Raw genomic sequence first — 71,562 nt, forward strand, 5'->3', positions numbered from 1 at the left:
AGACTGGTGAGATGCAGAAACTGGTGGCTGTTTGCACCAGTTTTTGGCGTAAACTGCTGGCTACAGGTACCGCCTTTTTGGATATGGTCCGCCAGCTTGCACAAGTCACCACAGTGCACCGCGAACGCTTTTCATACATACCACCGAAAGAACTAACCATAGCATTTTCCATTTGATTACGGACAGAGGAGAACGCATACATCGATCGCCACAAACATGCTGTCTTTGCTAAAGCCCGCTAAAAGAGAAATAAGGCGTGGAAAGCTCACTGGCGACCGAGTGAGTGACACGGTCACGGCAGAAGACACACACGGAACGAAATTAGATCGGTTAACGTCAGTTGCAACCCTGTAACCTGCTGCGTTTACTTGCCCGCAGATGCAAGTGTTGAAATACCAGGTTTAAAGGAATAACTCCGGCCGGTTTCATTTAAGAAAATTTTTCCGGTATTGCGGTTATACACTTCTGCGGCTTTAATGTTACGTAAGGCGTTAACAAGGAATCCCGAATCTTTCGTGACTGCGCGGTGACATTTGAGGACGCACGCACAAACACGGACCATGTCTTCACACGCACACGCTGCAAAAGTGGCGTTCACCGGGTTGCACTAAGTTATCCTTGTTCTGTAGGCACGTAGATTTCCTTCTGCAAAGCTGCTTCTTCTCATAGACTGACAACACACAAACACGAAAATGTAAAGCACTGAAGAAGTGGTACAACTGGCAACACACGAATAGTACGAAAAGTGTGCGATTGTTGATGCCACCCGCGATGCAGCTATCGCTATCATACATCTTACCTGCATTGTTGGCGTGGGCACATTTAAATACAAATAAACATTTTCAGGACCATGTAGACAACCTAAATTAACTATATCATACAACGCCGCAAATTTTGATTTGTGCAAAATGTATAATTGATTCGAAACTGGCTGTTAGCTGTGACCTTCCAGCGCAAGCGCAAGAAAAAATGAAACTGAACACTGTTGGCTTTTGGTTTCGATATCGCAATCGGCGGACCACTATCCTTGCAGGCTTTCAATTTTATATCGGACTTAACTTGTACGTACGACGGTTTATTAGTGGTATTAGTGCGTGCTCTCATCCGATAGGTACCAACACTGGGCAAAATCATCCCTTGTCAGCCTTAACAGCTGGTCTAGCGCGCGCGTTCCGTACTTTTTTTGTGTATGTACTTACTACAGGTTTTTCAGCAGATATTACAATCTAAGTTTGGCTCGAGAGAGAATAATTAACTGCGTGAAAAAATTGTTTTGCTTACGGAATGTTTCTTTGATCGCTAGATGGTGCATATTATGGTGCACGATGGTGCACGATATCGCTGCCATCACCTGCCCTGGAACATTCATGACTGCATTGAACACCTGTACTTCTTAAAAACCCACCCGTTATGTAACACCCCGCAAGGGGTCTTTAAGGAAAATAAAGTGATGAAAGTGATAAAGTGAGTATGCAAGCATTACCAAGAAAAAAACTAGCAAATGAATTTTCAGTGCGCACATATTTATTGACATGACCATTAAATTTAGATATTCAGGCAATTCGCGCATGACCAAAACCATAACATAAAACAATTAAATACCACAATACAAGCAAACGTGCTGCAGTACAGTTACCAATAATACCACTCAAGCAGGAGACATTTCGGACAGTGCTGCTCTTTCTAGGTGCTTAGGCGGGACCAAAGGTTGCTGCTCGCTCCGCTGTCTGTTCACAACAAACTCCCTGATGACGTCGTCTAAACTTAGGAGCGCCATTCTTTCTTTATGCGTATGCAAAATCAAAAGAAGCGATAGCCTCTTTTGAGTTGTTCGGTTGCGCAAATCTGTTTTTATTCTGCGCAGAGCACTAAAAGCGCGTCCCCCAGAAGCGACAGACGCTGGTATGGAAAACAGAAGCTGAACATACCTCTCCACCTGATTCATCAACTGGCGCATGTTTTGCGATTCCCTTTGTAGGATCTCCAAAATGCCCAGAGTTTTAGTGGAATCAGCACCGTTTAGAATAGTTGGTAATAGCGTAAACTGCGCCGAGAGTCTGCGCAAGTCAAAATGAACTGCTTGCACTCCCAAAGCTGCCTCTAGTTCTGCTGTATACCGACTACCTCCAGTGGCGTTGGTTAAGATGTCTTCTAGTTTTACGAGCTACTCCATGCCCGGCTGCTCAAAACGCATGTTTTGTTTCCCTGTTATTCGGTCGGCAGCAGCGCAATACTCCTTGCGCAGCGCGGCCTTAACGTCCAACTGGCTGGACAGGTCTATCACTCGTCTCATACCTCGCAGGAGGTTTTGTCGGCCTTGACATACGTGGTTCCTTCAAGCCTAGGCGCGCTGCTGCTGTGCTCGTGTGCTGCCACAGCTTCTCAAACGCAGTTTCAAAGCACAACTGGGAGATCGCCTCGCAGAGAGCCACTGCTGCCTTTTTTGCACCTGCGGCGCAATATGTTGAGCTCTGGAGAGCCCTTGCTAGTACTTCACAATGCCCAAAGAAGGCTACGGCGATGTGGGTACATAACAAGTTTTTAAATTTCTCCAAAAGCCGATCATAATCTCTAAAAATAGCCTTGCCGCTTTCGGTCACTGAACCTGGTGTTTGCAAGAGCTCCTTGAGTGTCTCTTGGACTCTGGCGCAATTCTCAACGAATCTTTGCATCGACTTGACTCTAACTGTCCATCGCGTCGGGCAAAGCGGCGGTAGTTATTTGGCCTTGATCTACTCTCCACAGCTGACTCGTGTCCTGTAGGAAGTATTATATTTTAGCGCTTAGTAAACTTTTGCCCTTCTTGGAGTCGAAGACTGCGTTGGAAACGTCCTTAACAGTGCTAAGGGCGTCTCCAATTATCTTTAAACTCCTGCTAGCCTCTTGCAGTACCAGATCTAAACAGTGATTACTAATGACCATGGCTCACAGTCACTAAGTCTTTTTTGCACACCCGAAAAACGACCGGACGTATTCACCGCCCCATCAAAGCAGTGGCCACGTACACAGTGAAAGTCTAGGCCGAGGCGCAAAATAATGTCCTTGATGGCCGAGTACAGGGTCTCAGATCTACTGTCAGGCACGTTACCCAGCCAAAAAAGTAATGTGTAGGGAATATCCATATAATATAATGTATAAAGTATCAGATGTCCATATAATAATCGAACAAGTTCATATTATGTCCACAGAATATCCATATGAGCTTCAGTTTGATGACAGTGGACGTTTATATAATGCCCATATTTTGGCCACATATGGTCGCTCTGAGATATTTAAAGGACGCTGAAGAGATATTCATACAATATCTTTGTGGGTTGTGGAGGGAGGTTCCGGGAGTTCTACAATGAATGTAATGATGTTGTGTCAATATAACAAAGCACTGGGCAAGACCACCATTATTGTTATGTATCTTTATTACCTAGTCCGGTACCCCACCACTGTGACAAAGCCAAGGTGCAGGCATAATCCACGCAAAACGAGGAATGGCGGACAACTACTCTGGAGAGGTGCCCACTTGATTTCGAGTGGCCTGTGAATATAATAGAGCACAATACAAAGTATTAAATAGTAGTCATGTAACTAAAAAATGCACTTTGTGGTGAAAAACGTGCATGCTAAAGCAGTTTCTGCTTGGAAAAAATTAGCTCCAGCTAGGAATCAAAACCTTCAATGACGTGCTATTTGTACTAAATCATAGAACTTTTCAGAAAGTGACTGGATTTAGGCGCCATTTATCGCATGCTGTGCGATGTCAGTGCACGTTAAAGAACCCCAGGTGGTAGAAGTTTCCGGAGCCCTTCACTATGGCGTGTCTCATAGCCCGAGTTGCTTTGGGACGTTAAACCCCATAAAACAAACTTCTATTCAAAACAGTCCTTACCATTCCAGCGGAGAGAAAACACAAATTGCGAACGTTTTCTAGGTATGGAAACTGCTAAAAAATTGGAAACAAGATTTTTAAAGTCCAGATTTATGAAATTGTCACCGTAGGCATCTTCAAATCTTTTGAAGACAGATGTGATGTAAGGGCGCATGGGTTCTAAGCAATCAGTGGTTAGGGCGCTCGACTACTAAGCCAGGCAACCCAAGGTTTGATCCCGGCTGTGGAGGCTACACAGGCACCTTGCGTGCCTGTGTAGCAAAGTCAGTGCATGATAAAAAGAACTCAGATTGGTCGAAATTATCCACAGCCCTGCACTACAACGTCCCGCAAGTCGCTTTTTGACGTTGATGTCGACTAAATTGATGTCGAAATTGATTTTTGACGTTGATGTCGACTAAATTGATGTCGACTAAGTATATTTTGCTTGCAAAATCTGCCGGTGATGGCGGTACCAGTGTTTCTTTTCTTGGTCTTCTCTGGATTAAAAGAGCTCCGTTTTCGGTGAGAGTGCATGGTCTCTTTTTGAATTGGAGCGTGGTACACAAAGTTCTATTTGCCCTCTGCGACCCGTCAAGGCTCGGTGCCACCAAAATTACCTTCAGAGTGTAGACCAACTATTGTACAGTCGCCCTGATTTTTAATAATATAGCGCGAGCGTCGACCGAACTGCTAATCACCGCCTTATAACGGCGATAAGCGTGCAACAAGGCGAGAGTTCGCGCAGGCGCACGAAGGCAGAGCGTCGTCTGCTACGCTGTTCCGAGCACGAGGACACGCGCCCTGCCACAACATCAGTTCGCAAGACCCCGCCAAGTCGTTGAGCGCATGCGCATGATTAATTTGTGATACTGCACGAGACATGATTTCTTTCTCTCTCTTGTTTTTTTGCCTATGACGGGAGGCCACCCTGGCGATGCAAAGTTCTGATAAGAAAAAATAAAAGGAAAGAAATATAGCAGCACATTGAAACCATTGCCTGGATCGCGGTGGACTGGGTTCCAACCAGCTCTTTAATCAGCCTTGCAGTGTCTCGACGGTATAAAAAGGCATCGGTTGGAAGCCCGTTTATCGCGATCCAGGCAAATCGTCAGGCTGGCCTGCCGTAATAGGCAAAAAAAAGAGAGAGAGAAAGGAATCACGTCTCATGCAGTCTCACATATTAATCTTGTGCATGCGCTCTACGGTTTGGCGGGATCTTGCGAACTGATATTGTGGCAGGGCGTGTGTCCTCGTGCTCGGAACAGCGTAGCAGACGACGCTCTGCCGTTATGCGCGTGCGCGAACTCTCGCCTTGTTGCCATGCTCCTGAGTCAATTGAGGTATAGTGACTATAACTGAGGTCTACTTCAATTCCCTAGCAAACAAAACCTTCTTGTGCTTCTTAAAGGAGCAGAGACACCAAATTTTTGCTTGGGTGCTTTCTTCTTTCAAATGACGCGTTAGACGGTAGTGTACATGATCAGCCCGTGGCAGCCACCTACGACCGCGAAATTGTAACTACTTGATGCTGTTTCTGTTTCGTTTTCATCAGCTGAACGATAGTGTGACAGTTGGTGTGTAGGTCACGTGAGATATGAAAAAAATAAACAGCAACATACCTACTCATAAGTCGTTTATTGTCATTCCAGCTCTTGATGCAGGTTAGTTTAAGTGTTGTAGTGAATTAGAACTACGTATCAAAACAGTATTTTGTGTTTCCTTTTCTCTATCATGTGACCTACTACGCGTCACAGCCATCGGCCGGTTGATGAAACCGGAACCAAAAAAAGCATAGAGAAGAAAATAAAGTATAAATTTTTAGTGCTTGTAGCTGAATACCACGTGGTAAAATATGCATTTTAATGGCTAACACATCATTTGAAAGAAGAAAATATTCACTTAAAGTTAGTGTCTATGGTTCTTTAAGAGGAGTGTTTGTAGATCTTTACTTCCGTCTCGTCAGGGATCGTCTACAGGCTTTTGTTTGCATAACGTCATTTGGCATTCCACGCACAGTGGTAACTCTTATGAAATTGAAGCTGGCGCTAAGGAAGACCACAGAAAGAGGACGACACAGCAAACAAGAAAGCTGTTCTTTGTAGTCGTTCTTCTTTCGAGATAACAAAGCGTTCTTTTTTGTTGCGTCGTCCTCTATCTGTGGTCTTCCCAATAGCGCTAGATTCAATTAAAAGAAAAAGTGACCAAACAGCCTAGCACCAAGTTCTACTAAAACTCCGATGAGCTAGAGCAAAATGATAGCTTCCGGTTGTTTATGCTGTGCTTGCCCATCTACAAAATGGCTCAGCTCTAAACTTTTCTGAACTGAAAGCTGACTATTCCTTCTGCTTACGTCATTGCCGATGTGTATCGGCTGATACCGCCTGAAACGAATTCCGCACGCGTTTCCTAGAAACTTCTATGAGATTATAATATATGCCTACGGTTCCTTTTCTTTCAGCTCCTTGCCTTACCATTACTACGCCAGATTTCCTTACGACCAACGCGGTATGACCATTTACGTATTTAATTTACGCAAAAGCCTGAAACTCTTCCTTACCGCGCAAGAAATGACCAATTTACTGGCTTTTAAACTTGGGATCTAGCATTCTGTCTTCCACTGACTATTAATAATGAGCACAAAATATTAACCCGTAGTACTGAACATTTGAAACGCCGCAATATGACTATGACTATGTTTCAAACACAGCAATTTTCTCGGCTGCTGACCCGAAAGACGCGGGTTCGATCCCGGTCGCGGCGGTTGAATTTCTTTGGAGGAGAAATTCTAGATGCCCGTGTACTGTGCGATGTCAGTGCACGTTAAAGAACCCCAGGTGGTCGAAATTTCCGGAGCCCTCCACTACGGCGTCTCTCATAGCCTTAGTCGCTTTGGGACGTTAAACCCCATAAACCAAACCAAACCTAAACCAATTTATATTCAAAAATTCACTTATGCTTTCTAAAATAAGCATGAAAAAATATAGCCATTATTCCAAAGACTAAGCGTCTCCTTTTTTAAATTAAATTGTTTTTTTTGGGGGGAAAGGAAATGACGCAGTATGTGTCTCAAATATTTCGGTGGACACCTGAATCGCGCCGTAAGGGAAGGGAGGAAGGTGGAAATGAAAGGAGAGAAAGAGGTGCCATAGTAGAGGTCTCCGCAATAATTTTGATCACCTGGGGATCTTTAACGTGCGCTGACTTCGCACAGCACGCGGGCCCATTTTCAGTTTCGCTTGCGTCGAAATGCTGCCGGCGCGGCCGGATTCGAACACGGCTACAGGAGCTCAGTAGCCGAGTGCCTTAACCACTGAGCCACCGTGGCTTGTCGTCTTCTTTTGCATGTTCCATTTTCGGAACATTGGCATTACCCATATACAGGATGCAAATGTACTCTCCAACCTAACGAACTGCGTTTTTTCTGCCAGACACATTGTTACGAGAACCAGCCCATCGATATTTGTACCCCATTCAACGTAAGTGATTCTGTTTCTTTATCGCTAATTCTGACAAGTTTTTCTCCGTAATTCACACCGCAAGAGCCCGGGTCAGCCCGTAGGTATTTAAAATGTGTTTAATTTTTTTCGCATACTTGTCTTGTCGTTTCAGGAGAATGACACAGAGAAAGTGCGCGAACTGATAAACGTAAGTTCTTTGAAAAAAGGCATTGAATTTTGTACGCTAATAATGCAACGAAAATTGAATCTTTGCACGCAGATAATGGAACTTTATTCACAGGTTACGAACATTTATTTCGAACAAGTACGACCTGGGTAAAATAAGAAATTTATCCTCAGTAATTCTTTTTTTTTTCAGTGCACCAACTTCGAGGCAGAGTACAAGGTACTAGCTCTGACGTATCAGTTAAACGATGCCCTGGCATCTACACTTCCTGAAGAGGAGCGAAACAATAGCTTGTGTACGTACATTAGGCAGAGATTTTTACGAATTAATACCTATATATCTTGTGTGTAGTACATTTGCCGGAAGGCTATGCTTAGCCGTTCAGCTAAGGGCTACATCGACTGGCGGAGTCAAATATTGCAGTACTCTCCAAAGTATTCCACGTGACAGTCTCTATATAACGTCATTTATACTAATGACCCGCCGCCCTTAGATCATTTCTTCATACCCTAAATATTCAGTGCAGAAAAGAACGCGAGGCTACGAATCGCACGTAACAGGCAAAAGAGGCATTTGGAACACCGACAATGTTTTTCTAACCAGGGAGCTGTTATCTCAACAAAATACTTGCTAAGCACTCCGAATGCCACCGTACGAACAAATTGCGAATCACACTACTGCAATTGCTATTAGACAAAAAAGAATAAGTGGAATTAAGGCTACAGAAGCTATATCATCAAAATAAAACACACTACAAATAGAGGAGAGAGAGAGAAAACTTTATATACAACAGGAATTCGGGGCACGCCCCAGGGTCCCCGCACGACCCCACTCCACTCAAGTGTTTATGTTCCTGAGGTCCATAACGCTGGCAGCCCGGCCGGTGGCGATGGTCTGCACGGCCGGGTCCTCCGAGCGCAGCAGGGTCTCCCAGTCCTCCCAGGTCTTCAGATTCTCTAAGTCCCGCGGGGAAGGGTCCGCCGGGCAGAGGGAAAGGATGTGGAGGGAAGAAGCGAAGGGTTCTGGGCATAGAGTGCATGCCGGAGTAGGGAAGGAGGGATGATAGTGGGCTAGGGTAAGGGGCGCGGGGAGAGTGTGTGTTTGTAATCCGCGCCAGAGTGTTGCGTGTCTGTTATCTAGGGAGGGGTGGGGCGGAGGGTAGAGCTGGCGTGAGGCTCTGTAGGCCTGGGTCAGCTCACTGAATGAGTGCATGCGCTCCTTCGTGAACCCCGCATCCGAGGCCACGTGAGCCCGGTTTAAAGAACCTCGGGCTAAAAGGTTGGCGGTCTCGTTTCCGGGATTCCCGGAGTGCGCAGGCACCCATATCAGCTCCACTTGGCGGGGCGGGGGAGCATCGGGCGAGTCCAGTATACCAAAAGCAGGGACATGGATTCGGCCTCGAGCAAAATTTAGAATCGTAGTTTTTGAATCACTGAAAATGTACCGGGCTTCTGTGCGGGTGATTGCGAGTGCAATGGCGGCTTCCTCTGCAGCCTCTGGGGAGGTGTTGGGAGGGAGAGGTAGTGTGATGAGGGCAGATAAACAGGAGTCCGCCACAGCTGCTGTCGCTTCATCACCCGTGCAGGCAGCGTCCACCCATACGGCGTCCGGCTCGGAGCCGTACGCTCGATGGAGTGCCTGCGCACGGGCTCTGTGGCGCTGCTCATGGTGGACGGGTGCATGTTCCTCGGGAGCGGCCTGATGAGGAGCTCCCGGTGAAGGGATCGAGGGATGGCGAGGAGGGTTTGTCGTTGGCAGGTATTCTGATTCCGAGGGAGTCCAGGATATACCGACCTGTGGAGGTTTTTGTGAGCTTGATGTATTGGGCCTGTCGGTGGGCCTCCACCAGTTCCCCGATCTTGTTGTGGAGGCCCAAGCATAGTAATTTGTCAGTGGGTGTGTTGAGAGGAAGATGAAGTGCTACTCTGAATGCCTTGCGAATCAAAGCATCCAAAGCGTTTATATCATGTTTGGATAGTTGTAAGTACGGGGTAGTGTACAGCACACGGCTGAGGACAAAGGCATGAATGAGGCGACACAGGTCACGCTCCTTCATGCCTCTATGATGTCCCGAAACCCTGCGGATGAGGTGCGATATCGCGCCTACAACCTGCTCGAGTTTCTTCAGAGTGGTGGTGTTTTTTCCATCGTTCTGGATGTGCAGGCCCAATACACGGAGGGTGCCAACCTAAGGTACCGGTGCACCATTCAGTTCAATGGCAATGGGGGAGCGGGGACAGCGGTTGTTCTTAGGGCGGATGAGAAGCAGTTCGGACTTCTCTTGGGAGCAAGACAGTCCGATGGTCCGTGCGTAATTTTGGGTGAGGGTGGCTGCTTCCTGTAAGGTGTTCTCTATGTCGCCGTCACTGCCGTGGGTGGTCCACAGGGTGATATCGTCGGCATAAAGAGTGTGCTTCAGATGGGGAATAATTGCCAATTTTCGGGCGAGGGAGATGAGGGTAATGTTAAAGAGAAACGGGGAAAGGACGGACCCTTGAAGGGTTCCGATAATCTGAAGCGTGTAGGAGGGGGAAGACAAAGGTCCGAAGTGTATCTCAGCCGTGCTGTCAGTGAGAAATGCTCGAATGTAGGCATACGTGCGCACACCCACATTCAATGGGGATAGGGCAGTTATGATCGCCTGATGTTCAATGCGATCAAAAGCTTTGGAAAGATCCAAAGCTAAGACTGCCTTGGTGTGACCTGGAAAAAGCGGGTCAAAAAGGTCGTGTGTGAGTTGCAGCATGGCGTCCTGTGCGGATAGATGGGGGCGGAATCCCACCATGCTATGCGGGTAAAGATTGTTGTCCGCCATGTGACTTGCGAGTCTCGCTAACACAACATGCTCGAGGAGCTTCCCGAGACATGAGGTTAGCGAAATCGGGCGAAGGTTTTGAATGGTAAGTGGCTTGTTGGGTTTGGGTATGAATATTACCTTCGCGTGGCGCCACGACTGCGGGAGGCTACCCTCCCTCCAGCACTGGTTGAAGTATTTCGTAATCTGGGTGATCGATCGGTCGTCCAGATTACGGAGCATGGAGTTTGTGATTTGGTCTGGACCTGGTGCGGAGTTGGCGCGGAGAATCACGAGGGCCGCTCTGACTTCCGTCTCCGTGATATCGGTGTCGAGTGTGGGATTTGCTTGTCCTGTGTAGTGGGGTAGAGGTGTGGGTGCACCTGGAGAGGTGTACATGGTTTGAAGTGTGTCTAGGAGGGTGTCGGCATCGTCAATGTGTTCGTGTGTGAGGCGTGTAACGTGGTGCTGTGTTGCTGATTTGGTGCGTGTGGGGTCAATGAGGTGTCGAAGGAGTTGCCATGCGCGTTTGCAGCACAGGTTTCCTGCGATGCTGTCACATATCTGTCCCCAGTTGGACCGGCACAGCTCCTCAGAGTGTTGTTGCATTTGTGTCTGCAGCGCGGCCAGCCGCTTTTTAAGTGTCCTGTTAAGTTTGTTGCCTTTCCAGCGTTCCAGGAGGCTGTGATAAGCTTCCCAGAGGTGGGCTAGGCGTGTGTCGAGTGTAGGGGTTTCGGTTGTAGTTTAAATGTGTCGCGTGTTTTGATGAACGTCATGCCTGAGTGATTGCACCCATGCGTCGATGTCCGCGATGGGAGTGTCTGGGAGGGCGGTGCGTACAGCGCGAAAGGCATCCCAGTTAATGAGTTTGTGTGTTGTATTTGCGTGACGGGGTGGTTTGTACGGGACAGTGATTTGTATAATGTAATGATCACTGCCCAGTGTATGTTGTGTTCTGTTCCCGGTAACGCCGCGGATACAGCGGCTCAGCGTCAGGTCCGGACTGGTGTCCATGCTCACACTGTTGCCGATCCGCGTAGGCGTCTGAAACGTGTTGTGCACAGTGAGTTGGAGGTTCTGCAGGAGCAGCCAGAGCCTGCGACCTCGATGTGTCGTGGTTGTGTATCCCCAGTCAGTATGCTGACTGTTGAAGTCCCCGCCGATGAGTAGGGGATGTTTCCCTGCTAGATGATGTAGGTCTCGCAGAAGTGATTCTAGCGAGGCGATCGGCTGGGACGGGGGTGGTATATGTTTGCTATAAATATAGAAGGAAGTGAATGTGTGTGATGTATAAGTTCAGTGATCACGCAGGGTGTCTCAGACGTGATGTGATGAGTTTTGTAGGTGAGGCTGTGGTGGATAAGTGTGGACGCCCTGGGTGTGTTAGTGGTATCTGAATGTGTAGATGTGTAGCTGGGGAGGGTTGCCCGGTGCGCAGTCTCCTGGAGCAGAAGTATGTGGAGGTAAGTGTTGAAAACTGTGAAAAAATGTGCTTTACGGCAGCTTGCGTCTTTTTTCCCCCTGATGCGCTCTAAATGCGCTGAAATAAATGAATTTGAAATGAAAAGCACATATCTGGCTGCCTGAAAGAGTGCAAAGAAAACAAATTACTGAAAGAAAGTCTAGTGAAGCACCGAAGCACGGCTTTCACCTGTGCTGGCAGACCGCCACCGCCCGGAAAGCAATATTTGTTTACGCTCAAGTCAGCTCATTCTCCCATGGCATTCATGTAGTAGGAGGGAATGAGGAGATGGGGAATAAGTGAGCAGGCCCACACAAAAGGCTAAAGTATGGGAATGGTGTCTGCAGCGCGGATACTTAGGCAAGCCCAATAAATCTCGCAAATTATGAAGGACTATGGAGGTTCAGTTACTTTTCGAGGCCGAAGGAGGTCTGCCGGCCTGTGTCGTGGAAGCAACAGATGAGAATGCGGGTAGCTTCGCCTAGCGAGGCTAAACTTAACTTGTAGACAGAAGTTGGTTGGGCAAAGGGACCTGCGGCTTGAAGCTACTTTCCTGACATAATGGGAAAACGTTAGTAAAGTAAGCTAGAAGGAGCTTGATGGCTTCACTGCACACTAGGAAAGCCATGCAAATAAAGATTGTTTTGATTTGGTTCGGTTTATAGGGTTTAACATTCCGAAGCGACTCAGTTTATGAGGAAGGACGGCGTAGTGGAGGGCTCAGGAAATTTCGACCACCTGGGGATCTTTAACGTGCACTGACATCGCACAGCACATGGCCCTCTAGAATTTCGCCTCCATCGTAATTCGCCCGGAAAAACAAAATAAAAGTGCGCTGACCGCGATAGCTGAAACAGTGGGGATAGGTGATCGGGAAGTATGTAGCGGCAGGCCAGCCGTTAGTCCACAATGATGTTATTCTGATGGCAAAAAGATGGTCACATATGAGTATTGAGCAGTCGCCCTACCGCATTGGTTTCTATATTTGTAATGACGCCTACGTTTAGTTTCATGCTGCATTAGATCTGCGCGGTTCTGGACTCAAAGCCTCCTTCGCTACGTTGAGGCTAGCATCTTTGCATAACGAGTCAGTTCTCTTCGGTAAAATGCAGTTCATTGGCTTTCACACATTGGTCGTCGTCATCGCTTCAGCTTGATCGATGTTTACGACGTGTGATTCTATTATTTTCCTCCGTTGACGTGCACACATTGGTCGTCGTCATCGCTTCAGCTTGATCGATCGCTACGACGTGTGATTCTATTATTTTCCTCCTTTGACGTCCCCCGCCTCTGTGCACGCGGCAAAGTTAGCGGCCCAGTTGGTTCCAGTCGACAAGGAGTGGGATGCTGTCGGCGGTGGTCACTCTCGCCCTAGTTAGACTTGCTGCCCGCGGGATGAGACAGATGACCAAGCGATAAAGCGACCATTGTAGAGGACCAGCAAGTATGCAGGCCACATTGCTGCTTATATAAAACTTTCTCTTCCAAACTGAAGGTCGTAACTTCAAGAAATCGGTTCTCATCTCCACGTTTTGTCCTCGTGGGGACTTTGGAAATAATAGAGCTGTTTAGAGTCTTTCATGCTGCCTTGACGGAATTTTTACATTCACCGATGAATGCTTTCACAGCTGAGTGGATGCCGTTGTGCTCCAGTGTTTGAACTGAAGGGGGCGGGGGACTGTAGACGTCGAAGGGGTAGCAGCAGTGTAGAAAGTCTGCCATCATTAGTCATGTAGCCCTAGGTGGCCCTAATTCAAAGGCGGTATTGCGTGTGTCTATGGAGGCGGAAAGCTTTGAACAGGATCCCATTTCCGGTCATCTGGGTCACTAGGGGACACGAGGAGGCGCACTCACGGTGCCGTGGGTGAGTGCGTCAAAGGAAACCCACTCATTATGCCGTTAATGGCATGCTTGCCGCAGTTTTCTTCCCAGTCGAACTTGTTAACTTGAAACGATCTGATTTCATGCAGCTAGGACTGATTTCATCGTGCGATGGTGCTCCACGGGAAAGCCTCTGCCAAAGTACCTTTACAACTTGACGTGCGAGGACTATCTGGGCATGGTCCAGGTTACGTGTGGGAAATCCGTTACATTTAACGCTCCCGACGTCGACGACCTGAGCCAAGTAAGTGCAGAAAAGGATGTTCTGTTTTTAAAGCGGTAGCATAAAAGCCTTATCGGGACAAACATGTGCTGTCGGTAATAAATGCCACCCATTAAATGAAGTGCCGTCCACAGACCGCGTTATTCCAATTAACTGCAGCGTAGTGGCATCACCAGACCGGAACTGATGTCACTTGCGAAGAATGCACCAACAGTTTCTTGCTATCACGTTGCCAACACTATGGTCAATAGGTATCCTGTGAACTTTTATGCAGGTCTCACAAATAAAATGAAATCAGAATTTCATCCCGGCATATATAAACTAGAAAATGACGACTGCGGTTGTTATCACAACCGCAATTTCGTCCACTTGGCTTTCGCATTCTAGTTACTGACTTGCATATAACTGCGTAAGCAGGTTCACTGGAATAGAGCATCGAGGCACCCTAGGCCTGCGTAAAGTTAAAGGCATGAGCTTGTAAAGCTAGGGCCTCCGTCGTTAAGTTTTCGTGTCTCCGAAGTGATATGAACAGAATGCGAGACCGCTGAAGGGAGCCATTGAAACTATCGCGCCATATCCTTGAGGCGCAGCTGAAGTGTCCCTCGTATTTTCGCAGGCTACAGATGATGAATTTTACACTTCCGTTTTTCTGGCGCTCAGTTAGCAAACTATGCACGACTAATGTGCTTTCACCCTGATTCTTAAAGGTCGATGCGGATGCTCATTGTTGATATCACCGATGAGATGGCGGTGAGAGCGTGCTAGTAGACGCTGAACAACATTTCTTATTTGACTAAATAGCTTGTTAATTAACACAAGCTTGGAAAATCTCCACTTTTGATTGCCGTGTACAACATCTTGTTTTTTTTTTTGTATTCAGCTTCGTTGACCTGAACATGACCTGAATGCGTGTGTGTTTTTCTTATTTTCAAGTACTCCCAGAACCATGAAATCGAGCAGCTGTGTACGGAAGGACAATCTTTCACAGTAAGTACGGCCAGTTATTGCCGTCTGTATACACTTAGGAACAGTTGCTAGAACCATAATATTCAACACTTGTTTTATCTCTTGTAACAAGTTTTCATTTTTAACATGTCGCAGTCGGCGGCTAAAAAGCAGTTATGAGTGGTTTTCTATATCGAAATGGCAAATACTCATAACATAAGCGTCGCTACATCGAAATGCAGAATTAGGAGCTCTGAAAAAGCGGAAGTAACTGCCACTTGAAGATTGTTCCTGCTTTGAACCATATACAGTATCTAAATATAGAATTCAGTTGTTTCTTGCGGCTTCGATAAATGTTTAGCACTGCTCTTAAAAATTTTTGCTTGTGCGAAAAAGCACATTTACATTTAACGCATTGCATGGAAGCTGCCACCAGTTCTGCTTAAATATTTAAAGCAAGATTCATGTAAGTAGAATTAAATACATTGGATACAAAATGAACAGAAACGATTGCAACGCTGCAGTATAAAGTACCACAGTCTAGAAGCTATTGAATTTTGTGAATAAAAAGCATTGTGTGTGGTTGATTCCTGAGCCTTAAATAACGCCCATAAAAATCGCAAAGGACTTCCTTGGAACTATTTCGGCGCAAAAATAACTTTAAAAAATTCAGAAAAAAAAGTGACAGGATGATTACCACTGTGTATCCCGAGATTCAGTGAAAGCTGACAATGCATTTATATTTAGCGATATATCGAGGTAGTAACTATGAAAGGGACTTCATATCTTCATAGTTCTAGAGAGCTCTTTTGGTTTTACACGCGTACTTGCTTTTTGACTGGCTCTCCTCTCCAGACCGTAGCCCTATAACAGGCGCGCAGTGCCGCCGATGCTCCCCCCCTCTAGCGGCGCGTTTAGCAGCAGTTACCACAGATACACCGTGCTACAATCCTCCGCTCTCACTCTACCCTCCTTGTTGCACGGTAATCGCCTTCCGTACGGCTCTGGTGGTAATCACTTACCGGGTACGCATTACTCCGCTCACGTCAGACCATCCTCCTTCCATAGTAACTGTCTTCCGAGTGGTTTCCATGGCAACGCACTGATTCGATACGCCAGGCACTACTACTAGGCCGGCGTGTGTCGCTGTAAAAATAAGCGATCTCTCCTTCTGCACCAGAACAGCTTAAAAAGTTGTCTCTAGATATCATCATCTTTATCATCATCATCAGCCGGACTACGCCCACTGCAGGTCAAATGCCTCTCCCATGTCTCTCCAATTAACCCTGTCCCTTTGCCAGCTGCGGCCACCGTATCCCCGCAAATTTCATAATCTCATCCGCACACCTAACTTTCTGCCGCCCCCTGCTACGCTTGCCTTCTCTTGGAATCCACTCCGTTACTCCTTAAGTACCAGCGGTTTCTTGCCTTCGCATTACGTGCCCTGCCCCAAGCCCATTTCTTCCTCTTGATTTCCACTGGGATATCATTAACCCGCGTTAATTTTCTCACCCACTCTGCGCGCTTGCGGTCTCCTAACCTTATACCAATCATTTTTCTTTCCACAGCTCACTGCGTTGTCCTTAGGCTGAACCCTTTTCGTTAGCCTCCGCGAGGGACAAAGTATGGATGGTATAGCGAGTATAGCGAGGGACAAAGTATGGATATCCGTCGCCTGTGGCGACAAGGTTGCAAAGCGCATCTGCAGGGGATCTTGAAGTGAATATTGCGAAAAAGAAATCCTAGGCGACCCTCGGTGAATCGTTTGAATGCGTTAGAAGCCAAACGTTCGTTATATCCGAGGTGGTAGAATTAGGTTGGTTATATCCCAGATCAACGCACTAAGTACGTTACATCTGAGGTCCACGCACAAGAGTTCGTTATATCCGAGGTAAGAACAAAAGTTTGTTATATCCGAGATTAACCTGTGAAAGTTCGTCGCCACCTTCCACCACGTATACGGATAGACGGAGCTTGCCGTTCCCATTTTCATTGACCTTTTCAAGATTAACTTATTTTTAACGTTAACCTGCCTTAGACAGCAAGGTAAATGAAACGTTTCGCTCAAAATGCGGAGTCAGTTTCAGATACATCGATGCTCGCACTAAAAAGCCAGCTGGACGGGAATATTCGTCGAAGCATTGCTAATCGTGACCGCTAGTCATAAATGACACGCATTATTTGCAGCGGAGAACCTTCTCTGACTTGGTTAATCAACTAAGGGTAAGTAATAGTCTTGCTATACATTTTATATGCTACAAACCAAGCAAATATGTTGCTATCATACCCAGAAATTCTGGAGAAAAGCATTTTTTAGCGGGAAACATTTTATGAGCGCAATTTTTTTATATATTGTAAAATTTTACTATAACACTCAATATATATTCAACTCTCCCGTCAGCAGACTGGCAATTGTTTTGCGATTAATGTTTTTGCTATCGTCAGAAATCTTCCCCATTGTCTTTCTAAGTTCTATGGCGATCTTGACTGCTCAATGCAAGCGATGGAAAAACCTTGAAAGAAAGATTTTGCTAACATTCGAAGAATGAACTGTTGCCTTCAATATTTAGAAAACAGCCCATTACAATATTCCAATACTAAAAAATGTGACCCAAGAATGTTGGACACGGATAAAGGCGGACCCTCAAGTTTCGACTGCTTCTTTTAGGAAAAAGGTCCTGATACGGTATTTCGTGACGATTACTTCAGATTATTCCACTGGCATGAAAAACATTAATTACCGCTAAATTAGCCTTTTGACCAGCGACATGAAGATGACACTTCCTTATGATAGCGATAACTAATAAACTAATGTACCTCACGAAATCTGAACTTAATCCAAGATAACTTCTGGGAGAGAAATTTTTAACTACCTTTTTCTGGGTGGTATAGAATAAGGTTACATTTTACAAAAAGTGGCGAACGCTGTTGTCGTTGCTAGCGATGGCGTAGGACTACTTCTCGTCTACCGTTCCACTTTATGTAGACGTCACTGCATATGGGAGATTGGAAGAGAGAAAAACTCTTTTTTTTTTCGCATAGACAGTTGTCTGCTTCAGTATCCGCGGAGAAATGTTGCCAGCTGAAAGGATCTGACGCTACTTTTCAAGAAAACACACGGTTAACGGACGTTATTGCGACATCCCAGGCGGCGCAGGCCGACTGCCGACCATGGGCTGTTAAGTGGCTCCTCGTCGGCAGCCGACTAAATCGGCAAAAGAAGCTCGGCAAATCATCGCACCGTGAGCACATGCCAGGCTGCTTGGCTCAAGGCTGGCGTCCAAGGTCAGGCAGCCTTCAGCCCTGACATAAAACCACCAGGCAACCCTTAAAGAGCTTGGCATATGCAGATGGCCCTATGTGGAGCCTACATGCACCATTTACCACGGCACCTTAAAAACTGCGCTTTGGTTTTATTCAGGACTGTTGGCGGTACATTAAGTTCTTTTAGCGGTTTAATATCGGATTAAAAAAAGCATAATCTTTTTGCCAGCGTTATTATATTCTAGAAATGGAATTATATTATATAATATAATTATATTATATTCTAGAAATGGAATTTCTAGAAATGGAATGCGCTTGTTCCTTCATGGCTACCTCCACACACTGTTCATTAAATTACATAAAGGTGTTTTTCTACCTACACTGAACTTGCACAAAAAACGTAGCACAAGCGTTGGTTCACGTGTAAGTTATCCGAAGCCACTGTTTTAAAGTAAAATTCACTGGATGCACCGATTCACGAATACAAATAGTTGAGCCTACCAGTGATAACTCTGTTTTTTTTAGTGCATTCACTCCAGCATCATGCCACTTCTGCCGTTCGTGAAATACTACCACGCCTAATTACTTTCAAGATCTTGGAGTGGAGAAAGTACGAAACTAGCTAGTAGAGTACAAAAGTGCAAAGAGAATAAAAAGTAGTAAGTCATAGAAAATTTAAGTTGTCCGCTGTTTTTTATTTTTAATTGTTTCTAATTAACCTGGCCATGCACTACTAATGGACCTAAATTCTGTGCACCCAATTGAAACACAGTGAGACACTCGCGACTGAGCATTCATTCATTCATTCATTCATTCATTCATTCATTCATTCATTCATTCATTCATTCATTCATTCATTAATTTTGCACCATGGAGGAGCGAAATAACTTAGAAAAGGCAGTTACGTCACATTTTTTGAAGCCCGCTTCTGTTGCGTCTTCTGTTGCTTTCGCGAAGGCTTAGACAGCGGAAGTGCGCAGAGCACCTCGCATAGATTTCTTCCGCCTCAACGGCGATTTACTGTTGGGCGCCACATTTAATGCCTTGCGATGTTGAAGGAATCATGCAGGGACTTCGGCGAGGTGATTCTGTCTGGTGCCACAAACACAAACAAAAAGGTTGGGCGCCAAAAGCTGCTCTATTATGACGGCATACGACTGTGATTCTGTGTTGCCATCGGCAGAACAGTTTCTCTCATTTATTTCAAGTATAGCAGTGAATCTAAAGCGCAACTTGCATTCGTGGAGCTACAGTAAGTCTCGCATTACCTGTGACAAAAAAAAGAGCCCGAATAACTGTTATTGCTGGATTATGGGTGAGCCTCACAGGGATGCTCGTACACACGCTGGCCTCAGCACGCGAAGATCACAGAGCAGAATAACAGCACGTGGAAATTCCACACACGGCAATATTAATTTGGCGTATTTAAAGCCCCATAAGATTTCTGATCTCTCAAGCTTGCTCCTCAGAACATTTATAGTAGAAGAAAATTACACGTTTAAGTGTCGTTAAATGATGCATAATTTTCACGTTCATAAATGGTCAAAATTGCTTGGAGTGATATTTGTTCACTTGATGGTTGGTGACGAAACCACGTAAATTTTTTAAACCCCCTCAGGTGGCGGAAGAGCTCGTAACGTGAAATATGTCTTTGAACCTTCGTGGATATAACAAATTAGAGATGTCTCCAAAGCGTAAAAAGCTAAACCAAGCTAAGCAGCATACATGAACAGGAAAGAGCAATTAAGATTATCATCAGATTTTAGATTTCTACAGTCCAGTGGCCGCACATCTGCAAAGCAACCTACTCTAAGAGCCTCTGCAAACAAGACCAAAAATAAACGATAAACAAGGTGGGCACTGAATAAGATCCAGCAATATAACCAGGCGGGTATGTCCTTCACTACCACACATTCAGATAATTCTATGCTAATCATTCGGCCTAGTAATGTTCACGCAGTCACCGTAATCAACAACGGGGCACTGAAACGCTGTGGCAAAGTCGGCGTTGTCCCTGACAAGTTCGTTCACTAAAGCTCTAGCCTGCGAAGCGATGCTGCAACGGTAGTAGGCGAAGCGGGCGTAGAACTGGGCTTCGGATATCCGGTAGAGGCTCCAGGCGTCCTGTACTGTGTACCAGCTAGCTCTTGCGTCCGCTGGTCTGACGGCGTCACCACGGGCTGTGCCCGCAGCCCCGACAATGGCGGCGATTTGTAGCCCCATCTTCAGCCCTACCACACGGCGCATGTCGTCGAAGTACTCGGCGTGTGAGGCATTCAGCACGCATTCCCTGCATGGAAAGTATTGCTAGAAATAACCTTAAAATAGGAATTACGAGACTGTTTTAATGCGAAATCATTAGATGACTCACTTTCAATATCATGTCTGCAAGAAACGGCACCATGTGACGTCACGAGCTGAGAAGTCTCGCGATGAAGATGACGTCACACCTAAATAAATCTAATTAGGTAACGCCAAGACCAATTGGTAGGACCAGTGACGACATCCTACGAGTGTGTCGTCATGACAGGTCACGTGACAACGACGTAATGTGACGTCACACCAGATCAAGGGACAATGGCGTAATGTAACCACATACCTAGACACGTGACAAATATGTAATGTGACTTCTTACCAGGTCCCCACTCAACCCCCTCTACAACCCCTAATTCATGAAGGTCTAGATGAAATCCCAGCGATCATCCGCCCCGGTGGCTTAGTGGTTAAGGCGCTCGCCTACCGAGCCGGAGTACCCGGGTTCGAACCCGACCGCGGCGGCCGCGTTTCGATGGAGGCGGAACGCAATAGGCGCCCGTGTGCTGTGTGATGTCAGTGCACGTTGAAGATCCCCAGGTGGTCGAAATTATTCCGGGGACCTCCACTACGGCACCTCTTTCTCTGTTTCTGCCTCCACTCCCACCTTCCTCCCTTCCGTTACGGCGCGGATCAGGTGTCCACCGAGATAAGCGAGACAGATACTACCCATTTATAACTACGAACAGCGCAGAAAGCAGTACTTCAAAAAACTACACAGAATGTTCACTACACTCGCATCAGTGAGAAAGCATCGATTTGTGCTACGTAAAAGATGACGATCAACCGGCAGTGCGCGGGAAGGAGCGCTCACGCTAGGCCAACTGAGAACAAACAATGTAACAGAACGAACGATTTTGCCCGGGGTTGCTACCCATCGGATAAGTGCTCACACACTAAAAGTTTCGTTGGAACACTTCGCTTGTTATGACGATAAAATTGGTTGCTATTATGCACGAAGTCTGAAATTATCGCCCTCCCAAAGTTGAGTGAAACCTCCAGCACAGTAAAACGAATTTAAATTCTGAAAACTGAAATATATCTTTGTTCACTGCTGTACGCTCAGCGCTATTAACACGTACACGTTATGTGGTAATAAGAGGGGGAGTATCGTGTTTTCTTGTTGCAGTCTGGTAGAGGCTCTTTGACGAAACCAGACCAGCTTTATTATTGCGGTATGTATCTCAGCCGTTAGCGAAATGTGAGCTCTATCAGTTGCAATCACTGCGACCCTGAATGTGATCGCTGCTTTCTAAGGGCATGTCTCGTGTGTAGCTGTGTGCCACGCTACACAAAGGCCAGTTTTCTGTTGTACGCAGTGTCTAGTCCTTCGGTCCTTCGATCAAGGTGCAAAGCATTGCAGGCAGTTAAGCACGAAACATTGTACGAAAGCAGGTTTTTGCAGGTGGACACCAAAGCCACGTATACCTGAAAACTTGATTGAAAGCGCCTTTCTTTTCCTTTCGTGACTTGCGCACATGATGATGATGATGATAACTTTATTTTCCGCCAGATAAGGAAGCCCCCTACTCCCCGTCCCCGGCACACAGGCCTTGGTGACGGGGGCCGGGACCGCCACGATTAGAAGCGGGCGAAGAGGTCTTGATTGAAGAGGTCTTGCCAGGCGGATGGCTTGCTGCTGTGAAGCAGGGGCCTTGCTCCGCAGCAGGGCTTCCCAGGTTTCTTTACAATTTATGTTTTCGTTAGCCCCTGGGGAGCTAGCGCATTCCCAGATTATGTGGTCGAGAGTCCCTCTCGCCCCATAGTGCTTGCACTTATCGTTTTCTTTATCTCTGTGAACATGATAGTCCCACACCGGGTTTACGAAGTTCCCAGCTTGGAGGCGTCGCCATGCGATTGCCTCCCTGTTGTTTAGACTTTTATCCGGTGGTGGCACCAGTCTCCTCTGTACCTATAACTTTCAATAATTTCCGTATAATTTTGCAGACGCTCGTCCATGTTCTGGCAGTCGGGCGGCTCCACAGCTAGCCGGAAGTAGAAAGCTCGGGCTAACTCGTGGGCCGCGTCGTTGCCAGGAATGGACGCGTGTGCGGGAGTCCAAATTAGGCTAACTTTTCTGTTTAGCTGTCTACTGGCCAGAATCCTTGCCGCTTCCGGCGAGATCCTGCCCTTTCCAAAATTATAGATGGCCGTTTTGCTGAGGCACGATGATGGAAACCGTCGAAGGGACGGACATTGATCCGAGCGAGCTAAATGTGCCCGGTCAGTGGTACACTAGCAAAAAAACAGGCAAAGCGGCGCCGAATGAGGCTAATCCTAACCTTAGCCCCAACCAAGAGACGCGCATCGTGGAGCGGCGGCAGGCTGCCGAGAAGCTCGCGAGAAGGAAAATGGCGGCGAAGTCGGTGGAAAGGCAAAACATCAGGCTCCCCAGCGACGCCGAAAAGATAATCATGAGACCCAGCGGCGGCGTCACGCTGCTGACGAAACACGGGAACGCGCACTTGGCGAACGCTATAATTCAGGCTGCCGGAGTCGACCAAGACGCAGCGGGAGAGGACATCGTCTCCATCAATACACGCCAACAGTCTATTCTCGTGGCGACGAGAGACGCCGGGCGAAAAAGAAAATACGTAGAGCTGAAGCAACTCACTTTCGAAGGGGAGCGAATAGATATAACCACCTACGTCGCCATGCCGGAGGACTGCGGAAAGGGCGTAATTCACGACGTCCCCCTCTACTTCTCGGAGGCGGTCATATTGCACCGTCTCAAGACGCACGGCAACCCTCCGGTGCTGGGGGTCCGATGATTAGGCAAGGAATTGAAGACAGTCCTGATACTGTTCAAGACAGCAAAGTCCCGATGTGGGTGCTCATCACGCCATTGGCTCAACGGTGCGCGCTCTACCGGAAAAAATACGAAGTGTGCAACGCATGCGGACGAATGGGCAACCGAGCCGATCTCTGCCCGGACCCTAAAAACGTAAAGTGCCGCGGTTGTGGGGCGAAAAATCCGCTCGAAAATCGTCAATGCGAGATCAAGTGTCAGCTGTGCGCCAAAGGACATCTGCTCGGCGATAAGAAATGCAAGGAGCTCTACCGCACGCCCTACGAGGTGAAGAGGCGGTGGGAGCAAAGCGGTGGCAGTTCGCCAAAACACGGGACCCGGCAAACATTGGAGATGAATTGCACACGCCAAGGTCGCTCCAGAGACAAGCGCGGCAACAACTACGAGGGTTTCCGTGCCGAAGATTTCCCGAGCCTGGAAGAGACCACGGGAAGGCATCCCGGACAGCACCATCGTCGGGGCAGTACGCGCTCCAAGAGCAGAGGGCGCTCCGGATCCAGAGGGCCTACGTAACCTCCTAGACCCAAGGAGGAGGACACTACAGGAAGCAAGCCGCAGCAGCGCGGCCGCTCGAGCTCCCGCACCAGGGGCCGCTCCGGATCCAGAACAGGGGGAGATCGTGTTCCAGAGACCCGGCGAACCCATGGACTAAGAAGCGGAGTCCGAGCGGGAACCGTAAAAGGGTGAACTTTGACAGGGGGGCTTCCCAGGCTAAAGACAAGGACGAGGAGATCGATAAATTAAGGAAAGAGGTTGGGGAGTTTAAAGAGATCATTAATAAGCTCACTCAGGAATTGAATAAACCAAAATTGTAGGCGCGTACGCAGTCCCCCTCACCCCACAGCGCGCCACCAAAATTGGTTTCGAGATCAACATCCCCGGCGCCTAAGGCTGTGACTTCCACACAGCCTGCGACACCGGAGGAGGAAAAAATGATTGTAGAATCGGCTAGGCCGCCTCCTACTAAACGAAAAGGGGAGGACGCTGATTTGTTGGTGGCACTAGAGAAAAGATTAGAAGCCAAAATGGACGCTAAATTTGATTCGTTCATGGCCCAAATTCTGGGAGCAATAAATCAGACGCAAAGCCAGGTACAAGTCCTTACGGTTGAAGTGCAAAGGCAACGGGCAGAATTAGTTGCCATCGGAGTATGGCAGCAAAAAGCAGAGGAGCAATTTGACCAGCTCCAAAATGGTTAGAGGCGCACCAACTGAGTCTTTAATGTAGCAGTGGAAATTTCGAGAATTCCAACCCAAGCGGGCGTTAGTGCAACAATATCTGACGCTATTACATGAGAAACCACTAGCTATAGCCCTGCAGGAGACGGGCAAAACACCAAAACTGTCGGGATACCAAGCTTTTTCAAGTGACAGAGGTGAGAGATCTCGCGTCACAACGTTGATTAAGAGGAACATTGCGGCAATGGACCACGAAGTCAACTCGAGCGAAATTGAAGGAGTGCTATTAGAAATCCTTACTGGACGAAAAGAGGAGCCGAGCGTGTTCCTCTTAAATCTGTACAGTACGCCACAGCAGAAAAACGTGAGATTCAGGGCCCTCTTTCGCAACGCGATTAAGGCAGCCGAGACTAACCCCGTGAAGTGACTTAAAGTCAGTGACTTTAATGCCGGGCACCCGGAATGGGGTTACGCTAAACAAGATCCTAAAGGCAGGCAGCTATGGGAGGACGCGCATGAGCTGGGACTCACCCTACACACGGACCCTAGTAGTCCATCCAGGGTGGGTAACAGCGTGTGCGCAGACACCTCCCCTGACCTGACGTTCTCTAAAAATGTGACATCTAAAATGGCACAATTCAGAGAAAAATTTCGGCAGGGATCTTTTCATTCTGGCCTCGATCCTTAAAAAAGGAGTTAAGACGCGTCGTGCGCGTCAACCGCGAGTAACGGAATAGGAAATATTTAGGAAGAAGCAAGAAAAAGCTGCCACTGGGAAGATCACTAACATAGAGAAATGGACGGAGACCCTCATGCGTCACGTTGGAGATGCAACAAAGATACTTGAAGGGGTATATGCCCCAAAGATAGTTGATAGCAAACTGCTTCACATGTGGGAGGCAAAACATGGCATGGAGCGCAGACTAAAGAAGCAAAAATGGAACCGTCATCTTAGAAGGAGGGTCGCTAGACGTAGCAAGGAAATTGAAAATTATGCGATCAAATTATGGGAACAAAACTGGTGTAGCAGATGTGACGAGATGGAAAGGAGCATGAGCCTTTCCAGAATGTGGGGTCTGCTGAGACACCTGTTAGATCCGACCAATTCAAAAACCCAATCGGGAATTACATTATCAAAAGCCAGGCACGCATTTCAGGGAACAGATGCGGAATTTACGCACAAACTAACCGACTTGCGTACATATGAAAGTTGATGACGCCGACTACCAATCCGCAACGCGAGTGTGTGTTGCAGTTTAACACGAGGCCTGATCGGCTGCGGCGATGGCACAGTGCTCTCGGGCAGTGGCCAGCGAAGCTGATCTGTTCGCGCCGCGGCTGTTTCGAAACTCACTCACGGCAATTTTATTTCTCCGCGTTCGTCAAGGTGACCCTCTTTCAAAGTCGCGTTTATTTCCGGCAGTTTTCCGCATCGCGTGACTAACTTCAGAGCCTACATCACAAAACTGCATTTTTCAGGTTAGAAGCCCGACAGTGCTTTCTCAAAGAAACTTCGTACTATTGTCTACACTGCCGAATTACAGACGCGCGAAAACTAAAGATCAGAAAGGAAGAACGGACTCGTTTTACTGCCACAATTTGTGAAACGAAGTGTTTTTTTGGTTTCACGGCGCATAAGCAACGGAGGCTATCTTAAGCGATTAAGGCTTAGCTGTTACCAAAGAAATCATAATCACTGGTTTCATGTCAACCATGTACAATCATGAGTACTGGTCACTGTCCAAGGTAAATAAAGAAGAACATTTTGAAGATTCGGGAGCACTACGGCTCCCTTGTTCATTATAATTGTTCACTGTAATTGTTACGATAGTGAAAAGGGAGCCACAGCGTTCCCGAAACGTGCAAAAAAATTGCATCTTTATTGACCTTGGCCGCTGACCAGAACTCATCACCATAATACCTGACCAGACGGTAGGCCGTCAAACCGTCGACTAAAGCATGTGCAATTTGCCAGAAGCCGTGCCCCAGAGGCGTCTGAAAATACGTTCGCAGCGAAGGCGAATGCCTCCGACGCCACTTACTCTGTAACCATTTTCACGCCGCTAGCGTGCAAGGAATAGAGTAAACTTTATCTCGAACGTGACGGGAGCCGCAACAAAAACAGTCTGCTGCATGCAAGAACGCGTTCTTTCAGGAGCGATCGCTTCCTTTCCGTATTAACTTCACCTGTGGGATTGTATAGCTGTCTTCGTTTCTCGTGACCAGTCCTTCCAGCTGATCAGTTTGAGCCACATCAAGGCGGCCATGCGACTCGCAATGACCGCAGCGTCGGCGAGCAGTGGGTCAGTAGTCCCGGAACTCAGCCACCCGTAGCTCAGTGATGACACGTACAGACTGGTCTCGTTGGCAAAGAACATGCGGTCCGCCGTTCTGCTGTCCGGGTTGTCACGAAACCAGGGCACGCCCCGTCGAAATGTCTCCTTTCTAGCTTCGAACTCGAAGTTCAAAGACAAGAACAAGTTCCGGGGGAATCCCTGGGAGGTCAGGTGGGGCACGGCTGGCTCTCTGAAGACCAGGTCTCCAGGCAGCATGAGCGTTACGTTGGCGACTACGGCCCGGAAGTGGTCAGTGTCGTTTCCCGCTGCCATCAGCCGCCGAAGTGGGTCATAGTCAATGAACCGTCGCCGTGTGGCTTCGAAAATTTTGTGCAGCTGCCGGTCTTTCGCGGGAGTCGCGAGTGCCGCGACGTACGTTATGCGCCATAGGTGGTAGCTCCGGCGTACGTGCTTTTGACAGACGTCCTCGCTACGCATATTAGGCGAACTTAGCGTGCTGTCCTGTGTAATGTAGCGCATGGCTTGCAGAGTGACAAGAAGCAACAGGTAAAATGACGCCAGCGGCTGATGGTGCGCGTCTATCAGAAGCCGAATGTCAGCAAAGAGGCCCACTTTAGCTATGACAGAAATTATTTTCGCACGGTCGACATGTATAAGGAACTCGAGCAATATGGTCTTAAATTGGGATGCTTCAAGATGTCCGAAAGCATCTCTAATCTCCTTCAAATGCACGAATGATCGTCTTGGCGAGGCAGCCGGAAATTTCTGTTCCAACTTCGAGACGTCCGCATTGGTATAATTAGTGCCAAAGTGGGAATTAAGGACGGAGAGAGTGACACCGTATCAGGAAACATCGCAATTCTTTTTGTAGTCGCCGAGTCGAGGTGTCCTTCGAACGAACATAACCCATGGTCTTTGGCTTACTGAGCTGAATACTTCGAAGATGAACGGCAGGCCGTACCGCTTATTCACCGCAAGGCCCAAACGAAGTAAGCTTGCGCCACTTGTTCGCGTGGTGGTGTTGGCGATTTCTAGCACGGCCGCCGCAACATCCCTGGCTCGCTGGTCCTCCTGCCATATCTCTTTGATGCATGATGTGTAAAGGGTGTGAAGTGCGGCTGCAGCCTCACTGCCGTAGTCCTGGGTGCCCTTGATGATTTCAGAGGTGACATCCAACTGCAAAAAAAATGGCTGGCATTCAACTTGGCTCGAAGCTAGTTATACGAGCGTAATCTCTGTTAAGTATGGTGTCCACGTCTAAAATCAAATTTCAAGGTCAATATCCAAGGCTAAGGTCAGGTTCCCAATGTTGAAAGCCATATGATCACGTGGTCGTACTAACATAGATTGGGCCATACCACGACAGTTAGGTTCTGTTTGAACTTGGGAGACATGGAAGGACATTGTCGATGTGGCGTCTACTGTATCATATCAAAGGTCAAGTCCGAGGTCATCGGTAAAGGTTAAGGTCCGGTACCCAGTAGTCACAATAATGTGATCACATACTACCACATCTTGGGATCATACCACCCCGCAGTTATGTTCGGTTTGGTTTGGTTTAATGGGTTTAACGTCCCAAAGCGACTCAGGCTCTGAGGGACGCCGTAGTGAAGGGCTGTGGAACTTTCGACCACCTGGGGTTCTTTAACGTGCACTGATATCGCACAGTACACTGACCTTTGGAATTTTGCCTCCATCGAAATTTTACCACCGCGGCCGGGATTGAACCCGCTTCTATTGGGTCAGCCGCCAAGCGCCATAACCACTCAGCTACCGCGGCGAATTGCCGTTATGTTTGGTATGACCTTGTGAGGCATTGAAGGTCACTTTCCCATCCGTATCGCAATCGGAAGTTGTGCCACGAGGAGTAGAGCCCTTGCTCCAAAACTCAATAGTGGCATAGAGCTAAGCGCCTAATTCAAGATCTTTTCGGAAACTTACAACGATGCCCTGCAGGAACCCAAATCTCCGAAACGCGGTCATTCAAGGACACTGGCGTTACACCATTGCGTCATTCACCGTAGTTAAGGACATCTAGCGGTAATCAACAACAGAGTTGTCGGTAGCCACCTTTTGGGTGCGTTTTGTAGGCAGCGCAGTACTAACAATGTTGCAAGCTCGAGAAAAGTTAAAGCGAAGATAATGTTATTGTTCGCCACATGTCTTAAGTAGAACAAGACGCGGTGTCTCGACACTAGACCTTTTCATGACACAGCTGTCATGTGGAGCTGCTCCTGTTCGTAGCCACTGCTTAGTCCGTTGATGATACATGCAGGTTGTGGTTGATTGATATTCAACAGGAACTACGCTGGCCAGTTTTTCCGGGAACTGCCCAGGGTAAAGCTCGCCTCGCCATTCTTACAGCTTGTCAAATGTGTAAACCTCCTCCTTCATTTGCTAAGAAATCAAAATATTACCTACGTGGTTAGGAAAGTGGGCGCTAGTTCCGACTGGTCAACTGAGGTCATGTGACTGTAGTACGTTCGCGCACAACGGCTTTGAAATGGAGGCTTCGAGTAAAGTGCAGCAGAAGTTTCGAGCTCGAGCGCTTAAACACTCCAGAAGTTTGCCTGAGCTTGCCTGCTGACAGTAACACGGAACTCACTTTTTCAATTTTAGGTGGTGAGAAACTGCCGAGTATGCCGTCGGCGGTACGCAAAAAAGAAAAATTAAAATTCTGAAAGCAGCATTATCAGCCTAAATATACCCACAGCAAGGCAAAGGGCTGTCTCGTAACTGGCCACTTAACCTCATCTTGTGTCAGCTGTGGTTACATTATCCCCGCAAAATTCTTAGTCTCCTCTGTCCACTTAGTTCTCTGCCGCCCCCTGCTACGCTTGCCCTTTATTGGAATCCGGTCCGTTACCCTTGACGACCGTCGGTTATCTTGCATTCGCATTACATGTTCTGTTCATGGCCATTTCATGTTTCTCATGTTCTTGATTTTGAGTAGGAATATCAATAACCCGTGTTTTATCATTAACCCACTGTGCTTTCATCGCGCCTTTAACTGTACACCTATAATTTTCGTGTCCTTTGGTCGCTGAGGTTTGCTGAATTTAAGTTAAGAAATTAAACCCCCCCCCACCTCCCCCTTCCGGGCGGCGTACTCCAGGAGCTTGAATAAGACAGGGTGGCGAAGCTAACAGAAAATTGCCGTGCGCTTTTAGTTCTCCCCGATTATTAACCGGTATAGATAGCTGCTGGACCAACGAACAGTACAGTGTATATAAATATAGAGATGTCAAGAGTTGGCCGGTAGGGAAGAGGTTACAATATAAATAAACACATTGTGATCAAATTGAAAGCTTGCATTCTACTGTCTCATGTAAAAGTACTGGGCTTCTACGACCGCACATCTAACTTGCTTTTGTCTAATGTGAGCTAATTAGGCTATAAGTAGACACCAATTCGAATTGTGTGATCACGCAAAACAACACCCACGTGTGTCCACTTTGCAATTGTTCATTCTTTCTCTCTCATCACCGCACTTAGCAATTACCAGATTTGAGTATCTTGATATATAAAAAACAGATGTGCCGAAATTTTTACAGGCCTAAAAAAAGTGCCACCCCCTTTTTTATGAACTATTTTTTATGCCTTGACAAGTTGTAGAGAGAGAATGCCAGCTGATTTAAAAATCCAGTCTTGAAGTTTACGCCGCTTGTAGCTGCCTTCTCAAGATGAGCAGAACTCCGATATAAGTTTTGCTCTGCCTTAGTTAGAATGGAATGAAAAAGGCAGCTTGCGAGAATACGGCACGCTAAATATTTCTTCCCGCATTCTTTTAAGAGTGTTATGAATTGACAACAAATCATGATATCATGTCTAAATTGCGAGTTATTTTTGTGCTCAATGATAATAACGTGCAAAGTAGGCAAGTTCACTTACTCACGTTTTCTCATCCCATTCTCACTGTTGATTTGAATAATTGCTGTCTGTGTTTGGCAAGGACTTATAGACCAGCTCCCATATTTATTTTCTAACCTTCCGAATCACGCGAAAAAACCTTAGAGAGCGTAGTTTTCTAAAGCTTTCGCCTTTTTTCTGAGACATTCCATCTCTGATTGAACCGAGTGCACTAATCCGACCTTTTAGTTTCTTGAGAAGCGTCTGTGAGTTGTATTTGTTACATGTCAACTGCGAATGATGGGGTTTTAACGCCCCGAAGTACACATCGCCAATGAGACTCCGTAGCGGTGAAAGCGCCTGCACCATCGGCGCGACTGTCAGCTGCCGGCCATTGAGTTGCAGTCCGTTACCACGCGACGCTTACTGCGCATGCACAAGCAGGCTGATACACTTTTACACCCAGCTTCAAAAGCATGCGTCGTAATCGCCTTCTCCAACTTTTTGATCTCCAATGGATTCAGTGGAGCTAGTTGGCATACAAATTCTTGTCCGATAGAAAATGAGGATTCCCTCAACGAGGGCATTCTACGCTAGGGCTCGCACCGCCGCCCTGTGAGTACGGATGGAGTTCAAACCTCCAGTTCCTTAAGGGGCGCCGACATCGCGCAGCGCGTTGATGTTTTTGAATATTGCATAGGTAGAAATATGGCCGCCACGGCCGGGATAGAGCCCGTAACTTTGGGATCAGCAGATGAAGGTGTCTGTTTACTGCGGCCAATTGAATCTGACCAGAGCTTCTTTTGAAAAATGTTAGGCTTCTTCTCAAAAAGTACAATAGCAATTCACTATCCTATCAGGTCCAAATATAAACCGAACAGTTCGCAACACTACCCGTAATAGAGCAAGCATGCTTTGATTATCCAACATACACATGGAAGTACTGAGAAAGGGAATGCCTTTTTGAATAGTGAACGATTTCTCGGCAAATTTTACAGAAACACGGAGTTTATTTTCTTCTTCCAAGTATAAAGGGCACATGGTTTCAGCTGTCATAGCCTGAGAGCCTCAATCTCGAGAGTGTTAACTAAGTGGTGAATTTCATATCTATCACGCCAGGCGGCATTTCACAAAACTGTCTCGTGCGACCACCTGGGCGGTGGGAGATTTTTATGGCGTCAAAATTCTGCAAAAATGAGCGAATCGATAAGGAATGCAAATTGTTTGCAAATCAATACCAGTCAGAAGTATTGGCTGCAGACTCGATTCAAAGCCATATTTTAAAATTGCCGCACCATAGCTCCCGCTGCGGTGGCTCAGTTGTTAGAGCGCTCGGCTACTGAGCCGGAGTACCCGTGATCGAACCCGACCGCGGCGGCCGCGTGTTGATGGAGGCGAAACGTAAAAGACGCCCGTGTGCTGTGCAATGTCAGTGCATGGTAAAGAACCCTAGGTGGTCGAAATTTCCGGAGCCCTTCACTACGGCTTCTCTCATAGCCTGAGTCGCTTTGCGGCGGTACACCCTTATATACTAATAAACCAATCTCATCCTTTCTTCTGTCACTCTCTCCTCTATTTCTTTCTTGCGGCGCGGTTCGGGTGTTCACCAAAATGTCAGACAGTTACTGCGCCATTTTTTTTCCCATAAATTCGAAACAGTTTGTGCTATCTTCGCTTCCGATACTTATGACAGGAGGGCTTTTGCGACTAGAACACCACAGCAGCCACTTCCAAATACCCGGGAAGGGCAGAAAATTGCAACGTATTTCTGAAGCAGGCGTTACTACTGGCACTGCCGACGAAACATGAATATTGTAAGAACCGCCGTGGTGGCTCAGTGGTTATGGCGCTCAGCTGCTGACCCGGAGGACGCGGGTTTGAACCCGGCCGCGGTGGTCGAATTTCGATGAAGGCAACATTCTAGAGGCCCGTGTACTGTACGATGTCAGTGCGCGTTAAAGAACCCCAGGTGGTCGAAATTTCCGGAGCCCTTCACTACGGCATCCTTCATAGCCCGAGTCGCTTTGGGACGTTAAAACCCCATCAACCATGATATTGTAAGGCGTGCCAGACGTTGCTTCACTGCAACGGTATAAACCAGCAGGGATACGACCGGAAACACTGTAAACCTGACTTGTCTAGTGCTTCGGACATAATTTTTCTCTTTTTGTGTTGCGGTTCTTTTTTTTTTTGCTAGTGCACCCTCGCGGAACCTAGAAGTGTGGTCTCCGTGCGCAAGCGGCTCACCAGCAAGTCGCGTGCCACGTCGCGCTGGACGAAGCCTTCCTCGAGGGCGTTCTTGCAGATGTACGCGAAGAAATTTGTGCACGGCTGCTGGTTGGCGTCGATGGCGGCGAACAGCGTGGCTGCCTCGCTGGGGCAGCAGAACTTCGTCCCAGTGTCACTTGTGTTCACCCTCTTGGCAGCCCAGTGAACAGCGAGCCAGGCCAGCGCGGTGGTGGCGGTGGCTAAAGCGGCCCCAGATGCGCAGCTCAGGCAGAAGCCTGCTGATCGTAGATCCTTACTTCGCAAGATGGAAGTCCGAGTCGCGGGGCGACCGGTGCCAGTTGGCGAAGGTAGGTCTTCTCTCGTCGGCCGAGCTTCCATCGTAGCTGTCTTCTTCTTCTTCGTCTGGAAGAAGGCCTCGAGGAGCGCGTGACGCTGTTAGAGTCCAGCGCCCTCTTGTGGAAGTGTTGTCTGCTATACGGCTCGTGCTCCTGCGGGAGCTGCCCTTCTGTATTTTTCAAGGTCGGCTGAGAAAAAAAAACAGCTTCTCTTAGCCCTCTAACTTCTTGCATGAAAGAAAGAACGACCTATTTCATTCACAGTTTTGACAGCGCTTTTAGATAACTTCCGCTAACTTCCGCTCTCTGAATGGAACCGTTGGGCGTCCACATTAGTTAAGTGTTTTGAGATCCAAAAATTCCAGATTCTTCTAATGTCCAAGAAATTTATTTAAACCAGATTGTGGTAGTTCTGAAAAAATGGAAGTCTGTAGTAACGGCGACGTTTACCGCGTTTACTTGAGGAGTCGCACGAGTGCCTTTCATTGCTGCCTGACTTCAAGCATATGAGATGTGCGTTGCCTCGGCTCATTTTCTGTTTGGAGTAGGCGCTTATATAAGGTGAGTTTGGGGTTGTGGTCACAGTGCAGCTACTAATGTCGCTTGTTCGCCCACAGTGGGTGACTAGAAAGAAGAATTTTTTTTATCTCCTCGCAGATGTCAGCGCCCGTTCATGCTACTAGTTGCAAAACTTCCCATAGGAAGGAAAGAAAAAAACGTTTATTCAGAGGGAAGAAGAAGTTGGTTGAAGGCAAGCAGGCGGAGTCCTGCCAAAATCCCGCCATGGGTGTGTGCCATTAAGACTGTGGACATCATCACCATCAGCATCTTCAGCCCAAGACTCCTGTGCCTCTGGCCGGCGTCGTCGAGATGGCGATGAACGCCCCTTGGGATGCCAGGTTGGCGCTGGTGAACCGAACCTCCCACTGCATCAGGAGAGAGAAACGGAGAATAAAATTTTATTGTAAAAAAGGTGGCCGGAGATGATTGTGGGTGTGGCGCTCAGTTCAGGACTCCAACAGCTTCCGCCGACGCTTTGGTGACTAGCGCCCCCTGGTTTCCCAGGGTGGCATAGGGAGCGTCACCTCCAACTTCTCCTGCGCCACGATGGGCTGCTTAAGAGGCTGGGGTTTGCTGTGCATGTCCATGTAATATGTGTGAACATATTAATAAGGCCACATCAGGGTCATGTATCTGCGCATAATGTAGGGTGAATGCGGTTTGGGTGGTGGAGATTCGGAAAAGTCAGTGTTTGGATGCGTTTTGGTTGATAGGAGTCCGCCGGGGAATGCTGTTTATGTGGCGAGGTGTAGAGTCGCTGATTTAGGCGAACGGTCTCTAGGCGGGTTGAAAAATGGGTTGAGACGCGGTAGAAGATGCCGTTTCTGTACGCCGTTCAGAAGTTATATTCTCGACCTAGCGCGTCGGCCCTAATACTGCCTTAGACAAGTGCATGTCCTGGGGCTCAGGTGATGACGTGATTATGCTGGAGATGGCTGCTCAGAATGCGGAGAGTGGCGCGCGGTACACGACCACTACAGTGGGCTCCGCAGGTGGCTTGGGAGCCTAAAAATGTCACAGCTGTGTTTTTGGGTATTGCTAATTTTGATCGTGATGGCTATAGCGATGGCTTCTGCCGTCGCCGGGTCCGATTCTGTGAACAACGCTTCAGGATAGGGGGTTGGTTGGGCATACGAAACTGTAGCTCACCAGAAACGGTAGCTGACCCGGTGACACACCGACTTAAAAAAATGTGGCAGGGGAAATGCAGCGCCTGAATTGTGTTTGTTGCGCCGGATAAACTTGTAATACTGTAGAAAGTTGCTAATGACGTCTGCAATAAGAAAATTGCTAGTTGCTTAATTCTTCTAAAGCTACATGACGGAAACTAACATCCTTTGAAACCAACGAGGAAAGGGATGTCTTTTTTAGTTTGTAGTTTTTAATCAAATGGGAGATTAATAAAAGCAGAAAAACAACAACTACATGCCGCCGGTGGGGTCCGAGTCCATGATCTCCGAATTTAGCTTCTGGTGCTTCACAAACTGCTAGGACGACGGCTGTCCAATCTGCTGCATTGGATGGTATTGATGTGTAGTGTAAGCGAAACTTTAGTGTGTTCACCAGCGCCGCCATCATCCCCAGCGGCGGACGTGGTACGTCCTTTAATACTACGAGCGCTGCGTAGGAACGCGGTCGAACGCAAAACTCGCAGGTCATGGGTTCAGATCTCACCGGCGGCATGTGGTTGTTTCTTTCTTCTGTTTTTATTAATCTCCCATTTGATGAAAAACTACAAATTAAAAAAAAGACATCACCTGTTGGCCTACGTCATGTGTGCCATAACCAGTACCTCTTTTCTCTCGTATGCTTCGAAATCTATTCAGATAGAAAGAAAGCTCCATTAGCTTGGCTAGCTTGATTAGACGCTTGAAATGCCTCGCAGGCGTTTCAGCCATAGTATCAACCGCGCTCTCATTCATGTCAAAACTGCATGCGAGAGCGACGTCGTCTCCTTAAGCGAACGTCGAGTGAGGTGCAACCCCCCTAAGGTTTGCCTCGTGCCATGTAAGGGGAGGCAGGGTTTGCCCCTTCTGCATTGCTTGCAGTAAATGTTTCAACCACCACCACAAGGTGCATAATCACATGACCGCATGTGGCGAAGCGGCGGTAGGCGCACAGCGGTCGGAGCAGCCGCGAGTCACGTGGTCTGACGTCACAGCCTGTAGAGGGTCTATGAGGGGTAAGTATGAAGGAAAGTGTGGAACCTACAGTTCTTGTGCTGCAGTTTAGCAGGGATGTGCTAGCACGCAAAGGGAAACTCTTCACAATCCGCATTTTTCACAAGACGTGGCGCCCCCTGGGAAGTGGACAAAATTCGTTTGCTACTGGTTGAAAACGCACGTGGAAGAGGCCAGTTACGCGTGCGAAGCGGTAAGTGTGTGCTTGACAGCTGCCGCATGTGCCTTTCACTAACGTGAACTGCGCATGCATAGCAGTAGCAGGCGGTTTCATTTTCAAGCAGTGTATCTGAAGGAGAATATGTACGCATGCGCAGAGCAGCCTTGGGAAAAAAGCTTGTCACGATATACTCGGTAATGCGTTATGAGATCGGAGTTGTTGCGGCCGATTTCTGCCGTCATAGACGTGAGCGCGCCCCTCAGCTATCTGCGAGTGATGACGTGATCTGGTTACTTCACCATCGTGTTCAACGCTGCCCGACCAACGAAAGCGTCATTAGCAGCTGTGCAGCATAACTTGCGGGACGGTCACCACCTGTAAAGCGGATTTCAGCGGCAGTTTCGGCGTAACGCGGTGCTGAATGCTATTGCCTACGTCACACTGACGTACAGTCGCCGGCAGGTACATCTGATATTAGAATTTGCCGGATCTTGTCGTGCAGCGCATCTGCGGCCAGCGTTCAGCTAGAGCGCTTTCGCCCTCGGTTCCACCCCCCGCACGTTTATGGCTCTGGCCTCGTGCCCACGTGCAGCGTCCGGCTCGGCATCTCGGCTTCTCCGATGCACCTTTTGTTGCTCCCATGCGTCTCGGTGCCCGTGTGCTGTGCAATACTGGGGCACGTTGAAGATCTCTATAGTCGGATACAACTTAATTCCGCAGTGAAGCACCGCCCAAAATCAGCCTCCGCGCACAGAATTCCTCCTCGACGAAAAAGTATAGTCCACTGCTTAAACGTTTCTTGTTACTTAAACAAGAAGCTCATCACAAGAAAAAATTACGAGGTCTAGAATTTTGATATGTGTATTGTTTGATATACTGAAACATTAAAAGATAATTTTGTTGACAGTTGCGATTGGCCACCGAAGTAATACAGGATACAGCCGCTCAGTGTTAGCAACTGCTGTTCTTTTTTTCAGTTAAATTATTCCGGAGCCGTCCATCGACATTCCCTCATCCAAACGATGCTGCCAGTGTCGTCGCAACGGTTGGATCTGGAATCCGCGCCCAAACATTGATGTCGATCGATTGAAGTATAATTTACTTGCATAACCGGCCGCTGATTGCGGCACCGGTGCTTCCATTTCTTGGTCTTTTCTAACTTAAACGAGCTCCTTTTTCGGTGAGTGTGGTCTCTTTTTAAATTGGAGCGTATTACCCAATTGGTACAGGCAAAATTCTATTCGTCCTGAGTGACCCGTCAAGAGTCGGTGCCACTAAAATCGCGTTCAGAGTGTACACCGAATATTGTATATGTTTCGTAAGTATACAGTCTTTTTTCATACGCTTAGATCCCAAGGGCTTCGCATTCTGAGCCATGCTGTGAGGATATCGTTATCCTAAAAAATTAACTTTCTTGAAGATGGGAGGAACTCTCCCTCTTACCCTTCCGAGAGCTAATACTTCGAGAGTGTTGCAGTTAAGAGCTCCGCTGCGCACCTTACAACCAAAGTGTTTCGGCTCTTTTATTTGGTCAAAGGCTGTACATTATCTGAAGAGTAAGCCCGGAAAGTATGAAAAAGGCCGTCACCCAAGCAATGTACAAGTTAGATGAAATATTGAAACAGACCTAAAAGAGTTGAAAAAAAAACGAACCTACAATATTTCTCAACGAACCATTAATTTGCGGCAGCCATAAATTACGCATTAAGCTCTTTATTCTACAAATAACTTCGCACACGGCACTCGCATTGCTTTCGAGGCGAAATGCTAGAGGAACGCATACTGCGCGACATCAGTGCACGTTCATTAAGGAAACCCAGGTGGTCGAAATTACGCGCATCCCTACACTGTGGTGTCCCTCATAGCCCGAGTCATTCCAGGACGTAAAGCGCCGTTGAACGAACACAGCATACACCTCAGGGAAATAGTTGCTTGCTTTATTTTAAGGTACCACAGGACTAACGCATTACTAAATATACTGCACCAGACTTAGTGTTTATCTTCCTTTTTAACAGTATCAACAGTTCTTTTCTTGAGTTATGCGTTTCCGTATAAGGCACCGGTATACAGAGCCATACGCGCTGTAAGGAGTGACTTGCATTGGCAAGTTGCCAATGGCAGTGGCAGCTGAGCGCACTTCGAGGAGCAATTCGGCCAAATGGGCACGGGCGTGATGATTTTTCCTCGCTGACGCACGAGGATAAGCCGGCAGCAGTTCACTGCGCAGATGTTTTTACAGGCTATCCTGCCACATGGCGCAGCTTCACCTTGGTGAGTTGTTATGACAGAGAGATATAAATCGACGCAGACAAAAAAATATTCTTTCTAATTTTCATCTGGTTATCACTGCACCTGCTACGTTCGCAGCGAAGCCCTTTAGTACGGACCACGTGATTCTATTTTTGTAGGACGTTGCACGCGGCTGCACTTGCGAGTACTGGAAGCCACCGTCGTACAAAAGCATTGTCGCTATAGGTATTAAGACACCCTGTGTGCAGTCATCTTTGTCGACAAGGAAACATGAGAACCACGTCTTTCTTCGTGTTGGTGTTTGCCGCTTTCATGCGCGCGGAATCTGCTTCCCGAGGTAAGTTATCCAAAATTTCTATATTGTTGGCGCGCTATCGAAGTAGATGTAGAGCATGAATAGTGCAAGAAAAGGGTGAACTTTTGTTGGTGAAAGAATATAATTTTTTGCTCGTTATTTTTCACACTGCAATATGGTTTGGAGTTAAGCTTGCCTATTGGCCAGTAATCGATAAACCAAGTACCTGCATAAGAATAACCGCCATGCTACTGAGGCAACTGAACTGAGATATGCTTCAATTCCCTAATAAACTAAAGCTTCTTGTGCTTCTGAAAGGGGCAGAGACAACAAATATTTGCTTGGGTGCTTTCTTCTTTCAAGTGACGCGTTAGAGAGTAGTGTACGTTATCAACCTTTTGTAGCCACCTACGACCGCTAAATTATTTATAACTTCTTGATGCTGTTTCGGTTTCGTTTTCATGAGCTAAACGGGAAAGCTTCCTTTGAGCCCATGCGTACCAGTAGGCAACGCATGAACGCCGCCATGATCCAATGGTTTGCGTGTGTTGCCAGCTGTTTTGACGCTTGCTAAATCTGGACAAAGTACGGAGTTGGAACCTGGCAACGTAGTCCGTGGGAAGATGGCGGTATGCGGAGTAGCTCTCGACGGCGCTAAACTGCTGTAAACACCGCGAAAATCGCCGCGTTTGGATCATTTCCAATTGCATGTAGTGTCGCATACCGACCGTAATTTCATAAAGGTGGCTTGTGTCTAGTGAGTTGTTATTCGAAGGCAAGTACCGCTATTGTGACGCGCTTGGAGTGTATTTCGTCCGTAGAGCGCGTGGGATTTTGTATGTCCTCTGTTGCCGAGTGCAAATACACGTCTGATTTTTGCTTTAGCCCCAAAAGGACAAACACAATTCGCAAAGGAAACGTATGCCAAAGTAAATGGAGCAACTGCTCTGCCTGGTTTGTTTTGAATGTTCAGCATTTTGTTATATTAAATGTCGAAGGTTTGTTAAATTACCGCGAGCCTCTCGCACTTTTTTTATCTTTCTCCTTCGCCGAGGAAGACTGTGCTGTGTCTTTTCTGGCGCGGGACGAGCTCGTAATGGTTTTTTTAGTACGCAGCAACGCTCAAAGCTTCATCACGAACGACTGAAACAAGGTGGAGGTGGAAACGTATGCAACAGCATGTACCGCTCCGGAATCTTCCCGTTTCATGTCTAGCATTGTGCGCACTAAATTATGGGTGCTTGGTTGGTTGTCATGGTGCTTTTGTGAGTGTGCTTTTGCTGCTAATGTATGACTCTACGGTAAAACACTGACCAGAATTAAAGCGCAAAAAGACGGCACAAAGTACGAGAAAAAAACGACAGGAGCGCTCTACGTTTTTCCTGAGATTGTTTTTTATTCCTCTGGTTTCAAAGCCTATTTATGAGAATCTACTGCCGCTAGTGCTTTATACGCATGGGATAAAATGGGTATTGCGATTACATGTATGCTGTCTTGTTTTCATGCCCCATTTCCTGTCACTGGCTCTGTTCGGAGGGATAATGCGCGGTGTCACATGCTTGAGCTGAAGATCATAAGTGTGCCTCTTCTCCGTATAATAAACATGTTGGTAGAGTGCGCATGCATTGTCCTTGCGCCGTTGTCGTTGCGCGGCCGTTCATTTCAACAGCGTTACGGTTTGGTTTATGGTTTATGGGGCTTAACGTCCCTAAGCGACTAAGGCTATGAGAGACGCCGTAGTGGAGGGCTCCGGAAATTTCGACCACCTGGGGTTCTTTAACGTGCACTGACATCGCACAGTACACGGGCCTCTAGAATTTCTCGTCTAAAGAAATTCTAGCCGCCGCGGCCGGGATCGAACCGGCGTCTTTCAACAGCGTTGCCTTTAATTACAGCATGCATTAGGGCTAAAAAACGTAAAGGTAATAAAAACGCATTTAAGCAAGAACACCTACATCCTTTATAAGTAGCACCAATGTGTACCCTTTCAAGCAGACTGAGGACATGGCGTTAAGAAACGCAAATGCCGTGAAAAAGTAAACGGCAGCAAGGTTCATTCGCCTGGTGTCATCCGCCTTTAAAGAGAGTCCCGAGAGCGGGAGATTTTCGTTCACACGCTATGCAGTACACAGTTCTCGCGAAACGTGTATATGTATCACTTCCCGCGTTTACTCACAAATGATGCGAAATGCCCGATCCTCTTGGAGCTTTTTCCATGCATCAACGCACGAACGTTGCAGCGCGGTGCACGAGACGCTAATTACTCTTTGTCGTATGCAGCTCCTTGCATTAAGTGCCTTGATTCCATAGCTTAAGCAACTTGTAATCAGATTCGAAAGCAGAAGTTTGAAATCGAAACTCCGAGAGCGTTCACTCCGGAACATGTTCACAATCGTCCGACATTAAAAGAAATGACCACAACCAGTAAGCTAAAGATTACAAAATATGTTTAAAACATTGAAAACATGCGTAGTAAGAGTGACATATAATTAATTTCTCTGCCGCAGTTCTCCGAATTCAAGTTCATACTTCACCCATGCTTGAGATTGCGAGAAAAAACTATGCTGGCCACAAAAGTGTGTTTTAAGATGGCGTCCAAGATGGCAACTTACAAGCGTGGACCGCTTTGCTAGCTCAGCTTTACCCCCGTGGCTGAACATATTAACTCTATGGGCTGAACGATAGTGTTATAGGTAGTGTTTAGGTCACGTCAGATAGAAAAAAACAAACAGCATATAACTGATAAGTCATTCATTGTCATTCCAGCTCTTGATGCATGTTAATTGAAGTGTTGTAGTGAATTAGAAGTACGTATCAAAGACAGTATTTTATGTTTTCTTTTGTGGCTCAAGTGACGCACTACGCGTCAAAGCCATCGATCGGTTGAAGAAAACGAAACTGAAAAAAGCGTAGAGAAGAAATTCAATTATATAGTGCTTGTAGCTGAATACCACGTGGTAAACTATGTATTTTAATGGCTAGTGCATTAAAAGAAGTGCATTATTTGAAAGAAGAAAATATGCAGTTAAAATTAGTGTCTATGGAGTGTTTCCAGATCTTTAATTCCGTCTCATCAGGGCTCGTCTTTAGACCTTTGGTAGCAAAAATGTCTTTTAGCATTCCACGCACAGTGGTAACTCCTATGGTATTGAAGCTGGTGCTGTAAGGAAACCCACAGAAAGAGGACGACACAGCAAACAAGAAAGTTGTTCTTTGTAGTCGTTCTTCTTTCGACAAAAAGAAGAGTTCGTTTTCGTTGCGTCGTCCTCTGCCTATTGTCTTCCTAATAGCGCTAACTTCAATTCAAGAGAATGAGTGACCAAATAGCTCTGCACCAAGATCTACTAACACTCCCATGACCGAGAGCAAAGGGATAGCTTCCGGTTGGTTGTGTTGGGCGTGCCCATCTACCAAATGGCTTAGCTCGCTACTTTTTTGAACAGAAAGTTGCCTATTCCTTGTGCTTACGTTGTGGTCGATGTATATCTGCTGACACCGCCTGAAATGAAGTCTGAACATGCTTCCTAGACACTCTTATGCCGTTACAATATATGCATACGGTTCCTTTTCTTGCAGCGTTTTGCATTACCGTTACTTCGCCTGATTTCCTTACTATCAGTGCGGTAGGTCCATTTACGCATTTAATTTATGCAAAATCACGAAACTCTTCATTACTGCACAAGAAATATAGCAAATATTCACATTTAAGTTAGGAATCTTGCATTCCCTTTTCCATTGGCTATTATTAATGAACACAGAATGATGACCTACAATACTGACTATTTTAAATGCCGCTATGAAGTAATGTTTAAAAGCAATGTTTCAATGACTTTTTAGTCAGTGTGATAATAACTAGTCTCGTCTTCCGAATGTTCTATTTTCGGAACATTGACGTTACCCATATACACAACGCAAATGTACTCTCCAGTCTAAGAACTGCGCTTTTCTGCCAGAGCGACTGTTACGAGAACAAGACCATCGATATTTGCACCCCTTTCAACGTAAGTGATTGTTTTTTTATCGCTAGTTTTAACACATTTGGCCATAATTCATACCGCAAGATTTCGGAGTGAGCACGTAGGCTTTGAAACTGGGTTTAATTTTTGTCGCATACTGGTCTTCTCATTTCAGGAGAAGGATGCAGAGAAATTTCGCGATCTGATAAGAGTGAGTTCTTTGAAAAAAAAAAGAAGCCATTGAATTCCATATTCTGTTATCTAGTGCAACGAAAATTGCATCTTCGCACGCAGATAACGAAACTGGAACTTTATTCTCAGGCTGCGTACATTTATCATTCATTTCGAATGGGCACGAGCTGAGTAAACTAAAGATTTGTCCTCAATAATTCCTTGCGTTTTTTTTTCAGTGCATTATCTCCGACACAGACGACAAGGTGACAAGGTACAATCGCTGGCGTATCTGCTAAACGATACCGTGGCATCTAAGCTTCCAGAAGATCAGCAGGCCATAGCTTCTGTACGTACATCGGGCAGAGATTTTTACGAAGGCGTCTTTATGTCTTGAGTGCAATTTATTTGGCGAAAAACTATGTTGAGAGGTTCAGCTAAGGGCTATACCGACTGCCGGAGTTAAGTTTTTCTTACTCTCTGAAGTATTCCACGTGAGAGTTTCGCAATAACGTCATTTTATAGCAATGGACTGCCGCCCTTAGATAATTTCTTTATGCCTTCAATTTTCAATACAGAAAAGAACGCGAGGCTGCAAATTTCAGGCAACGGGCAAAAGAGGCATGTGGAACATCGACAATGTTTTAACCTGGGAGCTGTTAAAAGAACAAAATACTTGCTAAGCGCTCTGAATGCCGCCATACGAACAACTTGAGAATCACGCTACTACAACTGCTACCAGACAAAAAAAAAGAAGGAGTGGAATTACGGCTACAGATGTTAGACAGTCACAATAAAGCACGTAAAAAAATAAAAACAGGAAAGTAAAAGATGTGTTGAAAAATGCGAAAAAAGGTGCTTCTCAACAGTTTTAGTCTTTTCCCCCGGATTGCGTTCTATATTCGCCGAAATAAATGAATTCAAAATGAAAAACACATATCTGGCTGCTTGAAAGAGTGGAAAAAAAATATTGGTGAAAGAAAGGCCAGAGAAGCACAGAGGCAAGGCCTTCACTTGCGCTAGCAGACCGCCGCCGCCCGGAAAGCAGGATTTGTTGCCGCTCAAGTCAGCTGATTCTCCCACAGCATTCCTGTAGTGGGAGGGATGGAGGAGATAGCGGATAAGTGAGCAGGCGCACACAGAAGGGTAAAGTATGGGAATGGTGTCTGCAGCGCGGAGACTGAGGGACGTCCGATAAATCCCGCAAATAATGGAGAAGTATAGATGTTCAGTTGCTTTTCGAGGCTGAAGGAGGTTTGCCGGCCTATGTCGTGAAAGCAACAGATGAGGAGGCCGACAGGTCTGCCTAGCGAGGCTCATCTTGCAGACAGAAGAGGACACGGGAAGGGGACTGCGGCTTGAAGCTACCTCCCTGATAGAATATGAAAACGTTAGTAAATTGTAAATTGGTTTTTTTGAGGAAAGGAAATGGCGCAGTATCTGTCTCACATATATCGGCGGACACCTGAACCGCGCCGTAAGGGAAGGGAGGAAGGTAGGAGTGAAAGAAGAAAGAGAGAAAGAGGTGCCGTAGTGGAGGTCTCCGGAATAATTTCGACCACCTTGGGATCTTTAACGTGCACTGACATCGCACATCGCACAGCGCACGGACGCCTTTTGCGTTTCGCCTCCATCGAAACGCGGCCGCCGCGGTCGGGTTCGAACCCGGGTACTACGGCTCGGTAGACGAGCGCCTTACCACTGAGCCACCGCGGCGGGTTGAAAATGTTAGTAGTCAGCTAAAATGAGCCTGATGGCTTCACTCTATGCTAGGAGGGCCATGCAAATAAGAAAAACAAAATAAAAGTGTGCTTTCCGCGACGGCTTGAACAGTGGGCATATGTGATCGGGAAGTATATAGCGGCAGGCCAACCGTTAGTCCACAAAGGTGTTGCTTTGATTGCAAAAAGATGGTCACATGAGTTTTGAGTAGTAGACCTACCGCATTGGTTTGTACATTTGCAATGGCGCCTATGTTTAGTTTCATTCTGCATTTACATCTGCGCGAGGTTGTGGACGCGAAGCCTCCTTCGCGTTGAGACCAGTATATTTGCATAACGAGTCAGTTCTCTTCGGTTAAATGCAGTTCAGTGGCTTGCACACATTGGTCGTCGTCATTGTTTCAGCTTGGTCGATGGCTGCGATGTGTGTTGATACTATTATTAAAGCGATAGCTTCACTACGCCAGCCACTTCGCCCCGTCGAGCGCGATCGCACCTCGGCCGTATGCCCGTGGCTGCAGCTGTGCGCCGGAGACGCCGCAAGAGCCATTGCCTAGCAACCGCCGCGGTGGACACCTGAACCGCACCGTACAGGAAGAGAGGAAGTGGGAGTGAAAGAAGAAAGACAAAGAGGGGCCGTAGGGAAAAAATGATTCTGAGGAAAGGAAATCACGCAGTAACTTTCTGGCACATCTCAATGGACACCCGTCATCATTTTGTAGAGGCAGGGAGGAAGTGGCAGCGGAAGAACAAACAAAAAGCGGGCCGTAATGAAGAAAATGGATTTGAGGAAAGGAAATTGCGCGGTACCTGTGGTGGTGGTGGTGGTGGATATGTTTATTGCCAATGATGTAAATCGTGGGAGTGAAGCCCCCTTCATGACACTTAGATGCCTCCTCAATGTGAGGAGGAGGCACCCTCACAGCGCGAAGGATAGCCCCTGGAGCGCAATCCTTCTGTTAGCCCTAGATGTCATCCGGCGCTGAAGCGCCACGAGCGTCGGTGACGGGAGCGGTCGCATGCCGCGTCGGCTCCGTGATAGATCGCAATCAATTGCGATACATTAAATTTTCCCCCTGTAAGCCTGGTACCATCGTCTCCAGGAACCTCAGCGGCACCCGTCTACACCACGTTTGTAAAGGTGGGGCCAATTTTTGACCACTTTTAGGGCATTTCAAGTTCTCGTCACGCCGAGGTGGTGCTAAGCCTAACGGCGCCGGGGCCTGCGATGGCCCCGGTCGGGGATCCCTCGGCTCCGGCGGCTCCAAATCAAGTCACCGGGTATGACCCGCAGTCCTTGCGGATCGTAACGATGGATACCAACCAATCCCAGGGTACGACTCAAGGCGAGGATTCTCTATCAACCGAGGACGATTACCTTGAAGATATGGTTCGCGTCTGGCGCGGAAAGAAGAACGCGGCGGCGGCATCGAGGGACGCTGGTGCTGGTGCCACCCAGCAACAGGCGCCGGCTAGCGTTACGCATACTCAGGGCGGGAGTGCGCTGAACGCAGCCTCGAAGCGCTCCAAGCAACCCCGGTGGCGGCCGCAGTACACGCCGCGTATCGAAAAAGACGACATCGTCGTGGTGCTGAAACCGCGAAACACGGTCGACCTAAGAGCAACTTTTGGTCCTGGACAAGCCGGCGCTGCAATCCGCAGCATCCTCGGGGACGACGCAAATGCAGGACTTGCGGTGTGGCCTGTTTGGGACCAAAACGTGCTAGTATGTGCGTTGAAATCAGTCGACGCCGCGGAGAAGCTACTCCGGGATATTGTGCTGCGGGTTGGGGAACGCGAGCTACCGTTCCGGGGCACCCCAAACTCTCCGGTGCGTTCTGTCGCGGCGTCGTGAGTGTTTCGCCTGACGAAACATCTGAAAGTGTTAAAAGAAAACTCTGTGCGGAACCAAATGTGGTGTCTGTGCGCAAGCTGGGGGGAACCCCGGTTGCGGTGATCACCTTCGCGGGGACTAAGGTGCCACGGACGGTGTTGTACAGCTACGAACGGCTCCCTGTTCGCCTGTACAAGAAAACAGTGCCTGCATGCCACCGCTGTGGCGCAGTGGGCCATCGGGCCGATGCGTGCCCGCGACCGCAGCCGGGGCGCTGCAAACGCTGCGGAGTCCAGGTTTCCGATGCCACTCCTGACGGCCCGGCGGAACATGACTGTGTTCCGAGCTGCCTCATCTGCAGAGGCGGCCACCCTACCGGAGCTCCTGGCTGTGCCGGGCGGTTCCGGAAAGCCATCAAACCCAGCTCCCCATCAGGATCCAAATCGGAGACAAAGACGGGGCCCAAGCAGGCTCCTCCGCCCAAGGCCAAGAAAGCGCCAGCTGATCAGGAAACCAAGGCCAAAGCCGGGTCATCGAAACCAGTCAAGTCCGCGACCCAGGCGGTGCTCCCGGTCCTCAACGCCAGGGACTTCCCGCCCTTGGCACCCGTCCAACCACAGGTGAGCAGTTGGAGTAGGGCAGTCTCCGGGCCCCCTACCCGTCCCTCCCCTACCCGTCCCTCCCCTACCGAAACCGCCCTACAGCAGCAGGTAGAGGAGCTCAGGCGCCAGAACCAAAGTCTAGCGCGCAAAATTCAGGAATTAGAGGCCAAACAGGCCGGGTCATCCGAACCAATGCAAGAAGCTGAGCCAGACGACGAGGATGACGGATCATCCGTAGCATCTTGCCTCACTAGCGTCTCGCGACAGAGCGGGGACACGGTAGTTGGATCTACTGGTCGCGTTGCCGGCCTAGAGGCACTGCAGCGCCAAACCGAGCAACTGGAGCAGCAAGTGGCGGCCCTCCCGAATCAAATCATGTCGGCAGTCCGCGAGTCCTTCCAGGACATGTTCAAGGCAGCTTTAACGCAAGCACTTCCCGACCTTATGGCCCAGGTCACTGACTCGGTCCTTAAAGCCGTGCAGCCCTGGGTCAGCACCCAAATTAAGAACGCCACAAGCTGCGATTCCCCTCTCCTTAAACGTAAGACAGCCTCCCGCCAGGCAGCGGAGGAACATGGTTCAGGCTCGGCAGCTGGTGGGAGGGTGCGGCCCCTCACTGGGGTTGCGCCGGCTCCCGGCCAGAGCTAATCCGATCGCCCTTAAATAAATACAAAAAGATGGCTAGCAGATGTAATAATAGGAATGCTAAAAATTTTGAAAAATTCCAGATCATCCAATGGAACTGCAGGGGTTTCAGAGCTTGGAAAAAGCGGTCACACCTCCAGCTTTACCTGCAGTCCCTAGGTGACATGCCGGCGCTCATTGCCCTGCAGGAGCCCGGCATAGACGCTAAATTATCAGGCTACAGCACCTTTCAGGGGGGCCCCTCTACGCGCATCCTGGTGAATAAGGCTTACACTGTGGTTCAGGTCGACTTAGACTTGAGTACCGAGCAAGAATATACAATGGTCCGAGTACTGCCTCTCAGACGCCGCGACCCGTCAGTACATATCCTCAACATATACTGCCCTCCGCGTAAGCCGCGCGTAACTTTCAATGAAATCTTCCTTCGCGCGATAAAATTGGCAGCCAAAGAGCCTCTAGTGATCGTTGGAGACTTCAATGCCCCCAGCCTTCATTGGGGCTACCACTTCGAACAGGCAGGAGGACGTAAGCTGGCGGAGCTCATCTCCACCCTGAGCCTCACGTTGCTCATGGACCCGGCGTATCCCACTCGAGTGGGGAATTCGGTAACCCGCGACACGTGTCCAGACCTTTCTCTCGTTAAAAATGCTATAGCGGCTGCCTGGGAGAACTTGGGAGATTCTCTAGGCAGCGATCACCTCCTTCTCCGGATTACACTCGAGGCAAAGGCAGCGCGCAAAAAATGGGGTCGGGCCAAGCTGACCGATTGGCATAATTTCCGGAATCACACTATCCCTCCCGTACTATTTTCCGGCGGCTACGCGGAGTGGGCTAACCACATATACAACATTCAGAAACGACACGTCACAACACTACAAACCACTGAAGAGATCCCCGCAGTGGACACCCACCTCCTGCATTTGTGGGAGACGCACCGGAGCTTAACTAAACGGTGGAAAAAGCAGAAAACTAATCGCAAATTACGCGACCGCATAGCCAAACTCACAGAGCAGGCTGCAGCGTATAATGCCGAGCTCTCAGATTCAAATTGTATAGCACGCTGCGACGCCGCAGCTCATCAGATGAGCTCGAAGGGGACGTGGCGTCTCTTTCGCAGTCTAATCGACCCCTCCCAAACGAGAGGGGAGACGCAAAAGCAGCTCCGGCGGGCTCTGCAAGGGTTCCAAGGTACGACGGCGCAACTTGCGGACACTCTGTGCGACAGATATCTCTGTCGTATGGAGGACCCGCCTGGGCCAGAGTACATGTACTCTGGCAGGCCTAATGAAACACTCGATGCCCCTTTTGAGATGCACGACCTTAAGGCGGCCTTAGCAAAAATGCGCCGGGGTACGGCTCCGGGACGGGACCACATAACAGTGAACCTGTTGGCGAACCTACCGGACTCAGCCTACCTTCATTTATTAGAATACATCAACCAGATCTGGGACGGGCGTCCACTCCCTCCCGAGTGGAAAACGTCACTTGTGACGTTTATCCCTAAAACAGGTAAGGCCGTGAATACGGACAACCGGAGGCCCATATCACTGATCTCATGTGCGGGCAAGCTTATGGAGACGATGGTACGGGATCGCCTCTCTCCATACCTGGAGAGTAAGGGATTCTTTGCAGTCACCATGTTCGGGTTTCGCCCTCACACGTCTGCACAGGATATCCTTCTCCAGCTGCACAGGGATGTAATACGACACACAACTATGCAACACAATGACAAAGCCATCCTCGCCTTTGATCTAAAAAGGGCTTTCGACAATGTGAAACACGGAAGCATCCTGGCCAACTTGAGTTCTACCGATTGTGGGGCTAGGACCTACGCGTATGTAAGAGATTTCTTGTCTAATCGCCAGGCCTTTCTTCGGATTGAGGGCGAGGAATACGGCCCTTACATGATGGGAACACGGGGTACCCCTCAGGGAGCAGTGTTATCACCGCTCCTGCTCAACATTGCTATGATGCGCCTCCCAAGCCAATTGGCCCGGGTGTAAGGCATTCAACACGCGTTATATGCAGATGATATTACAATTTGGACCACTCAGGGGAGCCTTGGGGACATGGAGGACCGCCTTCAGCAGGCTGCTTCCATAGTCGATGCGTATGCTAATGACTGTGGGCTCCAATGTGCTCCAGCGAAATCAGAGCTTCTATGGCGCCATATGCTCTGGGTCTCCCCGCTCCCCCGTAACATGGACACCGACATGCATGAAAACAGACGACAAGCGCGGGCTCGGGCTCTTGAGAGACAACACGGCTCCCGACCCGGTGTATACTATGTAGACGTAGCAGGGCCATCGCCCACGGGATTTTACTCGGCCGCTGTCGTTCACCAGGAAATGGACGTTGATGGACTCTCCTTTCGAGCCCCGAATTCAATGCGGGCCGAGGAAGTAGCGATAGCGCTTGCTGCCGCCCACGCCAGTTCGAGAATAATCATCACGGACTCCCGAAAAGCATGTGAACATTACTTAGCAGGGGAGATCTCCCCCTTAGCTGCTTGTAGTCTACGACGGACTGCCACTGATCCAACACCCAAACGAATCATTTGGGCTCCTGGCCACCAGGGCTTACGAGGTAATGAGGCCGCTGACGCGGCTGCCCGAGCGCTTACTCACCGGGCTCCTCACCCCAGCTCTTCTGGCTCGGAGACTAACCAGCCGCTGCTGCGATTCAGGGAAATATTAACACATTATAGCGACAACCACCGCCTTTTCCCGGCCCCGGCAAAAGGGCTGAGTAAGACGGAGGAGCGAACTTTAAGGCGCCTGCAGACAGGTACTCTACTCTGTCCTGCAATCTTAAAACATTACGATCCTAACACGGATGGGCGATGCCCACACTATGGGGAGGCCTGTGATATCTTCCACATGGTGTGGGCATGTACTCAAAATCCCCACCTTCCCCCTTCCCCTACTTCTTCCAGAGAGGCATGGGAGGCTGCCCTCCTCAACTGCTCCTCGCTTGAGTCCCAAAGGGCTCTGGTGAAACGGGCGAGAGACGGGGCCTCGTCATGCGGTGTCCCGGACTAGGGACGCCGAGCATGTAGCGGGGCCACTCTGTGGCTCCGAAACTCTTTTTCACAAAATAAAAGTTTTCACCACCATCCGGTGCTGGTCTTCAGCGGACGAGCTGGTCAGAAGAGACTCCCAGTAAGACTCCGCCGCGTTTGGTGATGGGGGATGAGGGAATGTGGGGCATATAGGAGGGTATATAAGAAGTATCCTGGTTTGCCGCAAAGTTTGCATGATGACGGGAATTGGTCTGGGTATTGTGCATGCAGCAGTATTGGGCATGGAGCAGTCCGGGTTTGTAGTTGTCGCCAATGTGCAGCCTGCGCTATGGTGAGGGATGGAGATGGGGGTGCGTATTCCCTTCGTTTGTCTAGGTAGTACGAGAGAATATCACGGAAGGAGAGCAGGCGCTCCGAGGCTCGTAGAGGGGGCTCGACTCCTGCCCAGAATGTGAGATCTCGGGCTAGGGAATAAGCCTCCTAGTTGCCAGGGAGGTCAGCATGTGCTGGCGTTCAGATGAGGGTTATGGGGCGCCGGGGCTGCCGGAAACGTAGTAAACGAGCAGCGGTGCTGGATATGTAGCTCTTGGCATAATTTAAAATGGCAGATTTGGAATCGGAGATAGTTTTTATGGCAGATGTAGAAATGAGAGCAAGTGCGACGGCTGTCCCTTCTGCCTCCGTGGTCGAATTGGTAATGATTGAGCTGGAGGTTATAAGCTTTGCATTATTTCGGCTACCACCAGGGCCATACGGGAGCCTGTCGTATATTCCGCTGCGTCCACATAGACCACCTCATGGTCCTCGCTATACTGTTTGTGGAGGGACCGAGCCCTTGCTGCTCGGCGTTCTGTCTCGCTCAGGGTGCATGTTCTTGGGGATGGGGGTTACGTTGGGGTTAGAGCGGAAGGTAGCAGAAATGGGGACCCCCTTGGTAGCTCTGTAATTGGGGTCAGGCTCAACTGGGGCAATAAAGTACGGCCAGCCGCTGAGTTGGATAGACGGGATATTTGTGCCTTAAAGGTAGCTTCCTTGAGCTCCTAAAAGGTGTTGTGCACACCGAATTTGAGGAGTCAGTCGTTGGATGTGCTGGGGGAAGACGGAGAGCCGTTCTCGTGCAACTACGTAGGAGCGCATTAACCCGGTCTCTCCCCTTCTGTTTGAGGGGTAAGTATGGAAGGGCATATGTTGTGCGGCTTATGATGTAAGCCTGGGTGAGGCGAGTCGTGTTTCGCTCGCGTAGGCCAGCCCTGCGGTTCGGTATGCGGCGAATCAGTCGAGTGGTGTGTTCAGCGCGTGTTTGAAGTGTCTTTATGACTTCTCCGTGCGCACCGTGGGAGTGGAGAACCAGTCCTAGCACGCGGATTTTGTGTACTAGCGGGATGGGATGGGTACCTAGGGCGAGGGAGATGGGTGCATTGACTGACTCGTGTTGCTTGGGCCGGAAGAGAAAGAGCACCGATTTTGAAGGGGAGCAGGTCAGGCCACGCTCCGCACATATGCGTCGATGGTGGTTAGTTCCAATTGTACGCATTCTTCTATTTGGGCATCACTACCATGGTTTGCCCAGACGGTGATGTTGTCGCCGTAGAGGCTGAAATGGATGTCGGGAATTTGAGCTTGCTATTGAGGTACACACTAAGCTAACCTAGAAAACCTTACGACCCTTGGAGTCGGCGCCAGGATGTACAACAACATCCGAGCCTTCCTCAGCCTCAGCACAGCCACGCTTACCTTCGGCGACTACAGCCTCCCAAGGATCACGCTGGAAGCACGAGGTACGCCCCAGGGAGCCATCGTCTCCCCTATTTTATTCAACATCGCACTCCTTCACCTACACACACAGGAAAAACACGAGGGAGACTGAAAGAGTGCTCTTTCAGTCTCTTTCAGTCTCCCTCGTGTTTTTCCTGTGTGTGTCTTTTCTGCGCAATTCGTACCTACAACATTAGACTTAACAGAGCCTATTAAGTGCCTAAAGGGGTTCCAGATCTGAGGCAGACTCATATTGCCATCAAGCTTGTTGCAGATTGATTCCCACTTTTGATGTGAAAGTTACGCTGTTTCTATCTCTCTGTTAAGGCGGGCGAGGCGACGCTTAAGTGTCCAGTTCCATCTCTGCCTTTGCCAGCGTCACTCTAGGCCTGTTTTAGCCTTCCATAAATGGAGGAGGCGGGAGTCAATTGTGTCGCTTGGGCGGTCTTCGGGTAGAGTACGAGTTACGGATCGGACATAGCTTTTCAGCTGCTCGCTCCATTCGGTTATGTCCGTAATGGGCGCGAGCTGTTCTACATGAGCGGAAAGAGTCCCACTTTGTGAGAGTCGAGCCCCTGGGAGGCCTGCGGTGTAGTTGAATGTTTAAGAGAATCTCGATGATGAAGCGGTCGCTACCTAGATTCTCTTGTCTGTTGCACCATATGGCGTGAGGGAGGCGATGTGCGAACCTGAGGTCTGGCGCAGTGTCTTTACACAGACTGTTTCCTGTGCGTGTAGGAAAGGTGGGGTCTGTGAGCAGGGAGAGACAGGCTTGTTGAGCGGCTGACCATACCCGACGTCCTTTAGGTGTGTCGTGTGGGTAACCCTAGGCTGTATGTGGGGTGTTAAAGTATCCCACGACGAGTAAGGGACACTTGTTGGCTATGCGCTTCGCGAGGGTAGAGAGGTGTTCGAAGTTATCTTGAAGGCACTTAGGGTGGCTTTATACATATAGGATGAGGATACTGTTCTCTCGAGCGTGTTGCGGCACAAGCTCAATTAGAAGGTGGTCAATGTCTTCAATCACTTTAGAGTTGGAGATGGTGGTGATTGAACGACGAACCAGAAATGCTACCCGAGGGGGCGTAGGAGATGTGGGCAGAACAGGAGCGTAGCCGGGTAGGGTGAGTGCGTTTGAGGGTTCCTTCAGGGCAAGGATGTCGGGTCCTGTAGCGCAGGACAGCATTTGGTGGATCACCTGACGCTTCTGGCCAAATCCCCGGCAGTTACACTGCCAGAGGGTAAGACTACGGATTGGAACTGCCATCAGGACAATCTATGGAGGAGGGAGCTGTAGCGGGGGGTTGGGAGCCCTGAACTATGGAAGGGATAGGGTTGCCCTGTTCTTCTGGTGCTTTGGGCTTCTTGCGTCTGTTTGGTGTGAGGTCACGCTTTGGGAGCCGGGACTCAAGATCTTTACAGCGGTCAGAGAATCCTTGCGTGAGCACGTCGAATCGATGCTTAAGAACAGCGTTGTCTTCTGTTATGCGGATTACTGCGTCTTTGAGGGGTGCGCATTCCTCGTTGATGCGAGTTACACCGTCCTGCAATTTTGCCTCAAAGCGAGCTGCAAACGTTTTAAGCAGGGTTGGTATGTTGTTTAGTGAGATGGGTGTGGAGGGAAGGGGCGTTGTGCACGGAGGTGAATTTGTAAAGGAATCAGTGTCAACCTCTATTGCTAGCAAATCAGGAGAGGAATTAGGCTCGGAGTGGGTGGACGAGGTATGGGCGGTAGGCGGGCTGGGGGGGGGGGGGGGGGGGGGGCGGAGTTTGGGATGTGGTAGAGCAGGGGCAGGTGGAATGGTAGAACCAGCGGCAAGAGCACTTATCTGGGCTTCCAGCTTGGCGATATGTTGACGGAGGGCAGCGGCTTGTGCTCGGGCTGCTGTAGCTTCTACTTTAGACACTGCTGTCTCCTTCCGTGATTTTTCCAGGGCTTGTTGCAGACTGGGTAGTACTGTCAAGGATGTCATGTGCCTGTGTGAAGAGGTGGAAGTGTCCCAGACTTGTTTCAACGGTACTGTCCACGCTTGTTTGTTTTGGTTGGGCTGGGTGAGTCCGGACGACAACTGGGGAAAATTGTCTTTGGATAGGACCAAGTCTTCAAGCTGCGTTTGTGGGTGGTTTGGCTGTTTCTGTGGCTGGTGGAGGTTCCGTCCTTGCAGGATCCCGTGCCTGTCAGGTGTGGGCCCTCGCACAGAATGCACTTGGGCGTGCAAAGAGTGCCTTGTTCGGAGTGTTGTGTTCCACAACAGGAGCAGATATTTGTCTTGGGGCTCGGGCATACGTCGTGGCGGTGGCCCGGCTGTCTGCAGTTAGTATAGGCATCCGGACTGCCACGGTATGGGGTGCAGCGGTGGATGGCTCCCGTGTATTTGATGGAGGGGGATGATCGGGATGGAGTGTGTCTTTCCCATGCGTCGTGCTGCTAGTATGGTGTATTCCGGATTTCTGGTGACCATGCCTTGGTAGAGTTGCGTTGGCGTCTCGTCGTCATAGACGTTCGTGATGACTTCTCTGGCAGCCCCCGGTGGTGGTGCCAAGTATGTCGCGCACGGACATGTTTTGTCTCCGATGGTGAGGGAGTCCAGCGTCTTGAGAGTCTCGACTGTTGGGAAATGTGTGGTTGCCATGGTGAAAGTATTGTTGGTCGGGTGGATGCGCAGGCAGAAGTCGTCCGGTGGAATGATATCGAGCTGGGTCTGCACTGTCTTCAAGAGCCGGGGTCTTGGGACATCTTGGAGTCGTAGTTCACCTCGCGGGCGAACGACTACTCGAGTAGCGTTAGGTGGGAGCAGTGGTAACCGCTTGCTGCGCTGCACTGCGAGGCGAGCCTCCTTAGTCGCAGGTGGTAGACGGGCCGGCGTCTTGCCGCTGCCGGTTACGGCTGCTGCCTCGCGCGACGCGTTGTTGGCTTTCGGGTGAGCTGCGTCTCAGGTTGCGTTGTCGGAGCGTTAAGGCTTCGGCGAACTGGCCGGTCGGGAGGCGTAGGCTTTATATATAACCGGTGTCCAGTCGCTTGAGTTTTGCTCTTCCGCGGTGATGGTGCGGCCTTCAACGGTTACCTCCATGACAACGGCTGCCGTCGCCGACGGAGTCGGCGGAGGGGAGGAATCCGAGTTCGGCCTTGCTGTGCGGCCTGGCGTCTCGGTCCGATAGTCGCTCTTCTCTCAGAAAAGGTCCGAATTTGCCCGTAATGGGCGACTTCCGTGTCCTCCTTAGACACTTATGACGATTTTCGAGCAGATTAGTGGGCGTAGGAAAGATTGGGTAGGAGACGCACGTGCCGTTTGCCGGAGCCGACGTTGCAGGCATCCGCTCCCGTTGGCCCCCTTGCGGCGAATCCCAGTAACTGTGAATCCGCGTCCAGGGGCGATAGGATAGGATAGGAAAACTTATTGTCCAACAGACAGAGGGTAGCCAGAGGGCTACCCGCCTAGACGCGGGCCGAAAGGTCTTGACTCTCGGCGGCGGCTTCGGGCAGTCGGACGAGTTGTAGCTGAGTCGCCGGGTCGGAGCTCAGTAGTAAGGTCTCCCATTGATCTTTCGTCATTTACCTCGTCCATCCCGGGGGTCCTGAGGACATTCCCATAGTATGTGGTCCAAGGTGGCCCTAAGGTCGCAGTTTGTGCATTTGTCTGAAAATTGCCCTGAGTACATTAGACTCCCGAGGGCCGGGTTTGGAAAGGTGTAAGTTTGTAACCGGCGCCAGTTGATGGCTTGGTATCTGGACAAGGATCTATCCGCTGGAGAAAGTCTAGCTCGTTGCAAACGATAGTGCTGTGTAATTTCTGTGTATGTCACCATGCGATCCCTGTCGGTAAAGACCACCTCGCTCGGGTCCGCCCGGAAGGAAAAGCCTCGGGCGAACTCGTGGGCCGTCTCATTGCCAGGCAGGGATGCATGTGCTGGTGTCCAGACTGGTGTAATCTTCCGGTCTGTTACATGACGGCTTAGAATTGTATTCGTTAGAGGGGAGACCCGGCCCCTGCTGAAATTTAGTATGGCTACTTTGGAGTCACTGATGATGTACCTCGCTTTTGTGCCTACATAAGGCAGTGCTATGGCAGCTTCCTCGGCAGTCTCTGGGTTACCCGTGAGTATGGAGGCACTTATTTTAAGGAGTTGTTTAATATTGACGACCGCAATGGTCATCGTATTCTTACCATACTCAGCGGCATCCACGTAGACCACGTCCTCGTCTTTGTAGGAACGGAAGCGTTTCTCTAGCGCCTCTGCCCGTTTGGCCCGACGCAGTGAGTGATGAATAGGATGCATATTCCTCGGTAATGGGGGTACAATTATATTGTCCCGAATTTCTCCGAGCATGTCAACTTTGGCTTTTGTTCTGTTATCTCGGCCCAGATTGAGTTTTTCTAGAATGGGCCTACAGGTTGTGGTCCCGGCTAAGCGTTCGATTTGGGACGTAATAACTGCTTCCGTAATTTCTTCCAGAGAATTGTGCATGTCTATATCTAGGAGGCGGTGAGTGGATGTACGGATGGGCAATCCTAGAGCTTGTTTCGTGCACCGCTGATAACTCCATCTATCTTTTCCTTTTTTGAAACTTTAAGATCAAGGAACGGGGCAGCATACGAGATAAAGCTTACTACGAACGCCTGTACCAGCCGCAGGAGATTCTGCTCTTTCATGCCGTGTCTCCTGTTGGCAATCCGCTGTATGAGTCGCATCGTTTGTTGCGCGCAATTTTCCATCTTAGTTATTGCATCACCGTTATGCCCGTTGCTTTGTATAATCATGCCTACAATTCTGACTTTTTCAACACGTGGAATCTCCGCCCCTTGCGTTTGTAATCTGATGTTAGGGATGGTTCTAGTTTGTCTTTGATGCAGCGCTCGATAAAAAGAAGTTCAGATCTCTGCGGCGAGCATTACAAGCCCCTACGGCTGACATAGTTTTCTACCTCATTTATGGCCTTCTGTAGCGTACGTTCGATGTGCGCGTCGTGTCCATGGGTCATCCACATGGTGATGTCGTCCGCATACATGCAGAAGAAGCCATCTATCCCCTCCAGCCTCTTCGATTAGCCGTATCATAGCCACGTTGAAGAGAAGAGGGGAAAGTACCGAACCCTGCGTGGTGCCTATGCTGCCTTTCACTTTCACCAAAGTGGATGCGCGCTATCCTGACTGAAGGAAAATTGGCAATGTAGCTGTATGTGTGTTCCCCGACGTTTAAAAGAGCCAAGATTTCTAGTATCGCCTCGTGTTTTACATTATCGAAAGCTTTAGTGAGGTCAAGTCCCACTATTACTTTCGCATCGAGCGACTTAGTGCCTAATATGTCATGTTTGAGCTGTATCATGAAATCCTGCGTGGACAAATTAGATCTAAAACCTATCATCGAATGGGGGTATAAGTCATTGTCTTCGATGAAATTTAGTCGCGTTTGTATCACATGTTCCATCAGTTTGCCGACGCTAGATGTGAGGGATATAGGCCTTAGATTTTCTAGATTGAGCGGTTTCCCTGGCTTAGGTATGAAAATTACCTCAGCGGTTTCCCACTGTTTGGGAATCTCACCCTTCTCCCAGCATTCTTGCATGAAATTGGTCAGCGCTATTATAGATTTCTCATCTAGGTTTCTTAGAATTTTGTTGGTTACACCTTCGGGTCCGGGGCTGATTTGGTTTTCAGCTTTAGTATTTCTGCTCGGACCTCGAATTCGTGAATAGGGGCGTAAAGTTTGCTGTTGGATTTACCCTCATAACGTGGTAAGGAATTTTGGTGGCGGAGCCTATATATCGACAATGAATTGCATCGAAGAGTTCCTGTTCCGAACCTTCAAATTTATAACATAATTTCTGTAAATGTTGTCGCTGTGTGAATTTACTACCTTCTGGATCGAGGAGGTGGCAAAGGAGGTTCCATGTTTTGGATAGGCCGATATTGCCCTCAAGCTGGTCACACATTGCTTCCCAGTTCTGATCGCACAGTCTAAGTGCATATTCCTCAATCGCTTTGTTGTGGCGCGCTAGGCGTCTTCTAGACTGCGATTCCACTTTTGTCGCTTTAATCGCTTTTCCATACTAGCTTTGGCCTCCCACAAATGAAGAAGGCGGCTGTCTAGTACTTCAAGTTCCGCATTGTTGTCGAGTGTTTTAGTCGCATTCTTAGCTTCACTGCGGGGTTCCTCCGCCCATTGTTCTATGTTGGTGATTTCTGCCTTTCTCCCGTCCTGGTTACGAGCGTCGCGGAAAGCGTCCCATTCGATAATACGCGGGGAGCGCATTTGGCGCTTGGCAGGGCCAATGTCAGTTTCCGTGACAAGTATATAAGGGTCACTGCCTAGGTTTAGCAAGGATTTTGACCAATCAGCTGTACCCGCATTCTTCACCGGGGTGAGGTCTGGGGACGTGTCAGCGCACACGCTGTTACCCATTCTTGTGGGGGGGAGAGGGGTCGTGAGCAGGGTGAAGCCCATTTGCTGTATGTCGAGCCATAGCTCTCTCCCCTTCGTACAGGGCCGCGGGTAGCCCCACGCAGGGTGGTGGGAATTGAAGTCACCTAGAATAACCAGCGCGTGCTTGTTGCCGATGCGCATCGCTTTTCTGAAGAGCGAGTCGAATTTAACTTTCTTTTGACTTGGAGTGCTATAAATATTAAGAATGAAAAAACTGCGTTGGGTCTTTTTGGCCGGAATATGTTCGCCGAGGACGTGCTGTATGTAGCGGATGCCCGTGTCATGCTCAATGGCCGTAATATTCCTTCTAGCGAATGTGGTAACATTATGTTTGTCGCCTGCGGAGTTAAAAGCTTGATAACCAATTAATTTTGACGCGCCTTCAGTTTCCTGGAGGGCGATAACCTCTGGGTGGACCTTCAGAGACGCAAGGAGCTGCTGGAAGATCGGACTTTTCCGTCGAAACCTCCGGCAGTTCCATTGCCACAGCGAGTAGTTGTTATTCTTTGTGTAAATGGCCATATTGAATTTGCTGAATGGTATTTTCCACAGTTTGCTGCCATATGTTGATGGCTAAGAGCTCATTCCTGTGTCCTTGTGTTACGCCTTTGAGTCCCTGTATTGCGGAGTGGATCGACTGAATTTGGCTTTGCATGTTGGTTTCCAATGCCTGAAATTGCGCTTGCATTTTGTTATCCAAGGCCTGAATCTGGGCCTGAATGTTGGTCTCCAGTTTATGGCAGACTTCCTCTAGCGTAAGTTCGGGTTGTGCGCCCTCTAACGATTTTCTCTTGCTGGGTGGTGGTAGGGATTTCTCCACCACCATCGTACTCTCATGGGTATTATTTCTCGGTTTTTCGGGTTCTGTCGTTTCTTATCTATCTGGATCTTAAGCTGCAGCTGCTTCTTAAGTTCCGCGTTTTCATTTTGAAGGGCCGTAACCGCACCGGTTGATTTTTGCACCATGCGTTTAAGTTGTAAGATGTCCTCAGACCCTCAGCGTGGATGAGTATGGAAGACCTTATCTACAAAGCTCACCCTCTTGTGGTCATCCGGCACGTTGGTCTTGTCCGTGGGCGGCGTTGACCCTTGCTGATGAGAGTCAGAGCGTCCCTCGATTTTGGGCCGGGCTCCGGTGTACCATTTGTTGCCAGTGTTGTCCTGCCCCCTGGAAGCGGAGCGCTTGCGAGAGCTGGAGTGGCCCCTGGAGCTGGAACGATCCCGGGAGCCGGAACGACCCCGGGAGTTGGAATGTCCCCGGGAGCCTGAAGTGCCTTTGCAGCTGAGGCGGTCCCGGGAACTCGAGCGACCTCGGGAGTTGGAGCGTCCCGTGAGCTGGGCGTGACCACCAGAGCCTGTCCCCGACTGAAGGCGCGGGAGGGAGTCCTGTCGCATGTGAAATCCTCCCTCTGCCCTGGTTCTTGGTCTGCTCTGTCGTCAAGACGCGTTGCTCTCGCTGTCTGTTGTTGCCTTGTTCTCACTGTCTTGCGTTTGTTCTTCCCACTGTCTCTTCTTAATTATGTGCGGGGTCCTGTACAGTTCACGCCGCTTCTTGTCTCCGAGTACGGGCCCTTTCCTAAAGAGGGCACACTTTGTGTCACAAGTATGTTCCTGAGGGGGGTTGCTTATTCCACTTCTTCGACACTTAATGTTCTTTGGGTTCGGGCATACGTCGGCTCGATGTCCGAATTGACCACATGTCACACAGACCTCATATTTCTTCTTGCAGAGATGGCAGCGTAGCTGCATGCCTCCATAATAATTCCAGTGTGGCACTGTCTCATCTTCAAAGAGTAACAACATGGTGCGAGACTCACGGCCAAGTCGCCTGACTCCCATCACCTCCGTGTTACGCGAGCACTTCCGCATATCTTGAATGACTTCAACGGTGCGCGAGACCGGAATTCCATGTATAACTCCTTTCCCACAGCCGTCCGGAGTAGCCAGGTAGACGAACGCTTCAACGCGTCCCTGTGGCGTTGGAATGGAGCCGATTTTTAGGTACTTATGCATCCTCTCCGGGCTGTCAGTGCCGATGAGAATCGAGTTTTGCTTGTGGTTGAGGAGTGCGATATCTTCCTTAACTTCCGCCGGTTTAAAACCTGCCGCCATCCTCACCGCGTCCGCCGCTGTTGCGTCAGTGCGTTCCATGATAAATTTGAGATCACCTTTCTGTCTGAGCACTATTTTATGGAGCTCGGGGGAGAGGCGCGTCTGCTGCGTGTCAACAGATTGCCTCGCCAGCTTCCTTCCCTCTCTCTTTATCGCCATTCTTTGCGCTGAAGCTTTGTCTTAACTCCCATCTCGGCTCGTGTCGCCAGCTTGCTCTCCCTCCCCTGTCTGCGAGAGGGCCTTGACTTTGCAATTATTAACCTTAAACCAACCTACTGGAGAGCAGAGCTCTTCAGGCTGGGTACTCTCTCCTTCCACAGTTACTACCATGCGAGTCATGACCGCGACAAGCCAGCCAGTGCGTACACTCTGCGGGCGGCTCGGGGAGCCGCTCACCAGGTTAGGCTGAGTAGCCTTGCCGGTGGCGTGAGTCCAAAAGTCTCTAGAAATTGCAAAAGAGGGCTTCACTTGCCAAAAAAGTGGTATCGCGGTGGTCGCGAGGACTTCCGGCGCTGAAATAGCACAGTAGTTTGCGAGCACAAACGACAAAACTGACGAAAACATCGAACATTTGCGGAGCGCACATGGGATGCGTCCACTCTCCTCGACGGCGGCGTCCGTCGCCCCCAGCCGTGTCGACAGCCGTATCCAGGGACGGAGAGGAAGAACGAACGCCCAGCGAAACGCAGCGGCGAAAGACTTACTTTGCAATTCGACTCAGCGAGTTCCACTCGGCCAGCTGTAGCTATCGTGTCACTCCAGGTTTAAGCAGAGTTAAACCACAGCCATTTTTTTTCTCCTCCGCTGACGTCCCCCACCTATGACCACGTGGCAGTGGTAGCGGCCCAGTTGCTGCCAGTTGACTAGCAGCGGGATCCTGTCGGCGGTGGTCACTGTCGCGGTTGTTAGAATTGCTGCCCGCGGGATGGGATAGACGACCAAGCGATAAACTGAGCATCGTAGAGGAGCTGCAAGTACGCAGGCCCCACTGCTGCTTATATAAAACTTTCTCTTTCCAACTCAAGGTCGTTACTTAAAGAAATTGGTTCTCATCTCTGCGTTTGGTCCTCGTGGGGACTTTGAGAAGAAAAGAGGTGTTGCAAGTCTTTTACGGATTCCCTGACGGAATCTTAGTGTTCACCGATGTATGCCTTCACAGCTGAGTGGATGCCGTTGTGCTCCAGTGTTGCCCTGAAGGGGGCGGGGGGATTGTATACGTCCAATGGGTAGCAGCACAGTACAGTCTGCCATCATTAGTCATGTAGCCCTAAGAGGCCGTAATTCAAAGGCGGTATTGCGAGCGTGTATGGAGATGGAAAGCTTTGCAGGGGATCTAATTTGCTGTCGTTTGGGTCACTAGGGGAGAGGAGCGTGCGCATTCACGGTGCCTGTGGTGAGTGCGTCAAACGAAACGCACTCATTAGGCCAGTAAGGGCATGCTTGCCGCAGTTTCCTTCCGGCGAAGCAGACAGTACCGCCGAATTTGTTAACTTGGAATGCTCTGATTTCATGCAGCTAAGACTGAATCCATCGTGCGAAGGTGCGTCACGGGAAACCGTCTGCCAGAATACCTTAGCAGCCTGACGTGCGAGGACTATCTGGCCATGGTCCAGGTTACGTGCGAGAAACCAGATACCCTTATCGTTCCCGACGTCAGCTACCTGGGCCAAGTAAGTGTAGAAAAGGCAGTCCTGTTTTTAATGCGGCAGCACAAAAATAAACCTCATCGGGATAAAAAAAATGCCGTCGGTAATAACATTCGCCCATTAAATGGAGTGAAGTGCCGTCCCCAGAATTCCTGTCGACTTGAGAGAAGTGGCGTCACGAGAGCGGAAATGACGTCACTATTCACTAACGGCAAAAGGCATCAACAGTTTCTTGCTATTGCGTTGCAAACGCTTTGGTAATTAGGTATCCTCGGAACTTTTTTTGCAGGTCACACTGTGAAAATAGATTACATCATTATTTCATCCTGACATATATAAACCAGCAAATCACTACTGTGGTTGTTATCACATCCGAAACTTTTTCCAGTTGGCTTTCGCATTCTAGTTATTGACTTGCATATAACTGCGTAAGTAGGTTCATTGGAAAACAGCATTGAGGCACCCTGGGCCTGCGTAAAGTCCCAGGCCTGAGCTTTTAAAGCTAGGGCCTGCGTCGTTAAGCGTTCGGTGTCTCCGAAGTGATATGAAAAGAATGCGAGGCCGCTGAACGGAGCCATTAAAACTATCGTGTCCCCCGTATTTTCGCCGACTACCGATGATGAATGTTACACTTCCTTTGCAACTTCCGTTACAACATTTTTTGGGGGTATCCTGCGTTGACCTGAGTATGACCTGAATGCGTGTCTGTTTTTCTTATTTTTAAATGCATCCAGAACCTTGAAATCGAGCAGCTGTGTACGGAAGGACAACGTTTGACAGTAAGTACGGGTAGTTGTTGCTGTCTGAACACTAAACTCGGCAAAACTGCCAGAACCATGATATTCAACATACTTTTTTTTATCTCTTGTAACAGGTTTTCATTTTTATACATGTTGTAGTCGGCTGCTAAAAAGTAGTTTTATCTTATATCGGAAAGGCACCTACTTATAACATAAGCATCGCTGCAACGAAATGCGTAATTGTTAGCTCTGCAAAAGCGGAAGTAACTGTCACCTGAAGACGGTCCCTTCTTTGAACCATGCGCAGTATGTAAATGTAGAATTCTATTGTTTATTAGGGCTTCAATGAACGTTCAGCATTGCTGTTCTCAAAAGTTCTTGATTGTGAAAAAAAATTATTTACCTTTACCGCACTGCATGGAAGCCGCCATTAGTCGTGCTTAAATAGTTAGAGCAAGGTTCATGCAAGTAGAATTAAATACGTTTGATATAAAACGAACAGAATCGATTGCGACGCTGCGGTATAAAGTACCGCAGCCTAGGAGTTATTGAATTTTGTGAATAAAAGGCCTTGAGTGTGGTTGATTCGTGAGCCTTAAATAACAGCCATCAAAATAGAAATGGATTTCCTTGGAACTCTTTGGGCTCAAAAATAAGCTTAAAACTCAGAAAAAAGTCACAGGATGGTATCACTTTGTAACGCGAGATTCAGTGACAGCTGACAATGTATTTATATTTCATGGTATATTAACATAGCAATTATGAAAGAGATTTCCTATCTTCATAGTCCTAGAGAGCTGTTTCTGGTTTTACACACACACTTGCTTTCTGGCTACCTCGCCTTTCCAGTCCGACGCTCTATAATAGGCGCGCAGTGCTTCCGATGACCCCCTCCTCGGCGGCGCACGTCGGAGCAGCTGCTCAAACTGACCGTGTGACAATCCTCCGCTCTGACTATACCCTCCTCTTTCTACGGTAACCGCCCTCCGTTTGGTTCTGGTGGCAACCACTCCCTAGTTACGCTCACATCAGACCATCCTCTGTCCACGAGAAGCCGACCTCCGAATGGTCCATAAGGTAACGCACCCACCATGGACCGTGGATACTAGTACGCCGACGCGTGCCGCTATAAAAAGCAGCGATCTCTCCCTCGGTACCAGAACAGGTTAAAACGTCGTCTCCAGATATCATCATCTTTATCATATTCATCAGCCGGACTATGCCCACTGCAGGTCAAAGGCCTCTCCCATGTCTCTCCATGTAACCCTGTCCTTTGCCAGTTGCGGCCAACGTATCCCCGCAAACTTCTTAATTTCATCCGCCCACCTAACTTCCTGCCGCCCCCTGCTACGCTTGCCTTCTCTTGGAATCCTCTGCGTTACCCTTAAGGACAAGCGGTTATCTTGCCTTAACCTCCCTGCCTTTCCTCTTCTATATCCTCCTCCTCTTCTTTACATGCCCTGCCCAAGCCCATTTCTTCCTTTTGATTTCGACTAGGATGCTATTAACCGCGTTTGTTCCCTCACCCACTCAGCCCGCTTCCGATATCTTAACGTTACACCAATCATTTTTTTTTCCACAGCTCACTGCGTTGTCCTTAAGTTAAACCCTTTTCGATAGCCTCCACGAAGGAGATATATCGAATGACAAAGTGCGGGTATTGGTGACCTGTGGCGACAAGGTTGTAAAGCACATCTTCAGGTGATCTTGAAGTGAATATTGCAAAAAATAAACTCATAGGCAATTCTTCGCGAATAATTTGAATGCGTTAGAAGCCAAGCGTTCGTTATATGCGAGGTGGTACAGGTAGGTTTGTTATATGCGAGATAAACGCACTAAGTACAGAGGGCAAAACACATGCCTAGAACAACCAAACTCTGCGTTCCGGAGCTCCCAAAGCCGCTGCATCCAAGAAGGCAAAAAATGACGATTAAATTCTGTGAGTTTAACAGCCCATGTTTACATCCACACCATTTTTAACCAAATCTAATCTCTGGTTATCGCGTGTTACGCCTGAAACACGCTCAGAGCGTGTTCTAGACATGCGTTTTGCCCTCTGTACGTTACATCCTAGGTCCACACACAATAGTTCGTTGTACCCGAGGTAAGAACGAAAATTTGCTATATCCGAGGTTAACATATGAAAGTTCATTGCCACCTGCCACTATGTCAGGTGGGCCCCCTCTTACTGCTCATACGGACAGACGGCGCTCGCCATTCCCAATTGCACTGACCCTACAAATGCTAACTTGTTAATAGCGTTAGCCTGCTTTAGTCAGCAAGTTACATAAAACGTTTGGCTCAAAATGAAAAGTCAGTTTCAGATTCATCGATTCTCGCACTTTAAAACGAACTGTACATAAATATTCGTTGAAGCTATGCTGATCGTGACCACTAATCATAAATGGCACGCATTATTTGCAGGGGAAAGACTTATCTAACTTGGCTAATATACAAAAGGTAAGTAGTAGTCTTGCTATTCATGTTATGCTACAAAGGAAACGCATTTGTTGCTACCATACTCAAATTCAGGAGAAAAGCATTTTTCAACGGGAGATATTTTATGTGCGCAATTTTTTAATATATATCAAAATTTTACTACAGCAATAAATATATCTTCAACTCTGCAGTCAGCAGGTTGGCATTTTTTTTGCTATTAATGTTCTTACTACCGTCAGAAGCCTTTCCCATTGTTTTTCTATGGTGATCTTAACTGCTCGATGCAAGCGATGGGAAAACTTGAAAGATTTTGCTACACATCGGAAGAATGGACTATTGCCTTCAATATTTAGAACACAGTACCTTAGAATATTCCAATACTCAGAAATCTTATCCAAGATTGCTGGACACAAACAAAGGGGGACCTTCAAGTTTCGATCGCTCCTTTTATGAAAAAGGTTCTGATAGAGTGTTTCATGACGATATTTTAAGGTTATTCTACTGGCATGAAATACATTCATTACCGCTAATATAGCCTCTCTGTGCGGGCAAGATGGAGGCACTTTCTTGTGATAGCGATAACTAATAAACTAATAACGTATTTCACGCAATCCTAGACAACTTCTGGAATTTAAATTTTTGACCGCCTTTTTCTGTGTGGGATAGAATAAAGTTGCTTTCGACAAAAAAAAAGTACCAAACGCTGTTGTCATTGCCTTCGAATGTGTCGCTCTACTTTTCTTCTATCGTTCCACTGGAGGCTTCACTGCATGACGAATAATGGATGGGAGAAATACTTTTTTTTTTCGCTGAATAAATTGTCCGGTTCAGTATCCGCTGAGAAATGCTGCCAACTGAACCTTGCGCTGCTTTTAACAAAAACACAAGGTTAACGGACGTTATAAGCGACAACCCAAGCGGCGCAGGCCGACTGCCAACCATCGGCTGTTCAGTAGCTCTGGTAGGCAGCCGACTAAATTGGCAAAACTTGCTCGGCAACTGACTGGGCCGTGAACACATACCAGGCTGCTCGGCTCAAGACTGGCATGAAAGGTCGGGCCAGCCTTCAGCTCTGACGTAAAGCCAGCCGGACCTCAAAAAGCTTGGCATATGCAGATGGCCCTGTGTGGAACCTACACGCACCGCCGGGCTACATTTACCATGGCACCTAAACACGGCACCTAAACACTGCGCTTTGGTTTTATTCACAACTTTGGCAATAAATCAAGTTCTTTTAGTGATTGAATATCGGATTTCAAAAACAATAATCTCTTTGCCAGCGTTATTATATCCAGCATCCCTGGCATCCTACAATGTGAGCAACATCTAGAAAGGGAATGTGCTTGTTCCTGCTTGGCTAGCTCCACATACTGTTCATTAAATTGCATAATGGCATTTTTCTGCCCACGCTCAACTTGGCGAGCTCCACATACTCTTCGTTAAATTAAATAAAGGCGTCTTTCTGCCCACACTGAACTTACACGAAAACATAGCACAATTGTTGGATCACATGTAAGTCATCCGAAAGCACTGTTTTAAATCAAAATACACTGGATGCACTGGTTCCCGAATACGAATAATTGGGCCTTCCACTGATAATCCTTTTTTTTTCAGTGCATTTACTCCAGACTCACGCCGTTTCTTTGGTACCTTGGAAACTTCCGCTGCTAATGGCTTTCAAGAGCTTGGAGTGGAAAAAGTACAAAACTAGCTAGCAGAGTACTAAAGTGCAAAGAGTACAAAAAGCAGTAAATCATAGAAAACTTACGTTGTCGGCTGGTTTTTATTTTTAGTTGTGTTTCTAATTAAGCTGGCCATGCGCTGCAAATAAAACAAAATTCCGTGGCACCCAAATGAAGCACCAAGACGCTCGCTACTGAGCAATTCTTCATTCATTCATCTATCAATGCTTTTTTACCATGGAGTAAGGGGAGAACTGAGGAAAGGCGGTTCCGTCACAATTTTTGAAGCCGGCTCCCCCGTGCCCGCCTGCTTGGCAGACGTCTCCGCGCGCAGCGCATGCGCAGCAGACAACGCAGCAGACGACGCTGCTCCACGTATCTATGGTGCGTATAGCCTAGCTGCGCCGTCGGCCAAACACTCCCAGCAGTCCTTGCGAAAGCACGTGACTTCCGGACCACATTTCTGGCGTGCAGCTCGGTAAGCGAGGGCCTCTCCCGAGTTTTCCTTCCTCCATGTTTTGGGCAAAGGTGACCTGAACTCTAAGATGGAAGTGAGGTAAGGTTTAGATGAAGGCTAGGACGTCGGACTCGGAAAACGAAGTCAAGCAGGTCACTGATCTTGCGTTTGGCGTCACCACTGGATGCCGTCCAGTATCCGTATGTCTGAACGTGGTGGGCAGGGCTGCAGAGGACGGGGATGCTTGCTTTGCCGGGGCAAGTCCGGATGTGGTGCCGTAAATCGACGTTGCAGTCAGGAGGCAGTTATTCATTTTGCCATTAATGGTTCTGCTTACCCAAGAGAGAGAACACCTAGCGTCTACGATGCCTCACTCGCTCCATGTATAAACAGGCTGCTACGTCCCCACTCAGTCATATCCACACCGTTAAGTACCTCCTCTGCCAAAAGTAACCGAGAAATAGGTTTTTGCCTCTCAACCATATAACGGAGCCGTTACGACACCGCTGAAGACGGAAAGGTGTCAAAACGTGAGGACACAGATTCAGAGCTTAGGGGCTGCCGTAAGTGCTTCGCTACGCGGCTTAGAAATAAACGATCGTTGCCCGGCTATCTTTGGCGCTGGCTGTACATGCACCATGCCCCAGCGCCTGTACCCGCGAATGTGGAAATTCATTCGCGCGTTCCACTTAAAGGGATCACGTCGTGTGTGTATTTTGAGTTTGATGGCGAATAAGGAGCTAAGGCAATCGAGCACCATGCTCAGGACTGAAAAACTTTTCTCCTGACGGACTATTGTTTCTTTAAGTGTTACAGTTTGTATCTTAAATGTCATACTTTAAGGAACCCTGCAAATTGCGATAACTATGAAATTGAGTTCTCTCCAAAGATCAAGTTGAGGTGGAAATAAATTGCGTCCATGTGACGTATAGACCAAGAGGAGCCGTCAGTGGTACAAAGAGCATTTGCGCGTGCGCTGTTAACACCACTTCTCCCACTGCAACGCAGTTTTCGCAATGCAAGCCAAGCAATCGCATGACATTCTCTCGTTTTCCTGCGTGATGGCACAAGCGTACAAAATCTGATACAGCTCGCATAGCAAACCCTTTATCTTCACTACAATTCGCGTCAACCGCCTTCTTGCACTGCGATGGACATAACCCAATACGATAGGACACAATGTAGATATGTGCGCTGTTCAACTTTGTGCGACTCTTTCCCAGTTCATTTTCAGTGCTCACGATAACGTATTTAGGGTACGGACACAAAGGTTGGGTGCCAAAAGTTGAACTATTATAATGGCCTAGGACATGCGACCCCGTGTTGTCATCAGCAGAACAGTTTCTCTAATTTATTTCAAACATAGCAGTGAATCTAAAGTGCAACTTGCATTCGTGAAGCTACGATATGTCCAGGAGTGCCTGTGACCAAAAAGAGCCTTGAAATCAAGCCCGAATAATAGTTATTGCTGGATTATGGGTGAGATTCACTGAGATTTTCCGACGTGCGCTCGACTCAGCACGCGGAAGATCACAGAGCAGAATAACAGCACATGAATATTCCAGACACGGGAAATTTAATTCGGCGTATTCAAAGGACTCTAAGAAATAAGGCCTCTAAAGCTTACGCCGGAGAACATTTATAGTGGAGGAAAATGACACGTTTTAAGTGTCGTTAAACGATGCGTTATTTTCACGCTCATAAATGGTCAAAATTGCATGCAGGGATATTTTATCACTTCACGGTTGGTGTCGAAAGCAGGTAAGTTTTTGAAACCCCCTCAGGCGGCGGAAGAGCTCGAGACGTGAAATATATCTTTGAACAAAACATCGTGGATATAAGAAATTAGAGATGTCTCGGAAGTGTAAAAAGCTAAATAAAGCTAAGCAGCATACATGAACAGGAAAGAGCAATTAAGATAATCATCCGATCTTAGAAATCTACAGTACAGTGGCCGCACATCTGCAAAGTAACCTACTCTAAGAGCCTCTGCAAACAAGACCAAAAATAAACGGTAGAAAAGGCGCGTACTGAAACAGTTCCAGCAATATAGCCAGGCGGGTATGTCCTTCACAACCACATATTCAGATAATTCTATGTCAATCATTCGGCCTAGTAATGTTCACGCAATCACTGTAATCAACCACGGGGCACTGAAACGCTGTGGCAAAGTCAGCGTTGCCCCTGACAAGTTCGTTCACTACGGCTCTGGCCTGCGAAGCGATGCTGCAACGGTAGTAGGCGAAGCGGGCGTAGAAGAACTGGGCTTCGGACATCCGGTAGAGACTCCAGGCGTCCTGCATTGTGTACCAGCTAGCTCTTGCATCCGCTGGTGTGACGGCCTCACCACGGGCTGTGCCAGCAGCCCCGACAATGGCGGCGATTTGCAGCCCCATTTTAGGCTCTACCATACGGTGCATGTTGTCGAGGTACTCGGCGCGTGAGGCTTTCAGCACGCATTCCCTGCATGAAAAGTATTGTCAAAAATAACCTTAAAATTGTAATGAGGAGACTTTTTTAATGCGAAATCATTAGATGGCTCACTTTCAAGGTCATGTCCGCAAGATACGGCAAAATGTGACGTCACGAGCTGAGGAGTCTCGCCATGAAAATGACGTTACACCTACATAATACTATTAGGTGACGGCAAGACTGTTAGTATGGTTAGTGGTGACATCTTATAAGTGTGTCGCCTTGACAGGTCACGTGACAACGACGTAAATTGACGTCACACCAGATCAAGTGACAATGGCGTAATGTAACGACATACCTAGCCACGTGACAAATATGTAATGTGAGTTCATACCAGGTCCCCACTCAACTCCTCGCCACCCCCTAATTCATGAAGGTCTAGATGACATCCAGACGATGATCCGCAAGGGTGGCTTAGTGGTTAAAGGGGAGCTCCGGCGATTTTTCGATGTTCATCGGTCGAGATTAAATTTTATGTCTCTATTCTTTATGGTAGTCTGATACCTCATGCAAAATTTCGCACCTGAAAGTAGTGTAGTGTTTTCGCAAGCGAATTTTGAAGACAAGCGCTCCTCGACGCGAGCGGTATCCATTGATCGAGCAACTCCTACAGGCCACCGTGTACTGTGACGTCACTAGCGTGTCGGCGTGTCAAGCTGGTCGGGCGCGCGCTGGTGTTGGCAGTGCAGGGGAAAACTAAAAATTGATTTTGAAGAAAGTAAATGACGCAGTAACGGACAGCCGAACCGCGACGTAAGGGAGGAGTGAAAGAAGAAAGGAAGTAAGAGGTGCTGTAGTGCAGGTCTCCGGAATTATTTCGACCACCCGTGCAATTTTGCGCCATCTCAACGTGCCTGATGTGATGTGTACGCCAGAGTGATGGGCCACGGCAACTTCTGATGTGCTGTGTGCTGCATAAATTCTTCATCTGTGACAACGGGCGTGATCTACCATAGGTTTCCTAGCGATAAGAACCTTCGCGACAATTGGATGAGAGCTGTCCGCCGTGTCAACTGGTCTCCGAGGAATCATTCCCGCTTGTGCTCGCAGCATTTCGCGCCAGATTGCTATGAAGACAACGTGTACCTCACAGGGAGCTTTGGAATCGCTAAGGCTTCGTTCAACCGGCGCTTGAAGGCACATTCTGTGCCAACGTTATTCAAGTACAACCGCCCATCGCAGCGGCCAGCTGAACGAAGCGCGGCTGTCAGCTGCAGACCCGAAAGACGGTGGTTCGATCCCGGTCGCGACGCTCGAATTTCTATGGAGGCGAAATTTTAGAGGCCCGTGTACTGTGTGATGTCAGTGGACGTTAAAGAACCCAGGTGGTCGAATTTTCCGGAGCCCTTCACTACGGCGTCTCTCATAGCATGA

The 71,562-nt window shown here is 48.5% G+C and overlaps 1 protein-coding gene, 1 long non-coding RNA gene and 1 pseudogene across 2 annotated transcripts; 2 read left to right on the forward strand and 1 right to left on the reverse strand.

The window, feature by feature from the left end:
* Positions 1-3,045: 3,045 nt before the first annotated feature.
* On the forward strand, positions 3,046-33,919 carry LOC149328020 (uncharacterized). Its single transcript, XM_089561302.1, has 9 exons — positions 3,046-3,079; positions 6,321-6,367; positions 7,291-7,338; positions 7,472-7,507; positions 7,679-7,781; positions 13,713-13,867; positions 14,780-14,833; positions 32,928-33,077; positions 33,723-33,919. The coding sequence occupies exons 1-9, from the start codon at positions 3,046-3,048 to the stop codon at positions 33,864-33,866; spliced, it is 771 nt and encodes a 256-aa protein (XP_089417428.1). The 3' UTR covers positions 33,867-33,919.
* Positions 33,920-55,653: 21,734 nt separating this feature from the next.
* LOC149328021 (uncharacterized) lies at positions 55,654-56,546 on the reverse strand (annotated as a pseudogene).
* A 6,575-nt stretch (positions 56,547-63,121) lies between these two features.
* LOC149328022 (uncharacterized) lies at positions 63,122-67,245 on the forward strand. Its single transcript, XR_016285824.1, has 3 exons — positions 63,122-63,177; positions 65,563-65,598; positions 67,192-67,245. It is a non-coding gene; the product is annotated as an uncharacterized LOC149328022 (long non-coding RNA).
* Positions 67,246-71,562: the final 4,317 nt, after the last annotated feature.

The sequence above is a fragment of the Amblyomma mixtum genome, chromosome 9, assembly GCF_055824585.1.
Source record: "Amblyomma mixtum isolate Tamu chromosome 9, ASM5582458v1, whole genome shotgun sequence".
Classification (NCBI taxonomy): domain Eukaryota; kingdom Metazoa; phylum Arthropoda; class Arachnida; order Ixodida; family Ixodidae; genus Amblyomma; species Amblyomma mixtum.

Excerpts from the sequence above, each read along its gene's own strand:
- LOC149328020 (XM_089561302.1), top strand. The coding sequence starts at position 3,046 with ATGGCCGAGTACAGGGTCTCAGATCTACTGTCAG. Across the intron at positions 7,339-7,471 it reads ATATTTGTACCCCATTCAAC|GAGAATGACACAGAGAAAGT; the intron begins GTAAGTGATTCT and ends TTGTCGTTTCAG. Across the intron at positions 33,078-33,722 it reads ACCGGTGCCAGTTGGCGAAG|ATGTCAGCGCCCGTTCATGC; the intron begins GTAGGTCTTCTC and ends ATCTCCTCGCAG.